At 45.3% G+C, this 72089-nt stretch overlaps 1 protein-coding gene across 1 annotated transcript; it reads left to right on the top strand.

The window, feature by feature from the left end:
* Positions 1–29892: 29892 nt before the first annotated feature.
* Positions 29893–47597, top strand: LOC126188343 (cytochrome P450 307a1; the record flags this gene model as incomplete). The annotated part of the gene is made up of 5 exons (XM_049929941.1): positions 29893–29945; positions 31517–31773; positions 41049–41329; positions 43624–43906; positions 47010–47597. Coding segments are annotated over 5 exons (1458 nt in total), but the record flags the coding sequence as incomplete, so codon positions are not given.
* Positions 47598–72089: the final 24492 nt, after the last annotated feature.

The following is a 72089-nucleotide window of genomic DNA, read 5'->3' as shown; positions in this document are numbered from 1 at the left end:
CCTCCTGTATGTTTCGGATAGCCCAAAGCAATCACACGATCATCGAAATATTCATTCAGGAAATTAAAGACGTCGGCCGTGCGATGTGGCCGGGCACCATCTTGCATAAACCACGAGGTGTTCGCAGTGTCGTCTAATGCAGTTTGTACCGCTACAAATTCACGAAGAATGTCCAGATAGCGTGATGCAGTAATCGTTTCGGATCTGAAAAATGGGCCAATGATTCCTTTGGAAGAAATGGCGGCCCAGACCAGTACTTTTTGAGGATGCAGGGACGATGGGACTGCAACATGGGGCTTTTCGGTTCCCCATATGCGCCAGTTCTGTTTATTGACGAAGCCGTCCAGGTAAAAATAAGCTTCGTCAGTAAACCAAATGCTGCCCACATGCATATCGCAGTCATCAATCCTGTGCACTATATCGTTAGCGAATGTCTCTCGTGCAGCAATGGTAGCGGCGCTGAGGGGTTGCCGCGTTTGAATTTTACATCTACATCTACATCTACATTTATACTCCGCAAGCCACCCAACGGTGTGTGGCGGAGGGCACTTTACGTGCCACTGTCATTACCTCCCTTTCCTGTTCCAGTCGCGTATGGTTCGCGGGAAGAACGACTGTCTGAAAGCCTCTGTGCGCGCTCTAATCTCTCTAATTTTACATTCGTGATCTCCTCGGGAGGTATAAGTAGGGGGAAGCAATATATTCGATACCTCATCCAGAAACGCACCCTCTCGAAACCTGGCGAGCAAGCTACACCGCGAAGCAGAGCGCCTCTCTTGCAGAGTCCGCCACTTGAGTTTGTTAAACATCTGCGTAACGCTATCACGGTTACCAAATAACCCTGTGACGAAACGCGCCGCTCTTCTTTGAATCTTCTCTATCTCCTCCGTCAACCCGATCTGGTACGGATCCCACACTGATGAGCAATACTCAAGTATAGGTCGAACGAGTGTTTTGTAAGCCACCTCCTTTGTTGATGGACTACATTTTCTAAGGACTCTCCCAATGAATCTCAACCTGGTACCCGCCTTACCAACAATTAATTTTATATGATCATTCCACTTCAAATCGTTCCGCACGCATACTCCCAGATATTTTACAGAAGTAACTGCTACCAGTGTTTGTTCCGCTATCATATAATCATACAATAAAGGATCCTTCTTTCTATGTATTCGCAATACATTACATTTGTCTATGTTAAGGGTCAGTTGCCACTCCCTGCACCAAGTGCCTATCCGCTGCAGATCTTCCTGCATTTCGCTACAATTTTCTAATGCTGCAACTTCTCTGTATACTACAGCATCATCCGCGAAAAGCCGCATGGAACTTCCGACACTATCTACTAGGTCATTTATATATATTGTGAAAAGCAATGGTCCCATAACACTCCCCTGTGGCACACCAGAGGTTACTTTAACGTCTGTAGACGTCTATCCGTTGATAACAACATGCTGCGTTCTGTTTGCTAAAAACTCTTCAATCCAGCCACACAGCTGGTCTGATATTCCGTAGGCTCTTACTTTGTTTATCAGGCGACAGTGCGGAACTGTATCGAACGCCTTCCGGAAGTCAAGAAAAATAGCATCTACCTGGGAGCCTGTATCTAATATTTTCTGGGTCTCATGAACAAATAAAGCGAGTTGGGTCTCACACGATCGCTGTTTCCGGAATCCATGTTGATTCCTACATAGTAGATTCTGAGTTTCCAAAAACGACATGATATTCGAGCAAAAAACATGTTCTAAAATTCTACAACAGATCGACGTCAGAGATATAGGTCTATAGTTTTGCGCATCTGCTCGACGACCCTTCTTGAAGACTGGGACTACCTGTGCTCTTTTCCAATCATTTGGAACCTTCCGTTCCTCTAGAGACTTGCGGTACACGGCTGTTAGAAGGGGGGCAAGTTCTTTCGCGTACTCTGTGTAGAATCGAATTGGTATCCCGTCAGGTCCAGTGGACTTTCCTCTGTTGAGTGATTCCAGTTGCTTTTCTATTCCTTGGACATTTATTTCGATGTCAGCCATTTTTTCGATTGTGCGAGGATTTAGAGAAGGAACTGCAGTGCGGTCTTCCTCTGTGAAACAGCTTTGGAAAAAGGTGTTTAGTATTTCAGCTTTACGCTTGTCATCCTCTGTTTCAATGCCATCATCATCCCGGAGTGTCTGGATATGCTGTTTCGAGCCACTTACTGATTTAACGTAAGACCAGAACTTCCTAGGATTTTCTGTCAAGTCGGTACATAGAATTTTACTTTCGAATTCACCGAACGCTTCACGCATAGCCCTCCTTACGCTAACTTTGACATCGTTTAGCTTCTGTTTGTCTGAGAGGTTTTGGCTGCGTTTAAACTTGCAGTGAAGCTCTCTTTGCTTTCGCAGTAGTTTCCTAACTTTGTTGTTGTACCACGGTGGGTTTTTCCCGTCCCTCACAGTTTTACTCGGCACGTACCTGTCTAAAACGCATTTTACGATTGCCTTGAACTTTTTCCATAAACACTCAACATTGTCAGTGTCGGAACAGAAATTTTCGTTTTGATCTGTTAGGTAGTCTGAAATCTGCCTTCTATTACTCTTGCTAAACAGATAAACCTTCCGCCCTTTTTTTATATTCCTATTAACTTCCAAATTCAGGGATGCTGCAACGGCCTTATGATCACTGATTCCCTGTTCTGCACTTACAGAGTCGAAAAGTTCGGGTCTGTTTGTTACCAGTAGGTCCAAGATGTTATCTCCACGAGTCGGTTCTCTGTTTAATTGCTCGAGGTAATTTTCGGATAGTGCACTCAGTATAATGTCACTCGATGCTCTGTCCCTACCACCCGTCCTAAACATCTGAGTGTCCCAGTCTATATCTGGTAAATTGAAATCTCCACCTAAGACTATAACATGCTGAGAAAATTTATGTGAAATGTATTCCAAATTTTCTCTCAGTTGTTCTGCCACTAATGCTGCTGAGTCGGGGGGTCGGTAAAAGGAGCCAATTATTAACCTAGCTCGGTTGTTGAGTGTAACCTCCACCCATAATAATTCACAGGAACTATCCACTTCTACTTCACTACAGGATAAACTACTACTACCAGCGACGAACACTCCACCACCGGTTGCATGCAATCTATCCTTCCTAAACACCGTCTGTGCCTTTGTAAAAATTTCGGCAGAATTTATCTCTGGCTTCAGCCAGCTTTCTGTACCTATAACGATTTCAGCTTCAGTGCTTTCTATCAGCGCTTGAAGTTCCGGTACTTTACCAACGCAGCTTCGACAGTTTACAACTACAATACCGATTGCTGCTTGGTCCCCGCATGTTCTGACTTTGCCCCGCACCCGTTGAGGCTGTTGCCCTTTCTGTACTTGCCCGAGGCCATCTAACCTAAAAAACCGCCCAGCCCACGCCACACAACCCCTGCTACCCGTGTAGCCGCTTGTTGCGTGTAGTGGACTCCTGACCTATCCAGCGGAACCCGAAACCCCACCACCCTATGGCGCAAGTCGAGGAATCTGCAGCCCACAAGGTCGCAGAACCGTCTCAGCCTCTGATTCAGACCCTCCACTCGGCTCTGTACCAAAGGTCCGCAGTCAGTCCTGTCGACGATGCTGCAGATGGTGAGCTCTGCTTTCATCCCGTTAGCGAGACTGGCAGTCTTCACCAAATCAGATAGCCGCCGGAAGCCAGAGAGGATTTCCTCCGATCCATAGCGACACACATCATTGGTGCAGACATGAGCGACCAACTGCAGATGGGTGCACCCTGTACCCTTCATGGCATCCGGAAGGACCCTTTCCACATCTGGAATGACTCCCCCCGGTATGCACACGGAGTGCACTTTGGTCTTCTTCCCCTCCCTTGCTGCCATATCCCTAAGGGGCCCCATTACGCGCCTGACGTTGGAGCTCCCAACTACCAGTAAGCCCACCCTCTGCGACCGCCCGGATCTTGCAGACTGAGGGGCAACCTCTGGAACAGGACAGGCAGCCATGTCAGGCCGAAGATCAGTATCAGCCTGAGTATCAGCCAGAGACAGAGCCTGAAACCGGTTCGTCAGACAAACTGGAGAGGCCTTCCGTTCAGCCCTCCGGAATGTCTTTCGCCCCCTGCCACACCTTGAGACGACCTCCCACTCTACCACAGGTGAGGGATCAGCCTCAATGCGGGCAGTATCCCGGGCAACCACAGTCGTAGCCCGATCGGGGGATGCGTGGGACGAGCTGGCCGTCCCCGACAAACTCCCATCCGGACCCCCACAGTGATGCCCATTGGCAACAGCCTCAAGCTGTGTGACCGAAGCCAACACTGCCTGAAGCTGGGAGCGAAGGGATGCCAACTCAGCCTGCATCCGAACACAGCAGTTGCAGTCCCTATCCATGCTAAAAACTTGTGCAAAGAACGTCTGAACTAATCTACACAGAACGCAAACAAATCGACACAAAATTTAAGCGGTTATTAAAATACGAGATTGCCTAGTAAATGCAGTAACTTGTGCACTGCTGACACACTGCTCGGCGGCGGAAGGAGACTACGCGAATTTACACTATTCAGGTACTAAAACGCGATGCTACAACTCTCAAATACTATAATACGCCCGAAATTTATGAATTTAACAACGCAAGTACCAAAAACACGCAAATAAATTAAGAATTAAACTATGTAACAAATGAGTGAGCTAGGAGTATACGACTTGCTGCTGCAGCTGCTTATCCAACGGCGGCAGGGAGCACACTGACTGTGACCAACCGACACTGGCCGTTCAAAACAAAAACATAAGACAGACGACTACGCGAATTTACACTATTCAGGTACTAAAGCGCGATGCTACAACTCTCAAATACTATAATACGCCCGAAATTTATGAATTTAACAATGCAAGTACCAAAAACACGCAAATAAATTAAGAATTAAACTATGTAACAAATGAGTGAGCTAGGAGTATACGAGTTGCTGCTGCAGCTGCTTATCCAACGGCGGCAGGGAGGGATAGAGGTGTAAACTCTGGCGCATGAGACGATACGTGGACGTTGGCGTCATTTGGACCGCAGCTGCAACACGGCGAACGGAAACCCGAGGCCGCTGTCGGATCACCTGCTGCACTAGCTGCGCGTTGCCCTCTGTGGTTGCCGTACGCGGTCGCCCTACCTTTCCAGCACGTTCATCCGTCACGTTCCCAGTCCGTTGAAATTTTTCAAACAGATCCTTTATTGTATCGCTTTTCGGTCCTTTGGTTACATTAAACCTCCGTTGAAAACTTCGTCTTGTTGCAACAACACTGTGTTCTAGGCGGTGGAATTCCAACACCAGAAAAATCCTCTGTTCTAAGGAATAAACCATGTTGTCGACAGCACACTTGCACGTTGTGAACAGCACACGCTTACAGCAGAAAGACGACGTACAGAATGGCGCACCCACAGACTGCGTTGTCTTCTATATCGTTCACATCACTTGCAGCGCCATCTGTTGTTGAAAATTGTAACTACTGTAATTTCGAAAGTTTGTCCGCCTGAAAATGGACTGTTGTCCCAAGCATATTGCAACAAACGGTGTATTTCTATCGCTGCTCGTTTAGTTTTTATTGCCGTTTCAAATATACCGGTCATTTTTGAAACACCCTGTATGTAAACAGGCAGAATACGGCGGTGCGGTCGGGAAATCATATGTAAGACAATACGTGTGGCCGGCCGATGTGGCCGAGCGGTTCTAGGCGCTTCAGTCTGGAACCGCGCGACCGCTACGGTCGCAGGTTCGAATCCTGCTTCGGGCATGGATGTGTGTGAGGTCCTTAGGTTAGTTAGGTTTAAGTAGTTCTAAGTTCTACAGGACTGATGACCTCAGATGTTGAGACCCATAGTGCTCAGAGCCATTTGAACCATTTGAACAACAAGTGTCTGGCGGAGTTTTTAGACCGGTTACTGCTGCTACAATGACAGATTATCAAGATTTAAGCGAGTTTGGACGTGGTGTTATGGTAGCCGCACGAGCGAAGGGGGACAGCATCTCAGAGGTAGCGCAGAGGTGGGGATTTATATCTGCGGCCGGAATAAGATCTTGCAAGAACGGGACCAAGGACGACTGAAGAAAATCGTTCAACGTGACAGAAGTGCAACACTTCCGCAAATTGTTGCAGATTTCAATGCTGCGCCATCAACAAGTGGCAGCGTGCGAACCATTCAACGAAACATCATCAATATGGGCTTTCGGAGCCTAAGACCAACTCGTGTTGCCTTGATGACTGCAAGACACAAAGCATTACACCTCGCCTGAGCACGTCAACACCGACATTGGGCTGTTGATGACTTGAAACATGTTGCTTGGTCGGACGAGTCTCGTTTCAAATTGTATCGAGCGGATGAACGTGTACCGGTATGGAGACAACCTCATGAATCCATGGGCCCTGCATGTCAGCACAGGACTGTTCCAGTTGGTGGAGGGTCTGTAACGGTGCGGGGCGTGTGCAGTTGGTGTGATACGGGACCCCTGATACTACTCTGACAGGTGACACGAACGTAACCATCCTGTCTCGTAACCTGCATCCGTTCATGTCCATTGTGCATTCCGACGGATTTTCGGAATTCCAGCAGCACACGCCACACGTCCAGAATTGCTACAGAGTGGCTCCAGGAACACTCTTCCGAGTTTAAACACTTCCGCTGGCCACCGAACTTCCCAGACATCAACATTATTGAGCATACCTGGGATGCCTTGCAACGTACTGTTCAGAAGAGATCATTCTGTTACAGATTTATGGACAGCCCTGTAGGATTAATGGTGTCAGTTTTATCCAGCGCTACTTCACACATTAGTGGAGTCGATGACATATCATCTTGCGCCACTACTGCGTGCTCGCGGGACCCTACACGATATTTGGCAGTTGTACTAGTTTCTTTGGCTCTTCAGTTCAGGAGAGCAGTAGACCACTGTAGAACTTTCTTAATACCACAAACAATTTCCTTTGTTCGGTTTTGGACTCGGAAAACTTTAGCTCGGCTTGGTGGGTTACCAGAAAAAGTACCTCGCATGAATGGAATCGAAGTAAGCGAAGTACTCTAGTATTCTAGTTATCACCCGTCAACGGAATGTGAAGAACGCACGTGCGTTACTTTCATTCGCAAAGCACATACGAAGAGGTTATTCGAATGAGAATGATTGTCTTGTCAACCGAGAAATACGCGCATATTCTAAAGGTACTTACGGAGACCGCTTTTGAAGCGCACTTCGGCCACGGAAGAACAGTCTGTCAGGCTAGTACCGAGTGGCCAGCTTCGCCAGCAAAGTGCAGGGTGGCGTTTCCTTGCGGAAGCCTGGCGGAGGCCCGCCGCCATATGCTGTGTCCGGGCCGATTCGTGCTGGAGCTGGAGCTGCGCAGCGAAACCTGAACGGCGCCGGCGAGTGCAGAGTGCGCATTCCGGGAGCGGCCGACTCCGCCTGAGCCCACGTGTGGCCGCCGCGCCGCGCCGCGCTGCAAGGACGCCTCCTCCCTGCCGCAGCCGGCGGCTCAAACCGAACTGCACAAGGAATTCCCTCTGTTGTTGTTGTTGTTGTCGTCGTCGTCGTCGTCGTCTTCAGTCCGAGGACTGGTTTCGTGCAGCTCTTCACGCTAGTGCATCTTGTGCGAGCATCTTCATTTCTGTAACCTACGTCAATTTGAACCTGCTTACTGTTGTCAGGCTTTGGTTTTTCTCTGCAGTTTTTACCGTCAATCCCACCCAGCACAGTCACTTCCATTGACAAACTGAGAATTCCTTCGTGCCTCGGGAAGTATTCGCCCAGCTTATCACTAGTCAGGTTGTGGCATACATTAGCAAAAACAAACTGTCATTTTACAGACAGGAGCGTACAATGTTCGATCCTTTAATCGGGTTGGTAGGTTAGAAGATATGAAAAGGGAAATGGTTGGGGTGAAACATAGTGAATTATGGCGGCAGGAAGACCGGGCCTTCTGGTCGGTTGAGTACAGCGTAATCAATCCAGAATGAAATTGGCGTAATGCAGAAGTAGATTTCATACTGGTTCAAATGGCTCTGAGCACAATGGGACTTAACTGCAGTGGTCATCAGTCCTCTAGAACTTAGAACTACTTAAACCTAACTAACCTAAGGACATCACACACAGCCATGGTCGAGGCAGGATTCGAACCCGCGACCGTAGCGGTCGCGCGGCTCCAGACTGTAGCGCCTAGAACCGCTCGGCCACTCCGGCCGGCAGATTTCATACTGAACAAGATGATAGGAATGTGCGTAAGCTACTATGAACAGCGTATTGAATGCATTATCGTAGCCAAAATAGACACAAAGGCAACACCCACCGAAGTACTTTATATGCCAACTAGACCCGCAGATCATAAAGAGATTGAAAGGACCCATGGTGAAAGACTGGAAATTGGTTCAAATGGCTCTGAGCACTATGGGAATTAACATCTGTGGTCATCAGTCCCCTAAAACTTAGAACTACTTAAACCTAACTAACCTAAGGACATCACACACATCCATGCCCGAGGCAGGATTCGAACCTGCGATCGTAGCGGTCACGCGGTTCCAGATTGAAGCGCCTAGAACAGCACGGCCACACCGGCCGGCGACTGGAAATTATTCAGGTACGTAAGGATGGTGAAAATTTAATTGTGTTAGATGATTGGAATTCGGTAGTTATTAAAGGAAGAGAAGGAAAATGCGGGACAGGAACGGAAGGAGAATCCGCCTGGTAGCAGTTTGCCAGAGTATAATTTACTCATCGCTATTACTTACTTTAACATTAGTCAAAGAAGACTGTATGCATCGAAGAGATCTGGGACCACCGGAAGATTTCAAAAATGGCTCTGAGCACTATGGGACTCAACATCTGTGGTCATAAGTCCCCTAGAACTTAGAACTACTTAAACCTAACTAACCTAAGGACATCACACACATCCATGCCCGAGGCAGGATTCGAACCTGCGACCGTAGCGGTCGCGCGGTTCCGGACTGAGCGCCTAGAACCGCTAGACCACCGCGGCCGGCAGGAAGATTTCAGACTACCTATATAATTCTAAGACAGACATTTAGAAACCATATTTTAAAAGTGTTACACATTCCCACGGCCAAACGTGGGTTCTCGCCACAAGTTATTTATTTATTTTTTTGGGAACAGGAAGGCAGGGTAAACAAACAATCTTTATTCGTACAATTGTGCTATCCTAGGGCTAAGAAAAGGATCGAGACAGCAAAAACAAAGCAAAAACAATTTGGAAACCATAAAATCAACGTAAAGGCCGCCCTTTTTTTCTGTAACAGGAATAAAGTAAATGACAATCCTAGTCACGGGCGGGAGTGAAAATGAAGTTATCATCTGCATCACAATCCCTGCAGCACACGGTGTCGCATCATAAATCTGGCAGAAAGCCATATAATCTTGACCATTTCTGCCTTTGTGGGCGGCATGTATTTCTCCTGCGTCGACCAGGTAGGGGCCAGTTTTCTTCTCAGTGTGCTATATGCCAGTATAACTGAACCTCGCGGTACTGCCTCCAGTCGTTCTGCTGCAGGAGTCTTCTCAGTTCTGGGGCACCCCAACTGTCGGGCGGATTGTGAAAAACACTTCCTAAAAGTCCTGTATTTCGTATGACTCCGTATGAGCTCGTGTTGTTCTTGTAAATACATCCAATAATCCATCACGGACTTAATATCGTACGAATACAAATATTTCGTCGCATGTCCAGAGATCCAATGGACCGCATACGTCTTTTGTTTGGGAAAAAAGGTTTTGTCCGGTAGAAAAAGTACATCCGATGTGATTTCTGTGTAGTTAGTGCGCCGAAGGAAGGCCAGTATTCGACGCGTCAGTATCCAGACGTCCCTCGCTGCGCCACACACTAAACCATGTTCTTCCGTTGCTAACAGTCCACAGTTTGTGTAAAGAGGAGAATCGACCATATGAATTGTGTGTAATCGACTCCTGGTCACAAGTTTACGGTTTATAAGAATATACCACATCGATCTCACTGCTGTTGACAGTAATGGTATATGCACTGCATACCAAATGTGGTTCCACGTTCTCGACGGGTATTTGAATTCCATTATGTCGCGGGCATGGTGATCCATCAAGCACCTATAGATTTCCCGAGTCGTGGGTATCCTCGTCGAAGGTACTTTCAGGTGAACATAACTGTAATCAACAAGAAATGAGGCAATGTGTGCAAGAGAAGGCGAAATATTGCCCACCGCAATAGGGGGTTCGTACGAAGGCGGAACAAGTACTTCTATCAGAGCTGACGTTACGGTGTGCTTTCTTTGTTGCCAATTTCGTATCATCGCTCGCATGTAAACCGCCAGAGCTTTGTTTCGCACGTCTGTGAGGTTGAGGCCACCGTTCCGGAACTGTAGCGTTAACGTGTCATATTTGATCTTAAATAACATCCCAGTACTAACATAGTAACCAAAGGCAGCCATGAGGCGGTCTGCAATACCCTTCGGTATTGGCAGGATCTGCGCTAAATGGGGCAGTCGTGACGCTATGTGAACGTTAGTGTATGCCACACGCTGGATCATGTCAAAGGCTCTCAGTGAGTTGTTGCGTATCGCCAGACGAACATTCTGCAGAAGCCGCCGAGAACTCGCCGCCGCTGACCTCCGTAGTGAACGGGTAAATGTGATCCCCAGATATCTCAGCGATTCCACCGTCTGAAACGGTCCCGGTATGTCTTCCACACCCCGTCCAATGTGCATAATTTTGGATTTCGTCATGTTAACGACACTGCCTGTTGCCGTCCCGTAAGAGTCTAGATGTTCAACAGCCTGACGCACTTCATGACCTGATCTGACAAGAAGGATCAGGTCGTCCGCATATGCGCGACAAACGAAAGAGTTCTCATTAAGCGCTATCCCAGTAAGTGAGCGCCTCATAACACACATCAGCGGCTCAAGCGCTATCGCAAACAGCATCATGGAGAGTGGGCGCCCTTGTCGGACGGAGCTGTTAATAGGAATCGAGCCCGCTTCCCGACCGTTTACAATCACCTTCGATGTAGCCCCTCGTATCAGCCTCATAACGATGGAGATGAAAACAGGTGGAATCTCCATTCAGCTCATGACTGACGCCAAGAAGTCATGGTTTATCCTGTCGAACGCACGATCGAAGTCCACAGATATCATCGACACCAACTGTGGCATCATCAGGTCCACAAATTCTCGATAAAACTCTAGCGTAATCCCATCTGGCCCTGGTGATTTATGGGCCGCTCCTTTTGTGAGGTCCGCCGCTCGTGGTCTCGCGGTAGCGTTCTCGCTTCCCGAGCACGGGGTCCCGGGTTCGATTCCCGGCGGGGTCAGGGATTTTCACCTGCCTCGAGATGACTGGGTGTTTGTGTTGTCCTCATCATTTCATCATCATCCAGGAAAGTGGCGAAATTGGACTGAGCAAAGGTTGGGAAATTGTACGGGCGCTGATAACGACGCAGTTGAGCGCCCCACAAACCAAACATCATCATCATCATCATCTTTTGTGAGTGCCACCTTTATATCGTCTTCTGCCAGTGGCTCCATAAGGGCTGCCTTATCCGAGACGGATCCTGCAACATCTGCAAACGACACTGACAGTCTCTGTCAGTGTTTGCAGATGTTGCAGGATCTCTTCCCCCACCTGACGGTCCGTCGGTGTACCGGCATAGAGATGGCGGAAATGCTCTAAAAATTCATTTGCAATGCCCTGTTGTGTTGTCAGTTGACGGCCATCTAAACCGTGGAGCACTGTTACCAATGCCCGGCGGTAACGTTTATGTTCCCGCGACACATGGTGCATCGAGGTACGTTCCCCAGTGTTGGTGTCAAGACATCTTGCCCGTATTGGGATGCCACCCAGTCGTCGTCGCGTGATCGATAGGATTTGTGCCTTGACACGATGAACTTCCGCATGATGTTCTGCAGACGGCACCTGGAAGGACAGCTCACGAAGCATGGTGTAATAATAATCAAGAGTGTCTCTCTGCCATCTCGTCTTATCCCGACCATACTGTATGAGAGCTCTTCTTATTACCGGCATAGTACACTCGAGCCACCATTGAAGCACGGAGGTATATGTTGGTAGACGGCGTTGACATGTGGCCCATACCTCCTCGACTCTCTGACGACATTCGGGGGCCGCCAAAAGTGACGAATTGAGCTTCCATATCCCGCGGCTTCTCCACACACTTTGCCTAGGGAGTGATATGGTACAAAAGTAAGCCAGATGATCAGTAAATGCCGCAGGCCATCGTTCCGCGTCGACCACCTTATCCTGTAGGCCAACCGAAACATATATTCGATCGAGTGAATGGTAAAAAAAGTATACCCCTCACGGTTCCTACGAATCATGTCCCAGGTGTCGCTTAACTCCAGATCCCGGCATAGCACAAGCAATTCACAACAGGTATTGTATTGTGGAGTCTGGTCTTTTTGGGCTAAAACACAATTGAAGTCACCACCTATAATGAAATGATCGAATCTGCCGGTAAATAAGGGCACAATCTCTTCCGAATAATATCTCGCACGCGCCCGTCTGTTGTCTGTACCGGAAGGGGCATAAACATTGAGAATGCGAATTCCATTAACAGTTATCGCCAGTCCTCGTGCCGAAGGTAGATAAGCCAGGTCGCGGACCGGAATCCCGCCCCGGACCAATATCGCCGTTCCACTGGCGTTGTTCGAGTGCGGCGAGGTGTAGGAGATGTATCCACGGACTTCCTGGAACTCAGGAATGTAAATTTCCTGCACCATCAGTACATCCACATCCGACGCGTATATCATGTCCCTAAACAAGTGCTGTTTCACGGGCGATCTAATGGTATTTACATTCACTGTCCCTATTCTGTATGCCTGGGATCGAGTAGCTGTCATCTCCACATGATGTTAAAATGACAAAGTTTCACCGTATCGATAGTCCCTTTGCACATCCGCAGAGGGTCGCCCGAGGAACGTGTCCCTGCGGCATTAGGTTTCTTGAGATGCGGACGGATGCAAGTCCCCACCAATAGAATGGTCCGCATCGGTGATTTCGTTGTCCTGCTCATACCAGCTGATACTATTGGTGTGCTCCAAATTTTCCTGTGCGGCATTGATGTGTGACATCTGTTGTTCTTTCGCAGCTGTAGACTCCACCGTAGAAGGGGTAGCAAGCCCCTTAGCGGATACGTCGTCTGAACGATATGACATCATTTCACTGTCCGAATTCATATGATCTGCGACATCCGAAGCTTGTGGTTCCATGTCAGACAGGTCCATAGTGTTAGACTCATCTGGGCTCCCAAGAAGAGAAGGGAGCGTCTCCGCAGAGTTTAGTCGGCGCTTCTTGCGGCGCTTTGGCGAGCGTTGTTTGCGGGCCCTAACCTCGGCCTCTGGTGTTGGCGAATCTTGCATCTCCTGCGTTCCCGCCGCCGCCACAATGCCCTGGGGCCGTTCCACTTCACCTTCCATGCCTATTGTGATGCTGTCATCCTCTTTCTGCGCCACCTGTAGTGTCTGAGATTGGAGGTTGGTCGGAGCCATTCCTTCTTCAGTGGGGTCGAAGGCGCCTCAATCAACTGCGGCGTCGGTTCGATAGTGCGCTCCGACCTCGGCGTCACCTCCCCGCGAAGCGCCGCCACGTAAGTCATCGGCAGTGACGTTGGTGTAGTCGGATTCTGGAAGTCTCCGCTGGGGAGTTGCACGAGTCTCCTCTGCATACACGCTGATCGAAGATGTCCTTCACCACCACACCCGGAGCATGTCCGGGGCTGTCCATCATAGATGACAATAGCTCTACAGCCGCCGATGTTTATGTACGATGGCACATGTTTCGTAAGGGCAATTCGCACCTGTCGGACACCATTGAGCACTGGATACGTGCTAAAACTTGCCCAACGTTCGGCCGTATGACTAATAACTCTGCCATATGGCTGGAGTGATTCAGTGACCAATGATTCGGGTACCTCGAAAGGCAGCTCGAAGATTCGAATCGTACGCAAGCCCAGGCCCGAATGAGCGACTAAAACTTCGCCAATATGACCAGCGGAGTGTCGGAACTGGAATCCTCGTTTGGCGGCTTCAGTGATCCTATCACATGCTGCGTCGTCAATCATCTTTACGTAAAGAGTGCTGCTCGCGATTGATAAATGAATTCCAATCATCTCCGTGTAATTAAGATGCATTCGTCGCTCAAGAAACGTTCGATTTCGAAAGCCTTCGGTCTTGCATACTCGTTACAGAACGTGAACTGTATCGTGGTTTTTCGGAAATTGTGTGCCATGGCGTTCGATTCAAACAGTAACACACGCGAGTGACGACGGTGTAAACACCGCTTCTTCCGCGAACGTTCGCAGCCGGGACGTAAACAAGTCCGGGCTGCTCCGCGGCGAAAGGCGGACTGCGTAATTCGTTATGAACTGTAGATTGAAGCTGAAGAAATTGTAAATAAGTAGTAAATTAAGGAGACGGGGCACGGATAAGTTGAAAGGACCAGAGGTTGTTGAGAGTTTTGGCGGGAGCATCAGCCAACAAGTAAAAGGCATACAATAGAAGATGAACAGGTAGCTTTGAGAGATGAAATAGTGAAGGCAGCAGAGGAACAAACAGGTAAAAAGATAAGGCCTGGTAGAAATACCTATAGAACAGGGCAGATACTGAATATAACTAACAAAGGAGAAAGTGTGAATGTATGCTTTCCCGGCGTATACAGCTGGCGAAGAGTTCTCGGGCTTCCAGCAGTTTGAAGACACCGCCACCCGGCTGGAAGCCCGAGAACTCTTCGCCAACAAAGGAGAAAATATAAAAATGTGGCAAATGAAGCACGCGAAAGTGAATACAAACGTCTAAAAAACGAGACTGACGGAAAGTGCAGATCGGCTAAGCAGGAACGGTTATAGGACAAATCCAAGTCCAGAGTAGCGAATGACCTAAGTGGAAATAAGGTCCGTGAAGTAGACGACATTGCGTTAGAATTATTGAGATATTTGGGAAGGATAACCTTGACGAAATTATTCCACCTGATGTGCAAGATATATGAGGCAGGCGAAATACCCTCAGCATTCAGGAAGACCGTAATAATTCCAGTTTCCAAGAAGGCAGGTCTCACAGGTGTGAACACTACCAGACCATCAGTTTAATAAGTCATGGCTGAAAATATTGGCACGAATTATTTACTGGAGAATGAAAAAACTGGTAGAAGCCGACATCGGGGAATATCTGTTTCGGTTCCGTAGAAATATAGGCAATACTGACCCTATGACATATCTTAGAAGATAGGTTGAAGATAGGCAAGTCTACATTAAGAGCATTCGTATATTTAGAGCAATCTTTTGACTGTGCTAACTGGATTACCGTCTTTGAAATTCTGAAGGTAGTAGGGATAAAATAAGGGGAACGAAAGGCTTCTACAACCTGTACAGAAACCAGGCGGCAGTTATAAGCGTCGAAGGACATGGAGCTCGCAGTGAGACAGGGAATCCCGATTTTATTCAATGTGCACATTGAGCAGGCAGTAAAGGGAACCAAGGAGAAACTCGGAAACGAAATTAGATTTCAGGGAGAAGAAACATAAACTTTGAGGATAGCAGAGGACATTGTAATTCTGTCACGGACTGCAAAGGATTTTGGAAGAGCAATTGACTGGAACGTATAGTGTTCTGAAAAGAGATTATAAGACGAATATCACCAAATGCAAAACAAGCGTGATGGAGCGTAACCGAGTTAAATCAGGCGTTACTGGGAGAATTAGATTAGGAAACGTGCAATTAATAAATCAAAATAACTGGTGATGAACGAAATAGAGAGGATATAAAATACAGATTGGCAATAGCAAGAGGAGTATTTCTGAAGAAGAGAGATTTGTTAACTTCTGATACAAATTTAAGTGTTAGGAAGTCTTTCCTGAAAGTACACTAGTGTCCAAAATTAAAGCAACAAACCTCTGTTTCCCCATCCCGTGTCTTCACGATATAATCATACTGTCAACCAGATGTCCGTACGGTCTTGTTCTGCACGGAAGATGACATTCCGGTCAACGGATAACCATGCCAACGTTCACGTCACGGCACCTATGAGACGAGGTAGTGTTTGCTGGGTAGCCCCACTTCCACAATCGCTGTCTGCACAGTCACAGACGGTGCACTATGGCAAAGAGAAGATGCGTACCAGACTCTCTGCAGTAAGGGCCACAGAAAGAACGGAAGCAGGAGAGTCACAAACTAATTTGGCCCGATGGCTTAATGTGAATCGTTCTGTTGTTTTTCGGATGTGGTGACAGTTTATAGAGACCGAAACTCTATCGCGCAGACCAGGGCAGGGCCCACCATGTGTGACTTCAAAGAGAGGACCGCTATTTGGCCGTAAGGGCACGACATACCGCCTTAGTACAGCATGGTATGGCAATTGGCATGCGATCTCGTAGCATCCACGGGTCGTGTTGTATCGAGGCAAGCGGTGTGCAGAAGGCTTCGGCAGAGTGGCCTTTATTGTCGGATGATGATGATGTTCGGTTTGTGGGGCGCTCAACTGCGTGGTTATCAGCGCCCGTACAATTACCCAATCATTGTTCAGTCCAATTTCGCCACTTTCCTGGATGATGATGAAATGATGAGGACAACACAAACACCCAGTCATCTCGAGGCAGGTGAAAATCCCTGACCCCGCCGGGAATCGAACCCGGGACCCCGTGCTCGGGAAGCGAGAACGCTACCGCGAGACCACGAGCGGCGGACAACTTTATTGTCGGAGACCTGCCGTATGTCTACGTTTGACGCGTCTCCACAGGAGGGAGCGTCTAGAGTGGAGTCGTCGACGTGCCATCTGGTCGGTCGAACAGTGCGCCAATGTTGTTTTCACAGATGAGTTCCGATTTAGTCTGGAGAGTGATTCTCGATGGATTCGCATATGGAGGGAACGTGTAACACGATTTCGGGACCAAAAAACCGTGGAAAGAAACCGAGATCGAGGAGGATCGCTAATGGTGTGGACAGGGATTATGTTTACCACACGAACCATTCATCATGAAATTGTACTGGTGATTCGGCAAGGTTTATCTGCTGTCAGGTATCGTGAAGAGATCTTGGGATCTCGTTTGCGGCTATTGCGAGGTGCTGTGGGCCCAGACGTCGTATTGGTGGACGATAATGCTCGGCCTCATACAGCACGGGTGGTTGAAGTTTTCTTGGAAACGGAAGACATCATTCACAGCATGCCCTGTCGTTGTCAAGTGCGTATTGCTGCCAGAGGTGGTCACACCCCATAGTGGGCACATTACCCAGTTGTCGGAATGTGTGTGCAAATCTGTTAAGTGGAAATATCGAAGAACATTTTTGTTATGCGTGTTGCAGTATGTTCTGTATTCTTCACATTGTTTCTACTTTGCTGTCACCTGTTTGTACTATTTTGTGGCGAAATAAATGCAAACTTGCAAAATTTCCTTTTATTGCTTTAATTTTGGAGACCAGTGTATTTGTCGAATATGCAGTTTTCTACGGTGGTGAAACATGGCCGATAAACAGTTTAGACAAAAAGAGAACAGAAGCTTTTGAGGTGCGGTGCTGCAGGAGAAGGCCGAAGATTGGGTGCGCAGATCACGTAACGAAGGAGGAAATACTGAATCTAAATTCAATGAAAAGAAATTTGTGACACAGCTTGACTACAAAAACGGTCGGTTAATTCTGGGGCATCAGGGAATTGTTGTTTAATATTTGAGGGAATTGTCGGGCGGGGGTGGGGAGGGGGGGGGGGGAGGTAAAAATTATAGAGAGAGGTCAAGGCTTGGATACTGTAAACCGGTTCAAACGGATGTCGGCTGCAGTAGTTACGGAGAATGGAGAGGCTTGCACAGGACAGACCAGCACGGGGAGCTGCATCAGACCAGCCTTCAGACTGAAGATCCCAACAACGCCGTGGCACACACTGGTCTGACTCCGCAGCCGAGTCGTCAGCGCGTCTGACCCCGTGCGGAGGACCGGGGTTCATTTCCCGACACTGTCACGGATTTTCTGCCTGGTCGCAGGGCTGGAACAGTGTGCCCTAAGCCACGAAATGACAAATGGAAAGCCACTTGAACGAGTGTGGTTAGGTGACTACACGCCCTCCAAGACGCATCTGCATGGCGGCGGATGACACGGTGGGCGGTCGACATCGGTTGGTCTTCAAGCCTGTTCGTGGAGTTAAAAAGAAAAAAAACATAGGCCTACATAACCCGTTCCAGTACCTCCATCTACCCAGCCAAACTTCAGAATTCTCCTATAGCATCACATTTCTCTTCTTGTTTCATCTGTTTTCGTCCACTTTTCACTTCCGTACAAGGCTACACTCCAGACGAATGCCTTCAGAAAAAACTTGCTAACATTTAAATTTATACTTAATGTCAACAAATTTCTGTTCTTCTAAAACACTTTCTCGCCATTGCCAGTCGGCATATTGTATCCTCTGTATGCCGGTTCTAGTCAGTTACTTTTCTCCCCAAGAAGCAAAATGCATGGATACTATTTATTGTCTCGTTTCATAATCGAGTTCCCCCAACATCACCTCATTTAATTCGACTAAACTCCATTACCCTTGTTTTAGCCCGCCCGGCTAGCCGCGCGGTCTAACGCGCTGGTTCCCGAGCGGGAAGGCGTGCCGGTCCTCCGGCACGCATCCGCCCGGCGGATCAGTGTCGAGGTCCGGTGTGCCGGCCGGCCTGTGGATGGTTTTTAAGGCGGTTTCCCATCTGCCTGGTACCTCTTATTCCACCTCAGCTACACTATGTCGGCGATTGCTGCGCAAACACTGTGTCCACGTGCGCCTACACCATCATTACTCTACCACTCAAACATTTGGGGTTACAATCGTCTGGCATGAGACGTTCCCGGAGGGGGAGGGGTCCACTGGCGGCCGAACAGCACAATAACCCTCGGTTCGGTATGGGGCGTCGGTGGGGTGGGTGGACTGCTGTGGCCTGTTGTCGGGTTGTGAACCACTGACGGCTACGGCGAGACGAAGCCTCTCCGTCGTTTCTACCACAATTTAGTGCAGAATACACACACACTCTTGTTTAACCCTTTTTGATGTTCGTCCTGTAATCTCTTTTCAAGACACTATCCATTCCGTTCAACTGTTCTCCCAAATACTTTGCCGTATCTGATAGAATTAATGTGCCATGAGAACCTAAAACGTTTTATTTATTCGCCCTGACCTCTGATTGCCTTTCCGAAGTTCTATCTGGTTTCCTTTGCTGCGTCCCCAGTTTACATATTAAGTAACATCGTGAACAGACCACAACAGCTCTCAACTACTGCTTCCTTTCCACGTCCTTCGACTCTTATAACTAAAGCTTGGTTCATGTGCAGTTTGTACACGAACTTTCGCTGCCTGTATTTTATCCCTGATACCTTCATAATTTGAAAGAGAGATTTCTTCGTTTTGGTATGGGTTTAGCACTTTCACTCATTCTGATTCGTCATTTGTTCTCAGATACCAGACGGTTTCCTTACTGTACAGCATCATCCACAACACAAGCATGCCTAACGCATAAACAGGTGGAAACACTATGGTATTGATTGATTACGCGATTGCATAACAATGCTTACAAAACACTCGTTCGACCTATACTTGAGTATTGCTCATCAGTGTGGGATCCGTACCAGGTCGTGTTCTCAGAGGTGACAGAGAAGATCCAAAGAAGAGCGGTGCGTTTTCGTCACAGGGTTATTTGGTAAGCGTGATAGCGTTACGGAGATGTTTAGCAACTCAAGTGGCAGACTCTGCAAGAGAGGCGCCCTGCATCGCGGTGTAGCTTGCTGTCCAGGTTTCGAGAGGATACGTTTCTGGATGTGGTATCGAATATATTGCTTCCCCCTACTTATACCTCCCGAGGAGATCACGAATGTAAAATTAGAGAGATTCGAGCGCGCACGGAGGCTTTCCGGCAGTCGTTCTTCCCGCGAACCATACGCGACTGGAACATGAAAGGGTGGTAATGACAGTGGCACGTAAAGTGCCCTCCGCCACATACCGTGGGGTGGCTTACGGAGTATAAATGTAGGTGTAGATGTAGACTGAAACAGCCACATCCATTAAATATCATGGAGTATGCCTAAGGAGGGATTTATCGTTGAATGATCGCAAAGGACAAATCGTAGAAAGACAGGAGCCAAACTGAGATTCATTAGAAGAATCTGTAGGAATCGTAGCGTATCCACGAAATAGTTGGCTTGTAAAATCTTCGTTCCACCGATACTTGAATATTGCGCCTCAGGTACCAGGTACGGTTGATAGGAGAAATAGAGAAGGTGCAAAGAAGAGCGCTGCGTTTCGTCACGGGTTCGCTTAGTAAGCGCGAAAGCCGCAGAGAGGCGTCCATCCGACTTCAGTGGGAGGTACACAAGGGAGGAGGCGCCCTCCACCAGGATGATGCTCCACACTGGTCAAGTTGCGACGTCGTGCGTCTGTAGAAGAGTCAGCAAACGTACTGCCTACTAAAAAATGGTTCAAATGGCTCTGAGCACTATGCGACTTAACTTCTGAGGTCATCAGTCGCCTAGAACTTAGAACTAATTAAACCTAACCAACCTGAGGGCATCACACACATCCATGCCCGAGGCAGGATTCGAACCTGCGACCGTAGCGGTCACGCGGTTCCAGACTGAAGCGCCTTTAACCGCACGGCCACACCGGCCAGCCACTGCCTACTAATAAGTGAATGAATCACGCAAGTGCGCCTGTACACGGTTGCATAACACAGGATGTATCCGAAATGAATGTAGAAAATGAGAGGGTTAGTGGAGTGGGTTATAACAAGCAACCCATGTACGAATGCCGTAGCGTACGGCGCTAGACGTCTTTGAACAGCGCCGCCAAGAGGGTAGGCGCGCAACATGCCGTCCGAGCCGTCACGCTAGCAGGTCTGCAGTGCAACGATTTCAATGTGATTGTGACATCAAGATGGAAGAGACGTGGGGTTGAAGTTTTATGACATTTATTGGCAAACGGTGTAGTTGACGCAGTTGAGAATATTCCAGGCGGGACAACACCACGGGTTTTCCGCCTCTTACTGGGACGTGGACGTGTTGCTTTTGACTCTACAAATGACTGTTTCGTAGGTATTGCCTAGAGGGCAGCACTTGTGCACAGTGCGGAGTCTGCGTCAGCCATCAAACGGGGACACTCTTCTGTTTGTTGCCGTGTCGAGCTATTCTTTGGAGGAGATGGCAGACACGCAGTGTGCTTACGGGGCGGCGGATGGAAACGTTCACGCTGCCCGACGTTTGTACGTTCGGCGGTTTCCGGACCGTCGAGTGACAGATCCCGCACATTTGCTGCTGTCCACAGGTCCTTACGAGAGACAAGTTCATTTGAGGTACATTTTCCACTGGCACGTTCTCGTAATGGCACATGTGCATTTCTGGCCTAGTTGGATACCTAGTGTATTCATTTTGTGTTACAAGTGCGGACGCCTAACGGACGCGATCGTCAACGCACAGTTCGTACACCAGGGCTTGAAGATGAAAAACAAACCCTCAACAATCTCGCGGCATGTTGCACGGGAAATGGGTGTAGGCCATTCCACAATTTGACGTGTGTGGCATGAAGATGATTTGCACCACTACCGCCTTCAGAAGATTCACACTCTTAACCCAGACGATTTTCCACGTCGAATTGAATTCTGCCAGTGGTTTTCTTTTGCAAAGGTGTGCCATTCAACCGACTTTATGGGCTGTGTATTTATTACGGATGAGGCATCCTTTACGAGAGGGTATGTCCAACAGCCACAATCGACACATGTGGGCACGGGAAAATCTGCAGGCCACCTTTGTTCGTGGTCAGCAAGATCGCTTCGCTGTCAACATTTGGGGCAGTTTAGTAAGTGCTGGTCTGGTCGGAACGCAAACAGGTACTTACTCAGTTTGCGAGAAACTCTGCCAGAGGTGCTGGAACACGTTCCGCTCAACATGCGACAGTAAATGTGGCACCAAGACGACAGTGCGTCTGCGCACCTCGCACATGCAGTGCGATTGCATTTGAATGAAACGTTTGGTGAGAACTGGAGGGGGGGGGGGGCGGGGGGCCACTAGCACGGCCTGCACGTTCCCCCGACTTGGCGCCCACTCATTTTTTCTTCCGCGGTCACCTGAAATCTGTTGTCTATGAAACACCCATTGTGACTGATGCAGAGTTGATAGAGCGCATTATGGCAGCCTCTGATGCGATTTACACGTTGCTAGCAGAGTTTGGAAGACTGCGACAGGTGCTCCAGCGTCGTTGCACTGTGTACACTCAAGTAGGAGGGCGTAATTTCGAGAAATTTTAGTAACTGTTTTCAAATAAAGATTATAAAATTTCACCCCGTCTTCTCACTTACTTTGATCCCACATATACAATGAAATCGGCTCGGATGGCATATCGTGTGCCTACCCATTTGGCGGCGCGCGACTCTATTCAACGACGCCTAGCGCCGTACGCCGAGGGATGCCGACATGGGCTCCTACATGACTTATGCCTGTTATGACCCCCTCTATCAGCCCTCTCATTTTCTGCATTCACTTCATTACGCCCTGTATATACTTGTTATTTTTTTTTAAATGAGTAAAAAAAATATTCGTTTCACGACAATGCCGTCTGCTGTGCGTTAGCGCCATCGGCGCCGCTGGTTTTCCTGTCGTTCCACGGCCGCATGCAAGCGACTCTGCACTTATGCTTAGGCAGAGGAAGTTACTCTGTATCAACAGTGTTCTGGTAGGTGCAAATTCTGCTGTCTGAACCATTCTATTCGGTATACGATGTAGATCTGTTTCTCTCTGTATGTTTCTCCTTTTACGTTCAGTTCCTTTGACTATAGCTAGATACCGAAACACGTAAGGGAGAAATAAAATAAATGTTTTCTAATAAATATGAGAATATCATTAGAAATGAGCAGAGTTGAGCAATTGGACTTACGTAGGTGAGGCAAAAAGGAACATCTCTGACTCGCAGTTACCTATTGCACGAAAATCGAAACTGATAACATACAAGAAACATAGAGAGGATCAGTAATACGCCTTCATTGTATGTGTTACTCGTGTCAAGACTTCTTCTAGTAGCACTAGCCGACAACCGACATCGGTTGTCGTATCGGCCAAGCATTGATGAGAACCGTAGAGCTAATATAGCGTAACTAAACTAGAAGTCAAATAGTACATAGGACAGTCTTAAATTACAGCAGATATTTGGCAGCATAGACCCATGATGACTGAAAGTATCACTCGACCGTGGAATCTCACACATGGTCTCTTTCTCATCGTTGATCATGGAAGTGGCACTGGGGATTTTCAGGACCGTAATTTCATAAATTTCCATTTGTTATATTACAACTATTAGAGGACGAAAAACAGCCACACCTTATAAGGAAATTTTAGGTACCAAGGACACTGTACAGTGAAGTAGCAAGGCTGCTGTTTTCCAAAATACAGTAAATACACTGTAACCCCAGCCAGGTACATAAACTTTCGTTTTTGAGACACTTCGATGGCTTGCGTCACAATTTCGTAACTTAACTTTCGAAGCAGCTTCTGTCTTTACTCAGGCAACGGAATGGATCCAGTTTCAAGTCTTCCTATCACTGAAAGATCTGGATTGGCTACCTGGAATACAACTCGTGACTACCAACAGCTTGCAGTATCAACCACTTAATCGAAGTCGTGGTCCTTTTTCGAACTTGACACTGACCAATTCACACTGACGACTGTGTTCAGATGTTGTTTCATTAACATACGGACGAGCTTAGTTATTTCACTTTCTTGCTCAAATCATCGGATTTGAGCATACAGGATGCGGCGCTTAAATCCGGATAAATTTGAATTTGAATTTCCCGCCATATCGTAATTCCGTCGGTGGTCGCGAGTGGGGTCCTTGGAAGCCATGGGCATCTAGTATACAGTCAGAACCTCACAATGGCCGGGATGGTATGAACAAGTGAGTAGAACAACCGAAGAGCCGCGACTGTCGAACGTCTTCACGCTGGGCGTTCGCCCATTCCAATAGTTCCATTCTTCGTGTACCCGAGATCAACTGTTTACGATATTATGGCCAAGTATAATGCTTCGAAGAAGTCTGGGGTTCACGTCTTAGGTCTTATGTCTAGTGAGTGTGATATCGTGCCCGCATATCTGTTTGAAAAGGAACAAATTGTCACAAAAGAAGTTTATCTGCAAGTTTTGACGAATCCTGTGAAACCGTGGATGGTAACTGTGGCTTCGGTGAGACAATATGTCTTTCAACAGGACTCACACGAGCCATTTCGTCCATAAACAGCTCTCGGATAACGTCGACATGTTCTGGTCAAAGGAGTTCTGGGCCCCCAATAGCCCGGATTTGAACCCCTCGACTTCTGTGTTTGGAACGTAGTGGAAAGGGTTACTATTAAGACGAGGCAACCTAATGCCGCATCTCTACGCACTGCTATCGAAGCAGCATTCGCGAATATGGACAGCGCTGTTTTAAAGAGTGCGTGCGATCGCTTTAGGACAAGATTGGAGGCGCTCATTGCGGCTGAAGGCAATTACATCGATTAATGTTACTCTTGAAAGATACCACTATCTATATGTAAAAGGATTTTCATTTTCATTTGTATTTTGTTTTAATAGATTTGCTTTTAAAAATACGTTTCATTTGTCCGGATTTAAGCGACGCACCCTGTATGTGGTTGGTATTACGACGGAGAACGCACTACAGATTTCCTACTTTCATATCGACGACCGATCACAAAATTGCAATGCAAATATGTCATTAGTGGGATGGAACTATTCTGTGACGAGCCACAGTTGTACAGCAGAGAAAATGCGTATTAATTACGTTCTTTTACATACCGCACTTTTATAAATCAGACGCAATATTCAATCTTCTGGAAGGTGGATGGAGCGAAACGGCACTTAAATACTTTGCTCGTCCCGGCACAGGTTCTCGAAACTTGCAGAGCCGCAGAACTGAGCTGTCCGTCGCTGTACACGAGAAGTGGGAACGAGAAACTGCCTACCAACAGATCCTGCATCTGCCCTCTCGTCCTAGAACATCAACATACAGCGTCCGATCCCTCATGATGGATGTTGTTTTCTCTAGTAGATGGTCGATCTAAGCGTTTCGCCACTGCAGTAACATAACTTATATCCTAGTTAAACTTTTCTTTGGTGGATTACCAACAAAAAAACTTGACGCAAAGGTGACTGTGTGTGACGAAATACTAGAGAAGTGAAAGTTTAAAACATGGAACGCTCGGATAGCCGAGAGGGTTAAAGCAGCACTTCCGGGCCTCGGGGAGGTAGCCTACCCGGATCCGACTCCCTCTCGTGGATTAACGTGGTTTTTGTGTGGTTTCCCACATCCAAATGAGTAAATACCTGGCTGATACTCTCGTTCCGTTACAGATAAACGCTACAAAAAATTTAGAAAATGTTCTCATCCTTGAACATGGGATTTACAATAGTCACACACAGATGCGGTACATATATTAAGGCTTCGGCATCGGGAAGGTCAATTGGCCACGAGCTGTCACTAACATTGCCACAACTCATATAACAAAGCGACCCCGCAGAGAATCTGGAAATGGCGAAGGAGAAAACGAAGAAAGGTTTGAAACATAAAAATCAGTTTTAGGGGAAGTAGCGCTTCCGTCCTAAAGCCTGGGCGACCTTGATAACTACGGTAACGCACGAACCAGCTACAGACTTGAATGTCTCGGTGGAAAGTTGAGTTCGTGTGTGAGACTGTATACGAATATACTCTTGTCATACATACTAGCGGAATACACTTTCGTACTCATATCGATAGAAATCAAGCAGCAATTTCTTGTGAACTGTGATACCAGCACTGACGTGAACGAATTTAGACCAGTATGATCTGGCGTAATGGTCGAGTGCACACGGTGGACTTTTTTCATATTTAAACAAAGAAATGGAATCTTTGTACATAAAGCGTAAGATGAGCCACAAAATTAGTACATTTCTCAACGTTTGGACGTATTCTTGTTATGGAAGTCATTTTGAGCCGTGTATCAGTGATGAAAAATCTTCAGTAAAGCCAATTAAAATCTAGCAAGAACATACACGATAGCTAGACTCCCCGCGGACTCACAGAGCGACGCGATCTGGAAGGAAGGTGTAATCATCATCAGTGCATCGTAGGTCACGACGGGCGCTGCTAAGGGAGACACCCAAACACATAAGGGCACGAAATCTTCCGCTGCTTATTTGCCTCTACACATGAAGCTCAATAAAAGCTTACTCAACGCAACTCAAAAACGGCGATGGAGGACCTGCGCTTATGTGATAGATAGGCTAAATGCAACTGCGATAAGTATATTCAGCAAATACATAAACACTCGCTTAACTCTGCTCGCCGCAGGCAAGCGGAAGAAATCGCATCTTTATGTAGCAGAAAAAAAATCCTCTCTCTTTCATGTGATTCGTGGATGGAGATTCTCCTGACTGAATTAATACTCGATAGGGAACACAACCTAGTACACCGCCGTATAAAACGAACTAAAAATACTGCCGTTGTAAATCAAATACGGAGACTGCGCCGTATTCATATTTCAGTAATCTTCTAGCGAACCCGCAGATGTATGAATCCTTTGTAATTGGATTTTCCACGTGACACATTCGGTATGACGTGAGACGGAGGCGACTTTCCTTCAGCTCGGCAGAAACATTTTGCAGTTAGACTGCAACAGATGTTACGAGACTTTGATTAAAGCGAAAAAGCCTTAGAACAAACGATCTGTGTGCCCTTTGTCAGGTACTGGTGCCCTGTAAATACTACTGTGTCGACAAGGTTCATAAAACTTGTTACGTGAACAGTATATTGGTAAGAAACAATCTGACAACCAAGTAAGTTGCAAATTAATGAATTGGGCAACAAGACTATCATTTACACTACTGTATCTGTCTCAGGTTCGCAATCTCGCTTTTTTTATTTTTCGGAATGACGAAATGTTCACCTTGGACTGTAATTTGTTATATTCTCCAAACGTGGAGTTTCAACTTTGAAGTTATTTTCAAGTGGTTAATGTACAGAGAACACATCAGTTATTTTACTAATGGTTGACAACTTATAACTTAACGGCTCGAAAATGACTTAATTGTCGGAACTGCAACTATGGAGATTATTATAATACTGCAGTTATGGTGAAAATATCGGCATTTAAGAAAGACTTGACTGTGTAAATAAAAATTCTGGCTTTACCGATTAAGAGCAACGATCAAATTCAATGGTGAGCTTATGAAATTTTTCCAAAAAAATGTGATATCCCACTGTCATCACATCTGTTTCGCCAGTAGAAAGCGGTAGTCCTCGCAAGGCGTTAGACGCTGTCGCAGACTTTTTAAACCTTAATTAATGAATTAATGTGGCTAACACGAAACCTGCTCAGTGGTCACAAAGCGTACATGTACGTAGAAATTGTTGCTGACAGTTGCTGATAAGATGACATGAAGGAACGGCAGAAATATTTCCAGAGAAATATGCACCATTTATGGCAAACAGTCTTGCAAATTTTCCAGGACCAGAAAGTTCCAAAGGAATTAAAAACTAAGATATAAATGTAAAACTTTGAATGTTAAATTGACAGATGTTAACAGATGCGTTACAGTCACTACTATACAACTGGTGGAATCCACGTGTCGTGTCGAATATCATAAATCTGAAAGAAGTGCAAGTCTGCGGTAGCAAACCGGGAATACTTCGTACCAGCGAAACCACTATTTTGATTCGCCTGTTACATTAACGTGAAACGTAAAGCAGATAAGTATAAGTATTTAGAAGAATACACGCCTCTTAAACTAGCATTTAGGGAAACTGTCAAATAGAAATACGTGCAGGCACATCCTGCGGATTAGAACCTGTAAGCCGAGGAATGATTAGAGGATGTTCGTTTGATGGAAATCGGAAAGTACAGATAGAGTAGTACATAATATGGAACCACACCCGCTTACGTGTCAGTACCGAAATTGCCTTTCAGTCTCGGTAGTGACGAGGAAACTGTACGAACGGTGATAAGGATCAGCGGAAGTGGATCTTACATAGGCAGTCTAAGTGAACGAAAGGCATCGTGACACTATTGTGTGTGTGAAACCTAGCTGCACTGTAGAGGGATGAAACTATTTGGACAGTTTCACGGCGCGTAATCTCAAGTATGGGAAACTGGTGGAGGACCATCGTCAAATAGGCACATATTTCAAAGCAAGAGAATACGAAACCCGTAACTCGACCAGACTAGGAATGAAATTAGAAGGTCCACCGGTGACGTATTAGCGTAATTCTGCAACACCAGTAGCGGCCGATAGTGTCGTATGCGGACTATACAGATCCAGGTGGCAAGTCACCAGTATGCATTTATTGTTGTCCAGGCAGAGTGAGGTAGTCTCGCAGAAAGGTGGAGATAATGCGAAAATACGGGTAAGCTGACGGACGCAATGAAAGATATTATGCAAGAGGCAAACGACGTTGAATACAGAATGAAATTTTCACTCTACAGCGGAGTGTGCGCTGATATGAAACTTCCTGGCAGATTAAAACTGTGGGCCGGACCGAGACTGGAACTCGAGACCTTTGCCTTTCGCGGGCAAGTGCTCTACCGACTGCGTTACCCAAGCACGACTCACGCCCCGTCCTCACAGCTTTACTTCTGCCAGTACCTCGTCTCCTACCTTCCAAACTTTACAGAAGCTCTCCTGCGAACCTTGCAGAACTAGCGCTCCCGAAAGAAAGGCTATTGCGGAGACAAGGCTTAGCCACAGCCTGGGGGATGTTTCTAGAATGAAATTTTCACCCTACAGCGGTGTGTGCGCTGATATGAAGCTTCCTGGCAGATTAAAACTGTGTGCCGGACCGAGACTCGAACTCGGGACCTTTGCCTTTCGCGAGCATATCGACGTTGAATATTATTACGGAAACAAGTATCGGGAAACAAAGTAACAGGGGAAATCACCGTTGGCGTATTGAGAGTACACTTATGAGACGAGCACACGATTGAACATCACTGCTGGTGTGTCTCTAGCGTTGTTTCTATTCTTTAACGTTCGTAGTGAGGAGCAAACCATTACGATTACACATTGGTACATTTCATTTGGACAGTTCAACGCAACACGTGGCACCGAGCCATTGTTGTCAACGTACAACTGAGCTGTCTCCAGGCAAAGTGCCGATGTTCGTGCGAACACATGTTTCGTAATTGGAGACAGTATCCAAACCTGAAGTCTTTCGCGTTACGATCTCGTATCGACAGGCCGGTAAACGAATTGTTTAATATAGTAGCCGGGAAATCGATCACTAAGAGAGAGGGACTGATATTCATTTCGAATCACTGCCGGTGTAGTACTAGAGTTGCCAGATACGTCGAAGACAGGAGATTGCGGTGATGCACGCACAGAAGAAGTCGTCGCACCGCATCCGATCGCAGCTGTCCCGTTAGTGTCGTTCCGTACGGAGGGTAAGCACCACGCGAGTGCGTAAGGGCAACCGAAGGGGAAGCCGGTCGCAAAGTGTGAGGGGGTGGTGCCTGGTGGTGGTGGTGGAAACGGCGGCAGCAGGAGGCGCAGCGCCGGGAGCTGGCGAGGCGGTACTCACCGGAGCGGCAGCGGCGTGGCGGCGACCCGGGCGGCCGGTGGCTAGTAGCGCGCGGAGCGGCCGCCGCCGGCGTCGCAGCGCTGGGGGCGGCGCCGGCCGGGGGTGGGGGGCGAGCGCGGCGCGCCATTGGCCGGCGCCCGCCTCCGACCGCCCATATAGCGCCGGCCGCGCGCCACGCAGCGCCAGAGCCCTCCGACCGGCGACTCGCGAGCTCTCTCCGCTCAGCCCCAGCCCAGCCTCAGCCGCAGCCCCAGCCATGGTCCTCGCCGCGCTGCCCGCCGTCACGCTCGGGGTGGCCACCGCCGCCGCCGCCGCCGCCGCCCTCGCCGTGCTGGCGCTCGTGCTCGCCGTCGTGCAGCGCCGCCGCCCCGCCGCCCCCGCCGCCCCCCGCGACCACGAACGGCCGGCCGCAGCCCCCAGGTGAGACGCGCGCCTGCCCGCTTTCTGCCTCGCGCTCTCTCGTCGCTCGTACCTGCCGCTGTGACCGCAAAAGCGTATACCACTTTTGGTACAGAAGCTTCTCGCTATTCTACCAACAAAAGAGTCAATCTTTACGTGTCAGTCAAGTTGCTCGCATAACAGGAAGCCCTGGTGACGAACATTTGACCTCTAAATGTCCTTTGCCGTAGCAAAATTGTTATAAAAGTAACAGGTGGATTTTATTATTAAGTTTTCGTTACAAAATTTCAAGCTTAGAAGTAAATTTGATTAAGGGTTTTTGTGGGAGAACACGCTTTGTACCTTCAGTTGTCTAGCCTGATCTTTGCATTTCCAATAACGTTTTCAATAGTTTTATACATTAATCTTCACTTCGCAGTTATTGAATGTATGCACAGTTTGTAATACCTGGCTAGACAATTTTAATCTTCCTATAATGAATTTTCACTGTGTTGTGGAGTGTGTGACGATTTGATATTGGGCAGGTAGAGCAGAAATACGACTGATAGAGGGGGGAAGGTGGCGCAGGGGCGACGGCGGTGGCTCGCTCGAGTTGGTACAGCATCTGCCCACGACAGGCGAACTTTGTGGGTTCGATATTCAGTCCAATACATCTTTTTTATCTGCTTGGAAGTTTCGAATTCAGTTAAGCCGTGCCGAATCCTTAAGTGAATAGCAGGGAAAGAAAATTAATATTTAATAAGAAATTAATATTGAAAAAATTAAAATAAATTAATATTTGAACCTAAGGAGTTGTACTAATTTGCAACAGCATGAATCTTGAGTAGTTGTGATACTGTTTGCAATCCATCCAGTTTTCATATCAGATTTTCGGTATTAAATCGGTAGAGTCGCCAGGAAATCGATTTATCAATTTACACACCTCTAAGTTCACGTGAAAAGACGTTCGTCTTTTCATACAACATTTCGCTTCCTATGTTTGTAACGCAACAAATACAGTACATTCGTTTTGGACGGATAAGATTGCAATCTACAAGCGTCTTTCCTGTATTATGCTCAAGGTCTAGGCAGTGCATCGACTGTATTTTCTATATTCCTGGACGTAAATCGGTTTCTCAATCCCGCGAGCGGTTGTAGAAGATGGAACGCTCTCGACGGGTTTAGTATATGCGACTCACCTTACTCATTCCTTGGCGTTATTTGTGGCTCTAAGATTGCTCGGACAAAAAACTCACTATCAGTGTTCTTGTTTTAAAAGTTCAGTGTCAGTTACTAGTATTAAGGCAACCCACTACTTGTCTGTGGCCGTGACAAGAATTGTTTCGGTATATATAACACTTCCAGCGGCTGCGATTCGCGTTTCCAACTTTACATCTGATTCAGTGTTTAAACCAAAAACTCAAATTCCAGACCCTGACAACGGAATTTGGCTCTAAAATTCGACTTGGACAGTAAGAACACTGTGTCGTAGGACTTCTTTTTTTCCTTGAAGTGATGGCGAGAACTTCGCCGCACAGGCTGCTCTAAATAATGCTGTGACCCTGAGGCGGTGTGCGGTACAGATGAACAGAGAGCGACGTGGCTGCCGACAGGCCGGCGGGCCCGCGGCCGCTGCCCGTGCTGGGCTCGCTGCACCTGCTGGGGCAGCACGCGACGCCCTTCGAGGCGTTCACGGCGCTGGCCAGGCAGTACGGCGACATCTACCAGCTGACGCTGGGCGCCACGCCGTGCGTCGTCGTCAACAGCTACCCGCTCATCAAGGAGGTCCTCATCACCAAGGGCGCGCACTTCGGCGGCCGCCCCGACTTCATCCGCTTCCACAAGCTCTTCGGCGGCGACCGCAACAACTGTAAGTATTCCTCGCCGCTCTCCTGTATCTTCTCGTTCGTCGGACATTACTGCGCGCTGCGCTTATTCCCTCGAAACCTTGCTACTCCCTGCTCAATTAATCAGACATTTTGCACTTTGCCTCTTTCCAAACAGGCACTCGCCTTGTCGATTATCTGATGACGTCTTGTAGTGTACACTCTTCAACGGAAAGAAAAATTGCTTTGCGAAGAGGTATTTCGCTTCGTAACAGCGCCCCTTTACCAGTCAGATGCCGCAGCTGCTATGCTTACAAATACTCTTTACTCCACATTTTGCGTGAATGATAATGTAGCTAAATAAACGTTTTAGCTATCGTTATGTATAGACTAAATAAATATTGAAATTTTTCGCATTATGTTTCTTTGCAAGTTGTTAATAATTATTGTCTCCGCAATTCTAGACTTTATGATAACCTTACAGACGACAGTTTTGCAGTTTTTAACTCACTAATTAGACCTGTCTCGTTATACAGGGTGGTCCCGAATTCATGGTACAAACTTTAATGGTAGGTACAGGACATTGTAACAAGGATTTATTGTATAGGAATGTATAGTCGCAGGTGACGCGGTGAGGCGTAAACAGGGGAAAGAGAAATGGAGTGATCGGTTGGTGTCACTGCCGGTAGAGGGCAGTAGATGAACATGATGTATCGCAGTAGGGACAAGCGCCATTCACAATTGTGCTGCCGTAGACGATGGGTGACTTTACGTATGCAGAAAAAGCAGACATGCATTACATGTACGGCCGTGCAAATGGTAACGCCAGAGCTGCGTTACGAATGTATCGCGCGGAGTATCCTAATCGACGAATGCCGGATCATAGAATTTTTCAACGGTTACATCGTCAACTTTGTGAAACAGGTACGTTCGACGTCAACAGACATGACGCTGGTCGATTAAGAGCTGTACGCACTCCAAGACTGGAAGAACGCATCTTGAACATAGTGGCTGATAGACCCGAGTCAAGCACAAGAACTGTTGCGCGTGACGTACATGTGAGTCATCAGACTGTATGCAGAGTGTTAAATGAAAATCGCTTACACCCCTTCCATTTTCAAAAAGTACAAGCATTGAATCCGGCAGATTATCCTCTTCGCGTGAACTTCTGCCAGTGGTTGTTGCAGCAATGTGCGTTGCAGCCGGATTTCGTAGGTCATGTGCTATTTACAGATGAAGCGACATTTTCACGCGAGGGTGTCTTTAATGCGCACAATTCCCATGTGTGGGCAACAGATAATCCACATGCAACGCGTCCACATGCGTATCAACAACGTTTCGGTATTAATGTGTGGGCTGGTATTGTGAACGACTTTTTGATTGGGCCATACTTACTACCCACGCGACTCTGTGGCGAAAGCTATCGTATTTTTCTGCAAGAAGTGTTACCAGAACTGCTGCAAGATGTTCCGCTCGCCATTCGTAACCGCATGTGGTTTCAGCACGATGGAGCGCCAGCACACTTCAGCACTGCTGTACGGAATTACCTGAATGCCACGTTTGGTGCTAGATGGATTGGGCGTGATGGACCAGTCCCTTGGCCACCCCGATCTCCTGATTTCTCTTGCCTCGATTACTTTTTATGGGGACATCTTAAGAGTCTTGTTTATGAGACTCCAGTTGACTCAGATGAGGATCTCGTTGCTCGCATATCTGTAGCTGCTGCAGGTGTGCGTGAAATACCAGGCATCTTTGAACGTGTACGCCAATCGCTGCACCGACGCTGTCAAGCATGTATCGCTCATGGTGGACGCAATTTTGAACACTTACTGTAAACATGACACTTGTCAACAACGATTTCAATAAAATCTTTCGTTTTCCTTTCGGCCGTTATTTCCCCTGTTTACGCCTCACCGCGTCACCTGGGACTATACATTCCTATACAATATATCCTTGTTACAATGTCCTGCACCTACCATTAAAGTTTGTACCATGAATTCGGGACCACCCTGTATTTGTTTATAAGACACTCTTACCGAGAAATTTGCTAGCTATTTCTGACGCAAACGAGTCGTGTGATAACAAAGTGGAGTAAAGAGTGAAATTCATTTTGTGTCCACGAGATCACGAATCTATTAATATGCACGGAAATCAACTCTAGAAATTGTCGCTAGTGAAGAGTCTTTGTGCTGGACCTTGTCCCAGAACACTTGTCTTTGTAACCTCGGAGCTTGTTGGAGCTGTGAATAACAATCTACCTAAAACATCCTTCTCTGGATCAGAACAAAAATTTCTATGGTACGCGCGGTAATTGGTAAAAGTTCGTCACGGGCGAGTCTATTTTTCACCACTGACAGTGTTACGAAGGATTCAGCTCTTTACATCGTGCATGTAAGAAGCGAGAAGGGCAGTACTACGCCCCGACGACGTCGAGTCGATTAGGGACGAAATAGAAGTCCGTCCGGACGAGCGAGCAGAAGGAAGGAAGTAGGTTGCGATTCTGTCACTGGGCGTTGGCTGCAGCGTCGTACGCTGACTCGGCCGAGCTGCGGTCAAGCCAACGGTGCATTGAAAAGGTGGCGTCACAACTTTCTCGGCCGAGGAGTTTGGGCGGGCGCGCTGGTGACGTAACGGCGCCTCATCGCCCTTGACCGTCATCTCCTCGGGCGGGGCGTCGAGCTTCCGGCACGGAGCGCGCCAGCCACACCGGCAGCCGGGTCTCCGCAGCAAGTGGGACCGAGTTGTCACTGCTGTCTCGACCTGCACTCCCACTACTTTCTGTCGCGTCGCACCAGGCTTCTTGCCTCGATATTCTTCTTAGTCAATAGCTCTTTCACAACCTCTACAGTTTTATTCACATTCCTGTCTTCCGCTTAATAGGTCTAGATATTTGCATTATTTTACTATAATTAAGTTCTTCCTTTGTGTTTTGTCAGTAGTTGTAAAAGAAAACAAAGAAGTGGAAGACGGATAGATAACTGGAAACGGTTTTGAATTAAACTTACTGATAAACTCCGAAACATTTTTAACACTCTTTCATTTAATCACTTGTCACTCAGGAAAAATGAATCAATAACATTGGAACATACTTGCTAGAGCAAGGCATGAGATTCAGTCTGATTTCGTTCTTTGTTCGGGAAAACTGTCGCAAAGTTTAATTAATTCTATTGAAATGAAATGTGTGACGAGGGCCTCCCGTCGGGTAGACCGTTCGCCTGGTGCAAGTCTTTCGATTTGACGCCACTTCGGTGACTTGCGTGTCGATGGGGATGAAATGATGATGATTAGGACAACACAACACCCAGTCCCTGAGCGGAGAAAATCTCCGACCAAGCCGGGAATCGACCCCGGGCCCTTTGGATTGACAGTCTGTCGCGCTGACCACTCAGCTACCGGGGGCGGACATTAATGCTATTAAAAATTACGTTTGTTATTTTCTCTTTAAATGAGATAGTTTTGTGTATAATCATTACCACACACGCCAAGCAGTTTCGCTACACCGCGAATTTAATTTCTTTTCATTGTGTGGTTTAGAGTTTTTAACTGGACAAAATAGGAATGTTCTTGTAATTCGAATGACGGACAGCTGGGCAGGGAGTAATGAATAAGTAGAAACGTATATCACCGTAAATGAAGAAAGTTTCACAAGCAAAGATCGCAAAAAAAAGCATTTTATTGGATGACCGATTTAGGCAGAACTAGGCTGTCATCATCGGTTCTTATGCTTTAAAATCTTACAACATATTGTCCAACAGTGTTCCAAGGCGTTTCACATTGCATTCGCACTGCCCACTCTCATGACATGCCGTCTTGTATTCATCTTCACGCGATCTTTGCTTGTGAAATTTTCTTTAGTTACCACGCACTGCTGATCGCCCCCACACTGACAGTGTCACCAATACATAAACATAAAGTAAATGGTTGAGGCTCTGTCCTGACATATAATCAACTTTGCGCATTCTTGCAACGTAAAAGCGTCACCTTACAGGTCTACACATTCAGCACGTTCAGTCGGCAAAGAGCAAATATCCGAATCGTCGAAAATCAAAAGACGAAACCGATATTACCGAAACAGTTTCCCCGCAAACTGAGTTGAGTCAGAACTGAGTGGTAACAATTTTATCACTTGCGACTGCAATAATACATAACACGAAATACTTAAATAGACGAGATTGATGGATGTTAAATACTAGGAAGAGTATCGATAGAAATGACCTGTTTCAGCGCTGGACTAAAAAATATGACGTTAGGAAGTTTTGCTGTGAAAAGTCTTGAACGCTAGATGTAAAAAACCTTTTATTCTGTTTCCTCAGAAAAACGCTCAAAAATGATACGGCGTCCTGAACTCTCAGATTCAGTGTGATACCGATGTATCTCAGGGGTTCCAAATTGGCGTCCTCGACAACTCGCGTCTCTGCTTGCGAAGGCGATCCTTATTCAGCAGTTCTCGATACGCAGAGGAAGTCACTGAAAATCTGTCCAATTTTGAAAGACTGGCGTGCAGCAACCGCCGTTTACAGCTGCCCAATTTCTGGCTTGGAGGAACGTTTATTGAGAGGCGCCGGAAAGTTAGTAATTGCACGACACAGTTCCTCGCAGTTACATTATTGCCTGCTTTTTACCTTTGATGAGAAACAATATTTAGTGAATGTAAACAGAGAAAAACTGAATTCTAAGAGAAAAGTGCTTCTAAGTTCGAGAGGCTAGGAAAGCAAAACTTTTCATTCGATTGACGTAAAATGTGAAAGTAAGCACTGCTGAGCCAATTGGCAATGAGACTTGTATCCTGGTATATAAATACAGGGTGTTATTGGTATCTTTCTGTATTAGAAAAGTAACGCTTACGAATCGGGAAAATAGGTAGCTCGAATTTTGTCCTCGGAGCGTGGGAACAACGCGTGTTGGAGGGGCTGAGGTAGGCCCCAACTGGCGATCGAGTTCCGCCCCGTGGAAGGAGTTGTTCCGTTGCGTCAGTCGAACTGTGCTCCTACGCATTGAAGCTTTTCACGTTTTTAGGGTTCCCTCAGAAGAGGTAACAGCAGGGGGTTGTCAGACGAGAAGGGTGTTTTGGTGAGTGGGCGGACACAATGGGTGCCCGCCGTCCCAGCTGCTCCCGACGTTCCCTTTCAGCCGAAGGCCACTTTCTCCGGCCAGCGCCGGTGGCCGGCGTGCAGCCTCCCTCGGCAGGTCGGCAGACGCGCTCCGAACCAAATCACAGCCGAGGTTCCGCGAGCTGCTCTGATGGCAGCTGCCGGCTTCAAGGTCGCAGCGCGGCTTTGTGGGCGCTGGGCCGCTACCTGCCGGGGGAGGCTGGCGCGACCTTGGGCCGGGGGTCAGCGGGGCAGGCGGGCTCCCCAGCACGAGGTGGCGGAATGTCTGCACGCCTCGGGGCTCATTCTTCCAAGGACCCTCCTTCTGTTGTTACCCAGTTTTTCCACACTCTTTTGCATTGCCACTTCACCTCTTGCTAGTTACTGCATTGTGCATCTCCTCGTAACCCCGATTCACCACTGATACCTAGCTATTTCTGCTAACTGTCCTATACTGACTTTCTGCTTCGACTATTCTGCTCAATACCTCTTCATTTCATGCTTAACCTCGAGCGCACCTAATTTTCAACATAGTTTCGTATTTCTTCATTTCTTCCCTGCACGTTTCCTGGGCGTCTGCATTTCACTTCAACATAGTTTTACAAAGCTGTCTCGTAATATCAACTAGGTTATTTAATTTTAGTACGTTTCCATTTCTACAGAACTTTTTTTTCTGGGCGTCTTACCGTCTAAGTTACCTGTGCAACATTAGAAATTTTGTTTCGATTAGATAGCAATATCTCTGTATTGATTCTGTTGTATCTTCCCAAATTGTGAGATTTAACGTGTTTTTGTTCTCATTCCGTTACTCTTCAGACATTTTAATGTTTTCTTTACCCTGAAAGCGATTTTCGTTATCAGTAACACTCGCAGTAGTGACAATTTAATATTGGTACTTTCACTTACAACTCGAGGCTACATCTGTTTTGCATATTTATCCGCTTCGTTCATCATCTTTTACGTCTTTACAAGTCAAGCAATTCAGACGGTGATTACTATTGTCGTTTTGCCTCTTACTAATGAGCACCTGTCGTCGTTAAAGGGGTGCTGCTATAATTTCCAATCGCTCTGAGCAGATGATATAGTTACGCTCGTCTATTTCGGCCATGTGCCTTCGTGGCTAAGCAGCGAGCATCGGTAACTTCCACGACCACGTCCCGGGTTTCCCTTACACGTGGTACCGAGGGATTCTAGTTAGAGGGAAGAATGAAACAGGGTACAATCACGCTCGTGAGAAGGAGCTCAACTTCCGCGAGACGAAGTGTCTCGGGAGAGTCCCTCCAGACTGACGTTCCCTGCCGTCGGTGGTCACAGAGCGATGTCTCGGAGAGTTTAATGTAGCACGCTCGTGGCTGGCAGTTACGGCCCGGTAATCGGGCCTGGCAGCAGCAGCGCAGGCAGCACTTGGCCGGCAGGACTGACTCGGCGCTTTTTCGGCGGCCAGCCGAGCAGGCATTCCTGTGAAGCGGACTGAGACGGTGCGCGGCAGAGCGGCAGAGCGGCTGGCGGCCGCTTCCGGCCGCGTGGGAACAGCGCGACCCGGCCGGGCAGGCGCAGAGGCGGCGGGGGCGAAACTCGAAACCGGCCGGCAAACAGCGCCCGCCGTGGCAGTCGCAAAAACGCCGCGCATCTGCCGTCTTCTACATCTACATCTACATTTATACCCCGCAAGCCACCCAACGGTGTGTGGCGGAGGGCACTTTACGTGCCACTGTCATTACCTCCCTTTCCTGTTCCAGTCGCGTATGGTTCGCGGGAGGAACGACTGTCTGAAAGCCTCTGTGCGCGCTCTAATCTCTCTAATTTTACATTCGTGATCTCCTCGGGAGGTATAAGTAGGGGGAAGCAATATATTCGATACCTCATCCAGAAACGCACCCTCTCGAAACCTGGCGAGCAAGCTACACCGCGATGCAGAGCGCCTCTCTTGCAGAGTCCGCCACTTGAGTTTGTTAAACATCTCCGTAACGCTATCACGGTTACCAAATAACCCTGTGACGAAACGCGCCGCTCTTCTTTGGATCTTCTCTATCTCCTCCGTCAACCCGATCTGGTGCGGATCCCACACTGATGAGCAATACTCAAGTATAGGTCGAACGAGTGTTTTGTAAGCCACCTCCTTTGTTGATGGACTACATTTTCTAAGGACTCTCCCAATGAATCTCAACCTTCTGCCCGAGCCGAAATCAGCACTTCCTCACTTTGTATTATTATCCGACAGTAGTTCTGACTGCCGTCCAATGCACACAAAGAACAGTCTTCGGGGAAAGTAGTCGACTGGCTTCTAGGGGTTCGACGTCCCGTCGACGTAGAGCCTATTAAAAACAGAGCAGAAGGTGGAGCGCGTTGGGGCATATGTCTGAAACCCACAACGTCTGAACACTTGCCGAGACCAATGCTCCACCTCACTCGATTACTGATTTTTAATGGTAGCAGGGACAACGTACTCAATTCATCGATGTTAGATGAAAGCCGGAAGGTAATACGAACAGAGAAAGAAGTTGTCACAAAAGGGCGAAAGACCGTTGGGAAGGAACTACGTCTTCCAGCAACACGTATAATTCGAGACGCGTCATTAGCTGGCAGTCTGACGCTAGCAAAGACCTTAGACGTTTGCCAGAATGCATTAAGTTGTTCGACAGAGTGCTGGGAAAGAAGCTGCCAGTAGCGGTGACGGGAGGCCGCGACGCAGCGCGGGCTACGTTTGTTTCGCGGGTTGCCTGCTCGGCGACGGGCAGGCGCTCCGTTCGACAGCGCCGGCTGCGCTACCGAAGCAATCCAGCACAGTAATCGGCAGAATGTTGTGACTTGCTACTTAATCCATCAACAGTAAGCAGACAGCCAACTAATAGCCCGACCTTTCGTTTAAATCAGCAACGTAGGAGTGGAAGACAAAATGGTTTTTGTAATTATTAGGTATTAGTGCGTCAGGACGGTTGGCAGTGACTGAAAACGGTTCTCCAAACAAGTACTCCAGAACGTTGAAACCGAAAGATATACATGCCGTTTTGCATTGAAGTAAGAATTCTGAAGCGGAATACGGCACTAAGTACATAACGGAAGTGCGGTCAGTGAAAGCAGCGAGAATATCGAGAGCAGACCACATGGCTGGGAGAAGCGCACTGTGCGGCAAACTCGGTAGGCAGAAAAGTAATTGGGGTCCGATCAGACCGTCGATCACGTATACTGGCGAACGAGAGCGCCTTTTAGCTTTTTCCCGTCAGCATAAATGCACCTATACTAAGATCGTATCTGTTCTTTTGGACATGTCCGAAAGAACAGATACCATCGGTGACGATGCAGCTCGTTAGAATGAAATTACAATGAAATGAACACCCTTAGCTGCTTGCAGGCGTTGATATACGTCAACGGGGACAGATGTGAATGTGTGCCCCGACCGGGACTCGAAGCCGGGATCTCCTGCTTACATGGCAGACGCTCTATCCATCTGAGCCACCGAGGACACAGAGGATAGCGCGACTGCAGGGATTTATCTCTGGCACGCCTCCCGCGAAAGACACATTCTCAACGTATTGTCCCGCACTACATTCGTAGTGCCCCCGCCCATTATACTCATTACTCGCGGCGCGTTGCCGATTCCCGTAAGAGTTCGGGCACTGTTTGTGCATTCGCACAAAAGAAGAAGATGGTCAAGTGGCCAGTGAGCCTTAACTATGTATATACTAAGATGGTATCTGTTCTTTCGGACAATACGTTGAGAATGTGTTTTTCGCGGGAGATTTGCCAGAGATAAATCCCTGCAGTCGCGCTATCCTCTGTGTTCTCAGTGGCTCAGATGGATAGAGCGTCTGCCATGTGAGGAGGAGAGCCCGGGTTCGAGTCCCGGTCAGCGCATACATTTTCATCTGTCCCCGTTGACGTAAGCAGCTAATTCATTGTAATTTCATAAATGCACCTGTCAACTTCAGAATAATAACACACCCACAGCCTAGGGGTACCAAATTCTCTTTATTGCTAGACAACCGTGGTCTAAAAGTAACTGACGATACGAGAAAAGGAATGTTACTCGACAATAAAAAATATAGAAGGTGCTAGACGCAGATGTTATTGGAAGAGTCCGTCATACCCAGATTCTGAGAATGAGAATCATATCAGGATTAGGGGACACTTAACGTGATGGAACTCGACTCCGGTGGAGGATGTGAGGTGAGCGGGCAGACAGCGTCGGCAGCTGGTGCTGAGAGCGCGGTGTGCGCGTCGTGTTGCAGCGCTGGCGCTGTGCGACTGGTCGGAGCTGCAGAAGACGCGGCGCAGCATCGCCCGCATCTACTGCTCGCCGCGCGCCGCCTCGGCCCACTACGACCGGCTGGAGCAGGCGTGCGCGCGCGAGGCGGCGGCGCTGCTGGCGCGCCTGGGGGCGGCGCTGCGGCCGCAGCCGCCCGCCCGGCCCGTGCACGTGAAGCCGCTGCTGCAGGCCGCCTGCGCCAACATCTTCACCAGCTACATGTGCTCCGCCTCCTTCGACTACGACGACCCCGGCTTCAAGAAGGTGAGCCGCACACCTCTGCGACGTCACCCAGTCCTTCCACCGAAACGCCAACTCGTTACCGCCTCCGACTCGAGGAAACTGCACTAGTAATTCAACTGCCCGGTTCTGTACGATGCATAATGACCCTCGAAAATCCTTTTCAAATTCCCGTCTGTACAACCTCTCTCGCACATAAACTGCGTGTATCTGAATTCCCTTTACAGACTTTGGGGACACGTTCCTTACACACACAAAAAATTATAGTAAAAATGGGCTTTAAAATGTATACCTTAAGAGGTAAGGGCACTGGTTCATCTTCGATACCGTGAGACACATCACTTCTACTGCAGGCTCTTTCCTTTCCATATATCGGGAGGCGTTATCAATGACCAAAACAAGAAAAAAAAGTTTGGTAAATACTGGTTCTAAATTGCATGCTTCAAGAACTGCGAGCACTTGCTCATATTAACTATTATGAAACACATCTCTTCTACTGAACAACAACACGTAACTCTTAAGGTATGCGATTAAGAGCTCATGTTTACTGGACAGTTTTTTCTTGTTTTGGTCCATACTATATCCTCCACGAATACGGAAAGCAAAGAACTTGCAGTAGACGAGAGCCATGTCTCCGCAATATCCTTTCTTTCAGGAGTGTTAGTCTTGCATGGTTCGCAGGAGAACTTCTGCGAAGTTTGGAAGGTAGGAGACGAGGTACTGGCGGAAGTAAAGTTGTGAGGACGCGGCGTGAGTCGTGCTTGGGTAGCTCAGTTGGTAGAGCACTTGCCCGCGAAAGGCAAAGGTCTCGAGTTCGAGTCTCGGTCCGGCACACAGTTTTAATCTGCCAGGAAGTTTCATATCAGCGCACACTCCGCTGCAGAGTGAAAATCTCATTCTGGAGACGAGAGCTCTTTCACGCACTTATAGCCATTAAGGTGCGCATTTTAGAGCCTACCTTCACCAGACATTTTTTGTTTTGTTGTGGACGACTCGTCCTAAAATTCTGCAAAGGGAGTTTATTTAGACCGTGCCCACCTCTTCACAGACACGCAACAACAAGCGGCCATAGGTTTCGAGCTCCAGTAGTCCGCAGCTCGTGGTCGCGCGGTAGCGTTCTCGCTTCCCGCGCCCGGGTTCCCGGGTTCGACTCCCGTCGGGGTCAGGGATTTTCTCTGCCTCGTGATGACTGGGTGTTGTGTGATGTCCTTAGGTTAGTTAGGTTTAAGTAGTTCTAAGTTCTAGGGGAGTGCTGACCATAGATATTAAGTCCCATAGTGCTCAGAGCCATTTGAACCTTTTTTGAGGTCCTGTATTTTACTCTGCGGCTTGCGTAAAGTATAAGTCGTACATGAGGACGTCCGAAAAATAATTCAGTACGACGTCTCATAACAGCAGCTGCGGTGCAGTTCTGGGCCTCATCAACTGTTTTTGCAAATAGTGCACCGAACAGCAGCGAGAAAAATACACATTCTGTAACCCGAGCAATACCAACGCATTTTACATAATGCGAATTACCAAGGGGAGAGGGAAAGGGTGGGGTATCTTGAGGCCACGCTAAAAAAAAAGTTAAGAGAAAAAAATGTCAATAATTGTTGTTAACTTTTATTAACACCATGCTTTTTAAAGAAGTACTGGTGCGTAATTAGGGTCCAGAAGCTAAAAATGTCTTTTACGACAGTATCGTGTATCACCAAGCTGGTGGTGTTACATGACCACCACAAAAAATGAAGGCAATTTCGTTGACTTTTACTATCAATATACTTTTTAAAGAGGTTTTGATGGGTAAATGTATGTCATTGATTGTGGAAAGAGACATCTACTATTTAGACTTACATTTTTGGGTAAAGTGAAGCTGACAATTTTAAAATGCTTACAAAATCTTGTGGAAGAATACATTAAAATTTTTTCAGAATTTTAAAATATAAAGTAGCCGACTATATTACAATTTTTTCAAAAGGCTTGTGTAAATTATCACCCCTCTCCTCTCCCCCGTTGGCCTTGTGGGGGTAAAGTTTGGGGAGGTACGATGTCATCTAAGTAGCATCACACCATTCCCTCTGCTGCAAACATGTCAGTTTACGATCTTTCCTGTAGCTTATCTTGTCGTGTCGCGGGAAGATTACAAGCCGAGTATTAAATAAAAGCAGCGATACTTTCTTCATCATTGGAGACAATGTACGAAACACATAATTTTCAATTTTTAATGTACTTCATTCAGTGGACCATTTGTGGTGAGGGCGTACAAATTTCTTGTAGCAGACTCCGCGTGTTATTGTCGGTGTCCCGTGTTGACTAACGCTGTGAAACCCCGGCAGATGGTGCGCACCTTCGACGAGATCTTCTGGGAGATCAACCAGGGCTACGCGGTGGACTTCATGCCGTGGCTGGAGCCCGCCTACCGCGGCCACATGCGCCGCATCTCCGACTGGGCGGCCGAGATCCGCCAGTTCATCCTGTCGCGCATCATCGAGTCGCACCGGCGCTCCCTGGACCGCGCGCAGGGGCCGCGCGACTTCACCGACGCGCTGCTGCTCTACCTGGAGGAGGACCCGCTCCTCAACTGGGAGCACATCATCTTCGAGCTCGAGGACTTTCTCGGTGAGTCTCATCGGAGCACGCTTGCGAACAGGGCAAAAGTCAGGCTCCGGCATCGGCCTCGTCACGCTCACGTATTTCCTCTGATGATCTCGAAATTGATACCCGTCTTACTATCGGGACCTCGCTGGCCGACGCCGATACCACACAAATGCGGCGAGTCGAGTTTTCATCGGGAGGAGCGGCTCGTAAGTTTTTTCCGTCGGTGCGAGTATTAGCCGCGAAAGCCGTCTAGGATTCGACTCACAGCGCAACAGATTGTTGCTGCCGAGTGAATAATTCTCAGAGTTTAATACTCGACAATGGGTTCTGTCGTAGATAACTCTGCAAGCGACAGAAAGACAGTGCGCCAATGTCGTCGATCGCATCTGAATCACACGATGCTACACATCACAACAGAACACTGACATTTTCTGAAGCCCTACATTTAGGCAACTGAACGTACGCTCGCGTTATTCCAGCCAACAGTGCCACAGAGCTTTTCAATTCACTTGGGGGTGCACCCGAAATGTTACACTCACAGCCCTGATGGCGCGCCGAATCAGAAACTGAAATATTTTGTTTCAGAAGTAGCTGGCTCGGTTAATTATTATAACGCGAATTTTAAATATTGAAGTGGGTCAATGTTGCTCCAACTGTTGATTCGAACACCGTGGTTTTAAAAAATAAAACATTAAGCAGGTTTTATATAATTACCGCAATTATTATCTCAATGAGATAGCGGAAATGGCGGCTAAAAGATTACGTCCAGGCCGGCTAATTATAGTCGTGAAGCAAACTCATCGATATCTGCGGAGTATGAGATGTCAGAATAGAAATATATTACTGGTGACAGGGAAGTAAATAAGGACTATACAATGTGTCAATTTAGTGGTCTTATTATTATTCTCCGAAACGGTAACTTCCCAACCACACACATGCGTATAGCCAGAGGCTAGCAAGAAAAGAAATAACGCTCGAAGTGGCAAGATAACGATACAAAAAGGAAGATATTTCCAGAGTTATCGACACACAGAACTTACTTATTACGCGAGTCTCTTTTTTATCATACAGAAAACATCGAGTGTCCTCCTGAAATTAAATCACAAAAGAAAATTTGTGTCTACAGCGTCATTCACTGTTCTTCACGCTGCTCACATTCATGAAAACGGGGTGACTAACTTTCTATACTCAGCGGATTCGCTACAGGTCTCCGATCCGTTTCTGATTTCGTATTAGACGGCCGCGGTGGCCGTGCGGTTCTGGCGCTGCAGTCCGGAACCGCGGGACTGCTACGGTCGCAGGTTCGAATCCTGCCACGGGCATTGGTGTGTGTGATGTCTTTAGGTTGGTTAGGTTTAAGTAGTTGTAAGTTCTAGGGGACTTATGACCTAAGATGTTGAGTCCCATAGTGCTCAGAGCCATTTGAACCATTTTTTTGATTTCGTATTACACTCCTGGAAATGGAAAAAAGAACACATTGACACCGGTGTGTCAGACCCACCATACTTGCTCCGGACACTGCGAGAGGGCTGTACAAGCAATGATCACACGCACGGCACAGCGGACACACCAGGAACCGCGGTGTTGGCCGTCGAATGGCGCTAGCTGCGCAGCATTTGTGCACCGCCGCCGTCAGTGTCAGCCAGTTTGCCGTGGCATACGGAGCTCCATCGCAGTCTTTAACACTGGTAGCATGCCGCGACAGCGTGGACGTGAACCGTATGTGCAGTTGACGGACTTTGAGCGAGGGCGTATAGTGGGCATGCGGGAGGCCGAATTGCTCAACACGTGGGGCGTGAGGTCTCCACAGTACATCGATGTTGTCGCCAGTGGTCGGCGGAAGGTGCACGTGCCCGTCGACCTGGGACCGGACCGCAGCGACGCACAGATGCACGCCAAGACCGTAGGATCCTACGCAGTGCCGTAGGGGACCGCACCGCCACTTCCCAGCAAATTAGGGACACTGTTGCTCCTGGGGTATCGGCGAGGACCATTCGCAACCGTCTCCATGAAGCTGGGCTACGGTCCCGCACACCGTTAGGCCGTCTTCCGCTCACGCCCCAACATCGTGCAGCCCGCCTCCAGTGGTGTCGCGACAGGCGTGAATGGAGGGACGAATGGAGACGTGTCGTCTTCAGCGAAGAGAGTCGCTTCTGCCTCGGTGCCAATGATGGTCGTATGCGTGTTTGGCGCCACAATCAGGACTGCATACGACCGAGGCACACAGGGCCAACACCCGGCATCATGGTGTGGGGAGCGATCTCCTACACTGGCCGTACACCACTGGTGATCGTCGAGGGGACACTGAATAGTGCACGGTACATCCAAACCGTCATCGAACCCATCGTTCTACCATTCCTAGACCGCATGTATCCCGTGCCACCCAACGTGCTCTAGAAGGTGTAAGTCAACTACCCTGGCCAGCAAGATCTCCGGATCTGTCCCCCATTGAGCACGTTTGGGACTGGATGAAGCGACGTCTCACGCGGTCTGCACGTCCAGCACGAACGCTGGTCCAACTGAGGCGCCAGGTGGAAATGGCATGGCAAGCCGTTCCACAGGACTACATCCAGCATCTCTACGATCGTCTCCATGGGAGAATAGCAGCCTGCATTGCTGCGAAAGGTGGATATACACTGTACTAGTGCCGACATTGTGCATGCTCTGTTGCCTGTGTCTATGTGCCTGTGGTTCTGTCAGTGTGATCATGTGATGTATCTGACCCCAGGAATGTGTCAATAAAGTTTCCCCTTCCTGGGACAATGAATTCACGGTGTTCTTATTTCAATTTCCAGGAGGCTTTTTTATCGATGTAAAGCAGTGTCCCGTCTTTTTTATCATACATAGATGATCGAGTGTCCTCCTGAAATTAAATCACAAAAGAAAATTTGTGTCTACAGCGTCATTCACTGTTCTTCACGCTACTCACATTCATGAAAACGGGGTGACTGCTTTTATATACTCAGCGGATTCGCTACAGGTCTCCGCTCAGTTTCTGAATTCGTATTAGAATCGTACGAGGCATTTTTATCGATCTAAAGCAGTGTCCCGTACTGTGTTAGAAACTTGCCACTGACTTTTGTCCTACGACTGACCTGACACTGTGGCTGTCCCCGGTGCGCAGGTGGTCACTCGGCCATCGGCAACCTGCTGATGCTGGCGCTGCGGGCCGTCGCGCAGCACCCCGAGGTGGGCGAGCGCATCCGGCGCGAGGCGGACGCGGCCACGGGCGGCGCGCGGCTCGTGTCGCTCTTCGACAAGCCGGCCATGCCCTTCACCGAGGCCACCATCCTGGAGACGCTGCGCACCGCCTCGTCCCCCATCGTGCCGCACGTCGCCACGCAGGACACGTCGGTGGCCGGCTACGCCGTCGACAAGGGCACCGTCGTCTTCCTCAACAACTACGAGCTGAACAGCGGCGAGACGTACTGGGCGCAGCCGGCCGCCTTCCGGCCCGAGCGCTTCCTGTCGGCCGACGGCGGCGCCGTCGTCAAGCCGGAGCACTTCATCCCGTTCAGCACGGGCAAGCGCACGTGCATCGGCCAGCGGCTCGTGCAGGGCTGCGCCTTCGTGCTGCTCGCCGCGCTCCTGCAGACGCACGACGTCGCGGCGCCGCCCTCCGGCGAGATGCAGACGTTCCCGGCGTGCGTCGCCGTGCCGCCCGACACCTTCCCGCTCGTCTTCACGCCCCGCCAGCCCGCCGACTAGGCGCTGCCGCAGAGGCCAGCACCGCCACCGCCACCGCCACCGTCGCCGCCGCCGCCGCAGCCGGCGGCTCGCACGCCCCCTCCTCCCCCGCAGCGAGAGGCAGCCGCGACATGGCGCCCCGCTCCGGAGCTCGCCGTCAACCCGGACTCCGGCGGCTCTCACTGAACTGAGGCTTTCCCTTACATCGATTGTAGCCATCTACAACTGCCGACACTAACGTAGACACGGATAGCAATTCTGTTTCTCTAGACGAGGGAATTAGGTAATTTGTAGTGCATCAAATGCTCGCTCGTAACAGATATTGGGCAAATTATTTTTCTCCTCGACCATCCTACTACGTGTACGGTAAGCGTCATTAGAGAGTGCTAGCGTCCAGAACGGGGGTCGACTGACCGTGCAGCCCTCGTCACCTTACTACACGAGCGTCTTATACAGCGTCGCAAAAATCATCTGCGACAATTCTCTAACGTGTATAAAATTAATATCGAGGGCTGTCCTTCTGCTAACATAGTGTCCATTTGTTCTTTTACGCCTGTAGACTGACACGGAGCTTTCTAATCATCTTTCAATTGCAGAAACATAAACCATCTGGTAATACTCCAACGCGCAGGAGGCCGTATCGGCTATTAAATGCCTACGCTTATTTGCATCTTCCGCGCATTCCACATCTCTAAACTCCACTAGCGTTGTACTAGACATCGACGTGTCTCCTAAGTAACAATAATAAAAGGCGCTTAAAAATACGGAGTTCGAGTAGTATGCTGTCAGAAGTTGCGTCGAAACTTACGTGCTTGTCATTTCATATACTCATCGTTTCTAAGGTTAAGGTGTTTAAGGAAACTTCCGAGAGATTTCGCATTTCGCAACGATTTGCTACGATACCAAAGTATTTTATAGAGTAGATTTTACTGACTAAACGACTATACGTAACACCAGAGACTTTCACGTTTATTTCTGTGGGAAGGGATTCTGTCCTCTTTTCATACGTATTGTTTGTTACATTCGCCACCGATTGTAGTCTCGCTGGTTTTGAATGCAAGTCGGCATGAATGTGTATACGCGCGTGATCGTTATATGCTTGCGTTATATGTTGTACGTTCCCAGTGTTCTTTTTTTCTGGTCCTAGAGTTAGGAACAATCTAATCACTCAAGTACCTTCTTAAAAGATGTCTGAAAAGAACAGCACATATCAGTATGCGTCAGAAGGCGCTTGTTTTTTATGTTTAAGTGTACTTTTTTATACAGCGCAACAGAAATACTTATACTGTGTCCAATGTAATTGGACGCTCATACTAAACAATGTATAGATCTGCAAATAATAAAAATAGTCATTTCTGTATACAAACAAGTTTCTCTTTTATTTACAAATCAGCTGTTTCCCGGACACCCTGTTCCCCTTTCATGTGTATCCTGTATTTCCATCACTGCTGCTAACATCACGTTACCTAAACACATAAATAAAAAGTTTGATACAATCAGTCATGTATTTTCCTCAGTACTTATTTTACTGCCACAATATCAATTTAAAAAAAACGCAATGTGACAAACAATATAGTGTTCTGTACTTTCCTTATAATAAAGATTGGGCTGTCGAAAACGTTATGCAGCAATGTCACTGAGCAATAGCATAAATGAATCATATCCAATAGGAGCATAAATGTAGTCTGTCACCACTACTCTTCTCTATTATGAAAATTGTTTTATCAGAATTATGTGTCACAGTGGGGCCAACTATCGCAGCATAGTACAAAGCAATTCCAAAAGCAATTGCATAAATGAATAAAAATACAAGCTGTCTGTAATATTACCCTTTTGATTATTACGAAAATGGTTTTAATACAAAATTTTATTGTACAATGGCAGCTACTACAGTATTTTGCGGATGAAATTGGTTTTAATATCAGAATTACTTAGCACAGTGGGACCAACAATCTCACCATTTTGTAGATCAATTTAAAAAGCAAATTTCCAAAAGGAGCATAAATATGGAAACTGTCATCAATATTATACTTTTGATTATTACCAAGATATTTTTAGTATGAGAATTATTTTGCACAATGACAGCTATCACAGCTTTTTACAGATCATTTTCAACAGCAACGTATCATTTCTAACATGCCCTACGTTTAGGCTTAGCGCATCTCATAATGTACGCTGGTTGCAGATTCATCACATATGACATTATAAACAGCTCTGAGTACGTAAGACTCGGCAGTATAAGTGTCATGCATTATGTCGCTTAATTTTATCTACCGGAATAAGAATTGTTCGACACTTCACAAGACAAGACTGATGAACAGAAAGATCGAATTCTAAACGAAAATGATAAGAAAGGGAAATAAAATTCAAAATGGTGCATTATGTAGTTCTGCTGATTCGCAATGAACAAGGAGGCAATGTTGTTACTTTCATTGTATCTATTCTACCTTCGATCGATTTCTTGAGCTTCCATCCCATTGACATTGTTTTCGTATCAAGTTCGAGTGCCATTTGCTTACAAATTCAGGGGTTTTGGGGCCACACGCGACCTGTGGGGAAACTCAGGTGTTACTTCAGAAAGTAGGCTAGATTAACATACTGCAAGAGCGCTGTCAGAAACATTTGAGCTGCTAATATAAGCGATACTTTTTCTTGCGAAGTACAACCCACAGCCAACCAGTGTGTAGATATCTGCCGAGATGCATTAAAGAAATGTCGTAGACTACTCTAGCGTAATGCAGTCGTTGTTGTCGTTCATATGGACAACTGGATTCAGCAAAAGAAACCTCGTAATTTCCAATATATTTGACGCCAGAGTGAGAAAATTGCCTACCGCTGTCATCTGCGTTTGCGCTCTAGTCCTGAACTTTTTCCGTCTTATAAGTAAGAATGAATCTCGGATAATGTAACGAGTGAAGAGAATCCACTATTGGTATACCTCAAGCTTCACCCTTGCGCTTGCTATTAATATTAGGTGGTTCTCAAGTACTATATTGATCCCATATAACACGCTGACCAAACTGAAATAGGTCCAGTATTGGTGCACATGCACTCTAAGCTCGATCTCTTACGGGAATCGGTGAGAGTAATGAGCAGGGCCATTACATCGGTAGAGTGTGACGTAAGTTGAGAATCTGGGTCTGACGGGAGGCGTGCTGAGGTTGTCCGTGCGGTTTTGCAGACAACTGTGTCCGGATGGCATCTACGTAGTTAGTAGGAGACCCGAGTTCGAATGCTGGTCCGGCACAAATTTTCAACTTGCCGCTGGCAGCTAATGTCTTTAATTCCTTTCTGTCTTGAAACGGGTCTTTGTGCCTGCTGTACAAATATTATCACTAAGAATTTTAGAATATTGTTGTTTTGACGATAGTGCAAAAATAAATTAGAAGAATTCTGTAAACTGGAGGGAAAGTGGTATGATCTTGACAAGGATGAACATGGAGGTGAGACAAGTGTCTGGTGGCTGCTACAGACTTCTCGACGGCACTCAACGCATGAGGTGTGTCTTAACGGCTATCCCCAGGTGTCGTACTCACGTCTCCTCGTTGCGCCATTGCGAGGATATTGTCCTGGTTAATACATAGTTCACACGTTGTTGTTGCACAGCTTCAGATCAACCTGCTTTCCAGTGTCGCACCCAGTCACGTTACAGTAGGAAGACAGTCGGCGGTTTTGTTTGAAGCCGTTAGTTGGTGACGACAGTTTTCGAGGTTCTTGACACAATGGACATTTAAGACTTAGTGCAAGACTTGAGAAAAGGTTTACATCACGAACTGGCCTTGAACCAATGTTGACTACAAATTTTATTATAAAGCGAAGCCTTTTGAAACTGATGTTAGCATGCTTAGTTACTTGAAGATTAATGCACCTGAATTTCGAATATAAACTCCACTGTCACGCATTATGCTTCCAGAATAAATCTTTCACCCTCCAGCGCTGTTTTGAAAGACCCTGGCAGATTAGAACTCTGTGACGGCCTGGGACTCGAACGCGGAACGTTGCCATACCTGCTGAGCCACTCAGGGATGACTTTCACAGTCTGACTCCTGCCAGCACTTGTCTTCTGCTTGTCACACTTCACAGAAGCTGTGAGAGCAGATCTCGAGCCGTGTCTGAACATCTCAGTTGGCAAGAGCTCTGCCCACAGCACGTAAGGGTCCGGGTTCGAGTCGCGGTCTTATTCCGACAGGAAATTAAAAAGCGCATACTAGTGACATAGTGTACGAGATGCATTCAAGTTCTAAGGCCTCCGATTTTTTTTCTAATTAACTACTCACCCGAAATCGATGAAACTGGCGTTACTTCTCGACGTAATCGCCCTGCAGACGTACACATTTTTCACAACGCTGACGCCATGATTCCATGGCAGCGGCGAAGGCTTCTTTAGGAGTCTGTTTTGACCACTGGAAAATCGCTGAGGCAATAGCAGCACGGCTGGTGAATGTGCGGCCACGGAGAGTGTCTTTCATTGTTGGAAAAAGCCAAAAGTCACTAGGAGCCAGGTCCGGTGAGTAGGGAGAATGAGGAATCACTTCAAAGTTGTTATCACGAAGAAACTGTTGCGTAACGTTAGCTCATGTGCGGGTGCGTTGCCTTGGTGAAACAGCACACGCGCAGCCCTTCCCGGACGTTTTTGTTGCAGTGCAGGAAGGAATTTGTTCTTCAAAACATTTTCGTAGGATGCACCTGTTACCGTAGTGCCCTTTGGAACGCAATGGGTGAGGATTACGCCCTCGCTGTCCCAGAACATGGACACCATCATTTTTTCAGCACTGGCAGTTACCCGAAATTTTTTTGGTGTCGGTGAATCTGTGTGCTTCCATTGAGCTGACTGGCGCTTTGTTTCTGGATTGAAAAATGGCATCCACGTCTCATCCATTGTCACAACCGACGAAAAGAAAGTCCCATTCATGCTGTCGTTGCGCGTCAACATCGCTCGGCAACATGCCACACGGGCAGCCGTGTGGTCGTCCGTCAGCATTCGTGGCACCCACCTGGATGACACTTTTCGCATTTTCAGGTCGTCATGCAGGATTGTGTGCACAGAACCCACAGAAATACCAGCTCTGGAGGCGATATGTTCAACAGTCATTCGGCGATCCCCCAACACAATTCTCTCCACTTTCTCGATCATGTCGTCAGACCGACTTGTGCGAGCCCGAGGTTGTTTCGGTTTGTTGTCACACGATGTTCTGCCTTCATTAAACTGTCGCACCCACGAACGCACTTTCGACACATCCATAACTCCATCACCACATGTCTCCTTCAACTGTCGATGAATTTCAATTGGTTTCACACCATGTAAATTCAGAAAACGAATGATTGCACGCTGTTCAAGTAAGGAAAGTGTCGCCATTTTAAGTATTTAAAACAGTTCTCATTCTCGCCGCTGGCGGTAAAATTCCATCTGCCGTACGGTGCTACCAACTCTGGGACATATTGACAATGAACGCGGCCTCATTTTAAAACAATGCGCATGTTTCTACCTCTTTCCAGTCCCAAGAAAAAAAATCGGAGGCCTTAGAACTTGAATGCACCTCGTAGTATAACGCTCTAGTAATGTGCGGATATCCTGTTTTTGTTGTGGGCACTACTGATAAAGATACGAGTAATTACCGAAGGATACTAGCCAACTCATTATTCTGTCATGAAATATGCAGAAAAACTGTTACTGAAAAGTAAAACATAAATATAATTTACGTTTAATTTACAATGCTACAGGAGACTAAAATTTGTGTGTGGTCTACAATATGCTAAATAGGTCGCTGAGAAAAAAGTCATTGACTGGATGTAAGCAGACTTTATTATTCCCTTATTACGCGTTTGTGAGATTACCATCATCAGCTATCTGCAGAAAACGAGATAAGAATACAAAGCTGTATATAAAATAAAAATAAGTTACGAAATTCAAATCATGAGACACAAAAAACGTTACAAGTCATTGGAAGACACATACTCACATACCCTGGAACATCATGTTGCACATAGGTAAAAAAGTTACTGTAGTAGTAACGACCCTAAGCAGACTGGTAAAAAATTGATGGTTGCCATCAATACAAATTTTCAAAACCAGATGACGCTGATATAGTGAGACTAACGCTATATAATGTCAAAGTATAAACTACAAATCATTCACAAATAAAATAGAATATAATAACAAATTATAACTAGTAAAAGTAAATATTACTTTTTTACTTATTTATTTGCTGCTGCCATTTACAGATGACCTGCCATCTAGTTTCTAAGACAGTCTTATTTTCACAATATGAAATTGTGCATGTGCAGAATGCGAAACTTATTTAGTTCTTCTTGTAAGTAATAATGATTAATAGCATAGCAGCTTTAAATATATATAGAGCTGAAAGTAATTAAGAAATCAAAATCTTAAAATAATTTGTTTATGAATAATCTATGGACATATTATAAGTTCGAAAAAATTTTCTAACATAATAAGAATCTTGCAAAAATAGACATACAGACAAAAAGCGTAATACAGAGTAACTCGAAAAGTTCATTGCTTAAAATATTCTGAATACAACGAAGTATCAAAAAGTGCCAATTTGGCTACAAGCAGAAGATAACGACAATATCTAACGCAATAATTGCGTAAGTATTACACACGAACATTACGGGCGCCGCTGTGCTATCTGACAGTGCAATTCTGTGATGAAACGCATATATGCAAAAGATACAAGAAAGAATGGAAAATTGGAGCTCCGTAATAATAAAAATAAATTGTATGGAAGTAATATACACGTAACGCCGGCATACTGGGATGATATAATAAAATAAATATTTTTATGAAAACATTATACAAAGTAAAGAGTAGTGCTGGGTAACGCAGCCTACGTAATATTGTTGTCCCAGGGAGGGGCGCATCTCCTGGAAAGCGCCAGCCGGCAGTCGCTCAGGTCAATGCCATCTGGCCATTGTGGAGATGCTGCTGGGCCTAGACACTAAAGTCACAGGTACGACATCCTGCAGTGTAGGGCCACGAGCCGAGTCTGTTTCACGACTTGTCGGTGGAAAGAGGGAAAATGCCGTTTTTGGCGAGGTCCAGCTCTCCCCAATCAATTTAGTTTAGTGTACTTTTTTGTCCGTGGATCATATTTTACACTGTATTAGACATGTCATATTTACAGTTTTATGTAGAATAAAACAAAATTCTTAGAAGTTTGTCATTGACACATAAAAACGATTTCATTGTAATAATGTTTTAGAGATAATCAGTATTGACACACAATGATGAAATAGACTAACAGCCTACATTAACTTATGCAACAGTCTTGCATAATAAAGAAAGGTCTACAAACTCGTGTATTTTTGCCACTCTGCTGAAAACACTAACAGATTTAGACAAAATCAAAACAAATTTTTTAGATCACATATGTTGACCATACTGCAGAAAATCTTTAAACACCCAGTGAAAATTATTTAAATCGTATTCGCATCAGCACACTCAATACACTTAATCTATGTTCTCTTCTGTATTTTAGGCACTACACTTCGTTTTCCGTTTTCCTTCTTTAAGAAAATTCGTTTAAACATGAAAAAGAAAATGTTTTCCTCCATTTCCAACTTTACATTTGTCGTATGGATTTGGCTGAAAGTACTTCCTCGCCTTATACCAATATCTAGAGATGGGACGTTCCTTCAGTTTTCTTTTGAAGGCCTTCTCTTCCTTCACGCCAAGTGGCAGTGTTACATGATAAGCTTCCTGCGTTTGCAGGGTTCCTATCCGTCATTTTCAATATTTTGCTGCAAATATGGTAGTTATCCCTAATTCGTGTGTTGTGGTTACATAAATCTCTTTTTAGCGGTGCTGTGCAATTTACCATTAAAAGAAGTATTATCTCGTATTTGTGCAATCTTGGCACTGCCAATATTTTAAATTCTTTGAATTTGTTAGTTTAGTTATGCATCTGATGGCTTTCTTTAGAAGTTTTAAGATTCCGTGAATGTGAACATCTGCTGCTCCTCCCCATACTGGTATACAGTACAGTATGTGCAGGAAGATAAGTCCATGGTACATTTTAGCAAAGTTTCTGTGTCCATAGTTTATATTATTCTTTTCATTAAGAATAGATTTGCACTTATTTTTGAGCCGATCTTACCAACATGCTTTTCCCGTGCCAGAAATATTACAGTCCACTTCTGCTAAGTCTGCATCCGCAATACTCAGAATAAATTCCTCTGAGCTTTTAGTTGTGCTTGTTTCAAATTTTGTACACATAATTTTCTTCCTGTTGATCAATAAATTATTTCGATCCGCATTTTCCAGATTCTTACCAAATCCTCCACTGAGTCACTACATAGGGGTAAAGCTGTGTCATCGGAGTACTCGTACACATTTACTGCAATGGGCATCTCAGTTATATACAAGACAAAGAGCAAAAGTCCTACTACTGAACCCTGAGCTACTCCATATTTTACCTCCATAAAATCACAGTAGACATTTTTCTGTGCATTTCCGGATTTATGTTTTATTTCGACGCGCTGTTGTCGGTTTTCAACAAAAGTTTTTGTAATGTCAGCAACTTTTCCTCTTATGCCGCAGCAGTCCAGTTTTTCTATAAGAACTTTATGACATACAATCAAAAACTTTGAAAGACCTAAGTACGCGCTAGACACTTTCCGTTGATCTTTGATGATCCAGTGCCTCAATGATATGTGTTCCAAATTTTGCCACTGCAGTCTTAGTGGATCTCTTCTTTCTAAATCTATGTTGTGCTTCACTTAAGATATTTTGTTTCTCTATGAAGTTTATAATTCCGTCTTTAATCACTGTTTCTACTATTTCAGACAGAACAGTTGTGACCGTTAAGGGCCTATAGTTGCCTGGATCTCCTTTCTCTCCTCCATTAAACAGTGGCACTGCCTTGCTCCTGTTGAAACGTTTTGGGTATTCTCTTTCCTTCATCAATAAATTTATTAAGAATATCAGAGACTTTGCAAGAGGTCTAGGACAGTGTTGAACCATTTTTGTTGATATGTCATCCAAACCCTCTGTATTTTTGTTTTTTAGTGCTACGATTTTTTAAACTTCCGTTTCATCCTTAGGGAGTAGGTATAAACTGTCAGCCAGTCTTCTGCGAATTTCTATGCTCTTTGGTACTTATACGTTTTGTTTTAGACGCTTCTCCACTACAGCTATGTAGTAGTAATTGAAGATATTAGAAAATGTTGTATTTCGAACTTCTGTGGCTAGTCTTTGCTTCTCTTACAATCCTAGCGTATCTGTTTTTCTTGCACCTGTAAGCCTCAGGACGATCATGTTCTTTGTCTTTCTGATAACTTTAACAGAGCTCAATCAATTCATCACTTTCTTTTAAATTTCTATGGTGTACAATTTTTTGTTTGGTGCAGCCCTTATAGTTCTGCATACTTCAGGTCAAGCTATGTCATTGTGGTGTCTTAACACATCACAGAAACATTCCCAGCTTTTATCTGCAATGGCTTCTATGTACACATCATCCTACTTTTCTACTTTTAGAAAAACGTCTACTCAAATTTCCAAGTTTAGTTTGTCGAAATTCGGCCATTGCGTTCTCCTCATTTTTTTATACTATCTCGCAGTTCGATTGTTTATCCAAAGTGGTCTGCAATAACAGTATTTACAACCTGAACTTTTTGTCTTTCTGTAGATATATTTGAGAGAACATCGTCTGTTAATGTGCTTGATGTTTCTTACTATCTTCTTGGTTTTTTTAGATGAAACTGGAGATTGTTTAGAAAACATCGTTCTTGTGAAACACAACTAGCTCTTTATTCGCATAAGGTGTTGAGTGCTATTGACAAGGGATTTCAGTTCGATTCCGTATTTCTTGATTTCCAGAAGGCTTTTGACACTGTACCACATAAACGGCTTGTGGTGAAATTGCGTGCTCAGTTATGTGACTGGATTTGTGACTTCCTGTTAGAGAGGTCACAGTTCGTAATAACCGACGGAAAGTCATCGAGTAAAACAGAAGTGATTTCTGACGTTCCCCAAGGTAGTATTAGAGGCCCTTTGGTCTTCCTTATCTACATAAACGATTTGGGAGACAATCTAAGCAGCCGTCTTAGGTTGTTTGCAGATCACGCTGTCGTTTAGCGACTAATAAAGTCATCAGAAGATCAAAACAAACTACAAAACGATTTAGAAAAGATATCTGAATGGTGCGAAAATTGGCAATTGACCCTAAATAACTAAAAGTGTGAGGTCATCCGCATGGGTGCTAAAAGGAATCCGTTAAACTTCGGCTACACGATAAATCAGTCTAATATAAAGGCCGTAAATTCAACTAAATACCTAGGAATTACAATTACGAACAACTTAAATTGGAACACACAGAAAATGTTGTGGGGAGGGCTAACCAAAGACTGCGTTTTACTGGCAGGACACTTAGAAAATGTGACAGGTCTACTAAGGAACAGCCTACACCACGCTTATTCATCCTCTTTTAGAATACTGCAGGGCGGTGTGGGATCCTTACCAGGTAGGACTGACGGAGTACATCGAAAAAGTTCAAAGAAAGGCAGCACGTTTTGTACTATGTCGAAATATGGGAGAGAGTGTCACATGATACAGGATTTGGGCTGGACATCATTAAAAGAAAGGCGATTTTCGTTGCGACGGAATCTTCTCACGAAATTCCAATCACCAACTTTCTCCTCCGAATGCGAAAATATTTTGTTGACACCAACCTACATAGGGAGAAACGATCACCACGATAAAATAAGGGAAATGAGAGCTCGTACGAAAAGATATAGGTGTTCGTTTCTTAGAGAAATGTTAAAGACACTTAAATATGATTTGCAGAGTATCCATGTAGATGTCTGTCTTCATAATGTCATGAACACTTCCTGTGTAACTACTGTCTGTCAGCATATATATTTTTAACTCACCTGCTAGTATTACAAAAGTGTATTTCTTCATGACTCTCTCCAATAGTACATCAACTTCCTGTAAAAAGTTTTCAGTGCTTGAGTTAGGTAAGCGATATAGTCCTATTGAAAGCATTTTTCTCTGATGAGCTTTATTTGCACTGCTACTGCTTCGAAGCAAAAACCTGCGCAGTTTGTGATCTTTCGTGTAGTGCAGTCCTCTGCTTTGCCATCTACTCATATTGCTACTCCCCCAAGTTTATGTTCAGTTCTGCTATAATATGCTACATTTTTGTACTCCCTTAGATTGAGACCTTTAATTCATTCTCCTTTAAATATTGCTCTATCACTATTAAAGTAATCGAGTACTTCAGCTGCTAATAAGCCTTCTATTTCTTCTGTTAGATGCATATTTGGCATTCTGATGCAGAATTTTTAAGGTGTAATTTTTTCATGTTTTGCCTTTTTGTTATACGGTTTTGTTTTCCTACCTCTGGCTACAAGAATTTTGGTCCTTTTATGTGGGCTTCCTGTTTATTGTGCTTCTTTCTATGGTTCCAGGTGGTGCCCCAGCAAGTTTCTGAAGACCAACTGCTGATGTTTGCACTACCCTTGCTGTTGATGCTGGAAATATTACTAATTCTGTGGTTGGTAGCTTCTCTGTTGTCGATGATGCTTTCTTTGATGGTAAGTTTACAATTTCTGCAGATGAGGTAATTCTAGATGAATCTTGTTTCCACTTGTTCGTGAGTTGGCGAAGCATTTTTCTCTTTCACAGTATGTGTAAGAAGGTGTTTTAGTAAAACGTAAATGTCGTGTGACTGGGGCCTCCCGTCGGGCAGCCCGTTCGTCGGGTGCAAGTCTTTGACGCCATTTCGGTGTCTTGCGCGTCGATGGAGATGAAATGATGATGATTAGGGCAACACAACAGCCAGTTCCTGAGCGGAGAAAGTCTCCGACCCAGCCGGGAATCGAACCCGTGCCCTTAGGATTGACATTCTGTCGCGCTGACCACTTTTTTTGTTTTTATTTATTCATTTTGTTCGGTATTGTTCGTTACTTTTGGTCTGGGCGGACGTCACATGATACCCGTTCAAGTTGACCGTTGATTCCCTTACTCAGTTTTTTTATTACAGAGGCGCAGCGCCCCTCTGACCGATCACGCTGAACTACCGTGCCGGCTACGACTCAGCTACCGACTGTTTTAGTCTGTCCTTGCAATTTCAGGAAGAATCACCCCGATTATGTTTGCTGGATCATTAAGTACAATTTTCTTTTTTCTTTGGTTAGATATGACACTATCCATTACTTGGCTACGCCATCAATCCCACAAAACTTCAGTTATCTAAGAAACTACTGTGATTTACACAGTCAGATGTCTTAGATAGGTTGCAGGAAATAACAACCAATGTTATTTTGCAATTTAATGCTTGTAAAATTTAGCGAATCAACACATGTATGACCTTCTCAGTAGAACAACTCTTCTGAAATCCAAACTGTGATTTACTGAGGATATTATTGGTTTTCGTGTCGGATACTGTTCTAGACTATATCTGTCAAAAATTATGGGAAATGATGTCAGCTGTGAAATAAGTCGGTAATTGCTGCTATCTCTCCTGCCATTTTTCTTAGGTTTAAGAACGGCATACTTCAAACTCTCTGGAAAAATGCCTTAAGTTAGTGATACTTTACATATTTCAGATAAAAAAGGACTTATTATACTGGAACAAATGTCAGAACTGGAACAATTCTGTCTGAAACTCTATCAAATCCAAATGAGCTTTTATTTTTGAGAGAATATATAATTTCCTGAATTTCAGTCTCGACACAGTTTTAATCTGCCAGGAAGTTTCATATAAGCGCACACTCCTCTGCAGAGTGAAAATCTCATTCTGGTAACATCCCCCAGGCTGTGGCAAAGCCATGTCTCTGCAATATCCTTTCTTCCAGGAGTGCTAGTTCTGCAAGCTCCGCAGAAGAGCTTTTGTGGAGTTTGGAAGATAGGAGACGGGTACTGGCGGAAGTAAAACAGTGAGTCGTGCTTGGGTAGCTCAGATGGTAGAGCACTTGCCCGCGAAAGACAAAGGTCCCTAGTTCAGTCTCGGTCCGACACATAGTTCTACTCTGCAGGATGTTTCAGAAGAAGAAATTGGTGATAATGCATACGATTCAATTGTATGAGAGTTGTGTTTTCAACGTACTACTGTGATTCTTCTCCTGCACTGTTTGTCTCTTTATTTTCTACTATATTTAAAAAATGATTATGAAAAGGATTTTCTATCTGTTACTCTTCATTTACAACCCATCAATTTAATTCAACAGTATTTCTATCCTGTTATGTGGTTGATTCTCCTGTCTCTCATTTCGGGGTGCATCCGGTATAGCTTTAAGTCTGTTGTCAGAATTACTGATTTCTGATATAATGTAAATGTCTCTTGATTTTTAATAACTTTTCTTGGTAATCTCTGAGTACGTTTTTGTAGAATGCAACTACTGCAGGCTCATTACTTGTTTTGCCAACAGATTCATTTCCATTTTCCTGTCACAAGTAGGGTTAACACAATCCAACAGCCAAAATCAAGGACTTAATCCAGGCATTAACACCATCAGCAAAAGAGTTGTCATTAACGAAGGAAAATAACTTTGATTTGCATTAACATAGTTTTTAATTAAAACATTAAATAAAAATTACTAGAATATACATAACCGTGTTGCTACAGCTGAGATCTATTTTACATTAAGTTTTGTACCAGTCGTACTTCTCTGAACGTTGAAAAGAAGAAAAGAGTTTGCTCTGATTCTGAATGAGTGTGCGAAAACCAATGTAGGTTTTATTTTTCAGGTGATACTGAATTTGGAGCCTTACATTGACTGAATTTAATGCCAGCTTGTCTCTTTCTTCTGTTCATTGTGCGTTCATTACAGAAAATACGTCTGGTGACCGTGTCGAGAAGAAAGCGCGCCAACATCCAGCTTCTGCAACAGCGACGGCCGACAATGAGTGACTGTCGCCACCTCCTCGATCGACGGCTTCAAACCTTCAATCAACCAACAAGGAAGACTGGAAGCACGTAAAGTTTTAGAACTGTATGGCAGACCTCAGCTTTTCAAACTTTTAAAATTGTTGCATCACAAAATTACAGCAACTTAGCATGAACCTTTGTTGCTCTTTCTCCCAATTGCATTACCAAGCAGGGTCCCGTCCTTTTCCGGAATGAACCCGAGTGTCGAAATTCAAACGCCAGCATCATTCGATTTCACTGCTTTAATTTCAAAGTTCAGTTAAGGTATTCATAGCTGGCTATAATATTTAGATTACACAAGCACAAATTAAGAGTGCGAGTTTTGTTACCGTATTTTAGCTTACCTGTGACTGCCGCTTAGCTTGGTACGTACTAAATTTTACTATTGTTAATTGTTCAGAATCATTTAATTCAAGTTCAAAGATAAATCTCTTATTTCTAAATTGCGTAGATTCAAGTAGCTTTTGAAATGATTGTTGAGGTAGTCCAAGACTAACCGTATTTTACTGAATTTCGATGTGCTTCAGAAAGAAAGCTCACTATTAACTTCAGTCACTAAATTAAATTTCGATTTTCCGGTTTTATTAATTCTTTGCTAAATTAAGTCAGAGTGTAGCGAAATTTATTACTTCCGACAAACTTTCAGTTTTCACACTACACGTGTCAACCTTCAGTTGCCACGCTTCTAGTCCTAATTATATGTGTAATAACCTTTTTTTTCAGTTACTATAGTAATTGTCCTTAAGACTGGCGACCGTAATTTCCCCCAAATCTCAAATATCTAATTACCGCTAGTTAATTGTTAACGTAATGGCCGCACATTTACTTTCTTTATTAACTTTACCCCTTTTCAAAATTAATTTCCACCAGTTTCATTAGCATTTTTCCTTTCATTTAGATGTAACCCTTTCCTCCCTCGTTACCGACAAATTAACTTCGGTGACGATTGCTTTTCCCAAATTTCCATTAGGTACACGCGGTTTTATTTTTCACTGTCATTAAGGTCGATAAGTGAGGGGGAGGTTACATCTGTATCTAGTCCAGGATACGCCTTGAAGTTCATTATCTGATTCCGGAATTTCTTTTTGACCAACATCAAACCCAGATGTAATCTTCCATGTCTCCATGGCTTCTCCAAGCATTTCTCCTCTCCTTATGACCTTTGAACCATGCCTTCTCTATTACTAACCGAAATTTATTTTTACAATACAATTAGTCTATTTCCTCTCATTCCTGTTCTTGCTGTCCTTAGCGCGGTGGGTGGATTGATGTAGCTCCCCACGCTAGTTATCCTGTGCAAGACTCTTCATCTCTTTACAACTACCGCAGCCTGCATCTCTTTGAACTTGATTACTGTTTTCATCCCTGCTGTACCTCTACAATTTTAACCTCCCGCACTTTCCTCCATTCCGGCCGGAGTGGCCGAGCGGTTAAAGGCGCTACAGTCTGGAACCGCACGACCGCTACGGTCGCAGGTTAGAATCCTGCCTCGGGCATGGATGTGTGTGATGTCCTTAGGTTAGTTAGGTTTAAGTAGTTCTAAGTTCTAGGGGACTTATGACCACAGCAGTTGAGTCCCATAGTGCTCAGAGCCATTTGAACCATTTTTGAACTTTCCTCCATTACTAAATTGACAATCATTCGATGCCTCTGGACATGTTCTACCAACAAATCACTTTTTTAGGCAAACTGTGCCATAAATTTCTTTTACCGACGATTCGAATCAGTACCTCCTCGTTAGTTATTCGATTTACTCATCTTAAAAGCTTATAATCTCTTCTTGTCTGTAGTGGTTGTTGTTGTTGTATCCGGATCCCTCTCCGGCTGCTGCCGGGTCTGGGTGCTGACGAGTCCTCTGCATTTGGCTCGGTCCTCCCACCCGTGTTCCACCGTGTTGGCTTGGGCGCCCTCTAGGTCTGTTTCCATCCATCTTTAGTTCTTCCATAATTTTGGAAAGTCTCTGCCCACGCATTCTCTTAACATCCCTGTACTATCTTTATCTATGTTTTCGATTTCTTCTCTCATACTTCCTTATTTAAGGTCTTTTCTGATATCTACATTTCTTACTCTTTCCATTCTTGTTTTTCCCTTAACTGCTCTGAGAAATTTCATTTCCCCTGCTTGCAGTCTGCTCCAGTCCCTTTCTGTCCTTGTCCATGTTTCTCCTCCATAGGTGACAACAGGGAAGTAATAACTCTTATACATAAGGAGTCTTGCTTTTTCTGAAACTTCCTTATTCCAAATCAAGTGTTTTACTGTATGGTAGAAATTGCTTCCTTTCTGTAACCTCCTATTAATTTCGTTGGTCCGCCGCTTGTTGTCTCGCGGTAGCGTTCTCGCTTCCCGAGCACAGGCAGGGTCCCGGGTTTGATTCCCGGAGGGGTCAAGGATTTTCACCTGCCTCGAGATGACTGGGTGTTGTGTCGTCTTCATCGTCATCACTCATCCCCATTACGGTCGGAGGAAGGCAATGCCACACCGCCTCCACCAGGACCTTGCCTAGTACGGCGGTGCGGGTCTCCCGCATCGTTTCCCTACGCTCTGTGAAGGCGTATGGGACTTCATCATCATTAATTTCGTTGGTTATTCTTCCATCACTAGATATTTCACTCCCTAAATAAATGAAACTGTCTACCACTTTGAGGGGTTCTCCATTCAAAGTAATATTCCCGTTGATCCTTCTCTCTCTTCCAAATACCATTACTTCACTCTTATCTTTATTTATTTTCAATCCATATCTTTTCTTATTTCCTTCCATGCATCAAGTTGTAATTGTACATCTACCTCTTTAACGCCCCCACGCCCGGGTTCCCGGGTTCGATTCCCGGCGGGGTCAGGGATTTTCTCTGCCTCGTGTTGGCTGGGTGTTGTGTGATGTCGTTAGGTTAGTTAGATTTAAGTAGTTCTAAGTTCTAGGGAACTGATGACCACGGATGTTACGTCCCATAGTGCTCAGAGCCATTTGAAGCATTTGAACCATCTTTAACGCCCCATATTACCGTATCATCTGCAAAAATCATCTTTTTGTCTTTTTCTTTTACTATATCTTTAACTGGCCTATGCATTCCCACCATCACAACATTAAAAAGTCCAGGAGATAGAATACTTCCTTGTTTAAGTCCTTGTCTTATTTCGAGGCATTCAGAGTTCCCCAATGGTGTTCTAATTCTACAATTGTGTCCTACATACGTTGTCTTTATTACATTAATGTATCCATCTTCTATACCTATCTTCTTCATGTCTTCGCAGAGTATTTCCCTGTTAACTGAGTCATATGCCTTTTCTTTGTCTATAAAAACCATTATCACCCTTTTGTTATACTCCCAACTTTTATTCATGAGTTGACGGATAGAAAATATCAGATCGATTTTGCTTCTTCCTTTCCTAAACCCATGCTGTTCTTCACACAGCTCCTTTTCTACTTTTTCACTTATTCCATTTAGTAAAATTCTTTCAAAAATCTTGCCTATATGACTCATAAGCGTTATTCCTCTGTAGTTTTTACAAAGTCTTTTATTGCCTTTTTTGAAGATGGGAACAATGTCTCCTCTTTTCCAGTCGTCAGGTATTGTACTATTTCTCCACACACTTGATAGTACTTCTATACAGCCACTGCATTATCACTGGACCTGTTGCTCTTATCATGTCCAATGATCCTTCGTCAGGTACTGGGGATTTCCCCCATTCATCTTCTTCACGGCTATTTCCATTTCTGCCGGTGTAATTTGTCCTAATTCTGCTTTCCAACTTCTCTCAATTTCTCCATTATTTGTTGTTTCCTCGTGTACCTGCTCCTCAGCTTTTAACAGTTTTTTATATGTTGTTTCCAGGGGTCTTCTATATTCCCTGGACCTTCAATCACAGTACCATCCTCTTTTTTCATCTTTACTGGTACTTAAGAAGTCTTCCTTTTATTTTTCATCATTTATAGAACATTTTCTTATTGCCCTTCACATCTTCTTCAAGTTCTTTTTGTAAACTCTTCCCATGCCTTTTTCTTTGCTGTTTCCACTATTTCTTGGCACTTCTTCTTTTCCTCGTCATTTTTAGTTTTCCACCACTTTCTCCAAGCTCCTTGGTTATTGTACAGATTTCTCTTCTGTGCAAGGTTACACTCCAGACAGATATCGTCAAAAAATAGTTAAATTTATATTAGATGTTAACAAATTTCGATTTTTCAGAAATGCTTTTCGTGTTTCGGCCATCATCTGTTATTTTACTGTCCAGGTAACAAAGCTCATCTACTAGTATTTCAGTTCAACTCTTATTGGTTGAGCATCACCTGATTTAATTCAATTACATTTCATTACCTTTGTATGATTTTTGTGGATGTTCATTTTATAAACCCTTTTCAGGACACTATCCATTGAATCCAAGTGTCTACCCTTCTTGCTGTCTCTGACAGAACTACAATGTCACTGGCAAGCCTGAAAGATATTATTTCTTCTCCCTAAGCCACAATTTCCTTTCAAAATTTCTCTTTAATTTCGTTCATGTTTGCTCACTGTACTGGTCGAACAACTTCGGGGCCAAGCTTCAACCCTGTCTCACTCACTTCTCAACCAGTGCTTCCATTTCGTGTTCTTCGACTCCTATAACTGCAGTGTAATTTCGGTAAAAGTTGTAAAAAAATTTTCATCCTCTGTATTTTATCCCTTCTATTTCCAGAAATTCAAAGAGTATATTCTACTCAACATTTTCAAAACTTTATCTAAATCTACAAATGCTATAAAAGTAGATTTGCCTATCTTCAACCCATCTTCTGAAGAAGTTGTAGGGTCAGTATTGCCTTCCGAGTTCCTACATTACTCCACAATGCAAACTGATTTTGCACGAGTACAGCTTCTATAAGTTTTTCTGTTCTTCCATAAAGAATCTGTGTTCGTGTTTTGCGACAATGTTTCAAATGTTTCATTTAACTGCATGTTCAGTAACATTCATACCTGTTAGCACCTGCTTTCTTAGGAACTGGAATTATTATATTCTTCTTGAAGTCTGAGGGTACTTCGCTTGTCTCACATACCTCACGCATCGGGTGTAATACTTTCGTCACGGCTGGTTCTCCCAAGGATGTCAGAAATTCTGAGGAAATGTCATGTACTTCAGGAACCTTGTTCTAACTTATATCTTTCAGTGGTCTGTCAAATTTTTCCCGCAGTATCATATCTCCCATCTCATTTTCATCTACTTCCTTTTCCTTTTCTGTATTATTGCTTTCAAGTTCATTTCCCTTGGGGGTCTCTCCGCCATTTATGCTTGCTTACACAATCTTACATTTCTTCTCCAGCTACTCCTATTTAGTCACTTTGTTCTTTGTGTCTGTATCAGTTTTAGACGTCTGTGTTCCTTTTGCTTTCTTCATTTACTGTATACAGGAAGATCAGAAACGGCCTGGAAAATGTTCTGCGGCTGTTGCAGGGGACGTTACGCTGGAAAATTATTGTTAAGAAAAAAATTCTACATGTTACGCCGTTTTCGAGTTGATTAGCGGTTAAGGTAGCCAGTCAGGCTGTTGCGGGCGCAGACTCAAGCGGCCTGCCAGAGACGGTGTCTCTTCGTTTCCGTTCCTAAAAGCGAAAAAGAGAGCGATACAAAAATTGAACCCGAGCCAAAGGCTGAGCACTCTCGCGCGTTATCATCTACACTATGAGAACAACTGACAATCATTGTGTCTGGCGGTCTGCTTGTGGGCGCAGCGGCCTGCTCGGCTAACTTTAATGCTTAGTGAAATGGCGCAACACATCGAATTTTTTCTTAATAATTATTTCTCAGCAGAACCTACTCTGCAGTACCTTCACAAGCTCTTCGGACTGTTTGTGACCGCCATACATTTATATTTTCCTCTTTCGCCGAATAAATTCAATATTTCGTGTTTTAGTATTTTATATGTCTTTAGCAACTGTATTTTTCTATACATAAATAATCAGCAACCAATTTTATTCCTTTACCTTCTGAAGTAGGACATTAGAAGCCTGAAGCCGGTAAAAGAATAAAATGTCTTTCGTGCAACTTGTTGCTCATAATTTCAACGAATTTCGTGTTTTATTTCTTCTGTGCCCTGTCTTTATATCCATTTTATCCTCTGGTGCATTCACTATTTCATCTCTCAAAGCTACTCAACAGCTTCCTGTTTTGTTTCTTTCCCTTGTTCCAATCAATCGTTGCTTAATGCTTCCTCTGAATCTCTCAACAACCTCTGGTTCTTTCAACTTATCCAGGTCCCATACCCTCAATTTACTTTCTTTTCACAATTTTCTCGATTTAATCTGCAATTCATAAGCAATAAAATATAAGCAGAGTCCACGTCTGTCTATGGAAATATCTTACAATTTATAATCTGGTTTCGAAATCTTTGTCTTGGCATTACATAACCTGTCCGAAACGTTCCAGTTGTACAACCTTTGTGTCCTGAATTTTAAACCAAGTACTGGCCATTATGAAATTATGCTCTTTGCAAAATTCTACCAGGCGGCTTCCTCTCTCATTCCTTTGCTGAAGTCCATGTTCTCCTACTACTTTCCCTTCTCTTCCTTTACCTATCGAATTCCAGTCATCTTTCAAAATTAAAGTTTCGTGTACCTTAAGCGTCTGAATAATTTCTTTTATTTCGTTATATATTCTTTGAATCTCTTAACCACCTGAGGAGCGAGCTGACATATAACCTTTTACTACGGTGGTGTATGTTGGCCTTGTGTCTTTCTTTACATATAATATGTTCACTATGATGTTCGCAGCAGCTTACCCGCATCCCTGTTTACTTATTCAGTGTTAAACCTACTTCGTCATTACCCCTATTTGATTCTGTATTTATAGCCTTGCACTCAGGTGATCAGATGACCTGTCCTTCCTGCCACCGTGCTTCACTAATTCCCACTACTTCTAACTTCAGTCTATCAACGTTCTCTTTAAATTCTGTTACTTACATACCAAATTAAGGGTAGACCCGTAGAACGCTAGTTTTGCTTTCCTTGCTGTTTTTGTGGTCATCAGTCCTGAGACTGGTTTGATGCAGCTCTACATGCTACTCTCTCCTATGCAAGCTTCTTCATCTCCCAGTACCTACTGTAATCTACATCCTTCTGAATCTGCTTGGTGTATTCATCTCTTGGCCTCCCTTTACGATTTTTACCCTCCACGCTGCCCTCCAATACTAAATTGGTGATCCCTTGATGCCTCAGAACGTGTCCTACCAACTGATCCCTTCTTCTAGTCAAGTTGTGCCACAAACTCCTCCTCTCCCCAATTCTATTCAAAACCTCCTCATTACTTATGTGATCTACCCATCTAATCTTCAGCATTCTTCTGTAGCAACACATTTCGAAAGCTTCTATTCTCTTCTTGTAAAAACTAGTTATCGTCCATATTTCACTTCCATACATGGCTACACTCCATACAAATACTTTCAGACACGACTTCCTGACACTTAAATCTATACTTGATGTTAACAAATTTCTCTTCCTTAGAAACGCTTACCTTCCCATTGTCATTCTATATTTTATATCCTCTCTACTTCGACCATCATCAGTTATTTTGCTCCCCAAATCGCAAAACTCCTTTACTACTTTAAGTGTCTCATTTCCTAATCTAATACCCTCAACATCACCCGACTTAATTCGACTACATTCCATTATCATCGTTTTGCTTTTGTTGATGTTCATCTTTTATTCTCCCTTCAAGACACTATTCATTCCGTTCAACTGCTCTTCCAACTCCTTTGCTGTCTCTGACAGAATTACAATGTCATCGGCGAACCTCAAAGTTTTTATTACTTCTTCATGGATTTTAATACCTACTCCGAATTTTTCTTTTGTTTCCTTCACTGCTTGCTCAATATACAGATTTAATAACATCGGGGAGAGGCTACAACCCTGTCTCACTGCCTTCCCAAACACTGCTTCCATTTGATGCCTCTCAACTCTTATAACTGCCATTTGGTTTCTATAAAAATTGTAAATAGCCTTTCGCTCCCTATATTTTACCCCTGCCACCTTCAGAATATGAAAGACAGTATTCCAGTCAACACTGTCAAAAGCTTTCTCTAAGTCTACAAATGCTAGAAACGTAGGTTTGCCTTTACTTAATCTAGCTTCTAAGATAAGCCGTAGGGTCATTATTGCCTCACGTGTTCCAATATTTCTAAAGAATCCAAACTGATCTTCCCCAAGGTCGGCTTCTACCAGTTTTTCCATTCGTCTGTAAAGAATTCGCGTTAGTATTTTGCAGTCGTGACTTATTAAACTGATAGCTCGGTAATTTTCACATCTGTCCACACCTGCTTTCTTTGGGATAGGAATTATTATATTCTTCTTGAAGTCTGAGGGTATTTCGCCTGTTTCATACATCTTTCTCACCAGATGGTAGAGTTTTGTCAGGACTGGCTCTCCCAAGGCCGTCAGTAGTTCTAATGGAATGTTGTCTACTCCCGGGGCCTTGTTTCGACTCCGGTCTTTCAGTGCTCTGTCAACCTCTTCACGCAGTATCATATCTCCCATTTCATCTTCATCTACATCCTCTTCCAATTCCATAATATTGTCCTCAAGTACATCGCCCTTGTATAGACCCTCTATATACTCCTTCCACCTTTCTGCTTTCCCTTCTTTGCTTAGAACTGGGTTTCCATCTGAGCTCTTGATATTCATACAAGTGGTTCTCTTTTCTCCAAAGGTCTCTTTAATTTTCCTGTGGGCAGTATCTACCTTACCCCTCGTGAGTTAAGCCTCTACATCCTTACATTTGTCCTCTAGCCATCCCTGCTTAGCCATTTTGCACTTCCTGTCGACCTCATTTTTGAGACGTTTGTATTCCTTTTTGCCTGCTTCATTTACTGCATTTTTATATCTTCTCCTTTCATCGATTAAATTCAATATTTCTTCTGTTACCCAAGGATTTCTACTAGCCCTCGTCTTTTTACCTACTTGATCCTCTGCTGCCTTCACTACTTCATCACTCAAAGCTACCCATTCTTCTTCTACTGTATTTCTTTCCCCCATTCCTGCCATTTGTTCCCTTACGCTCTTCCTGAAACTCTCTACAACCTCTGGTTCTTTTAGTTTATCCAGGTCCCATCTCCTTAAATTCCCACCTTTTCGCAGTTTCTTCAGTTTTAATCTACTGAGTTGTGCTCTGTGCAAAATTCTACCAGGCGGCTTCCTCTTTCATTTCTTAGCCCCAATCCATATTCACCTACTACGTTTCCTTCTCTCCCTGTTCCTACTACCGAATTCCAGTCACCCATGACTATTAAATTTTCGTCTCCATTCACTATCTGAATAATTTCTTTTATTTCATCATACATTTCTTCAATTTCTTCGTCATCTGCAGACCTAGTTGGCATATAAACTTGTACTACTGTAGTAGGCGTGGGCTTCGTGTCTATCTTGGCCACAATAATGCGTTTCCTATGCTGTTTGTAGTAGCTTACCCGCATTCCTATTTTTTTATTCATTATTAAACCTACTCCTGCATTACCTCTATTTGACTTTGTATTTATAACCCTGTATTCGCCTGACCAAAAGTCTTGTTCCTCCTGCCACCGAACTTCACTAATTCCCACTATATCTAACTTTAACCTATCCACTTCCCTTTTTAAATTTTCTAACCTACTTGCCCGATTAAGGGATCTAACATTCCACGCTCCGATCCGTAGAACGCCAGTTTTCTTTCTCCGACGTCCTCTTGAGTAGTCCCCGCCCGGAGATCCGAATGGGGGGCTATTTTACCTGCGGAATATTTTACCCAAGAGGACGGCATCATCATTTAACCATACAGTAAAGCTGCATGCCCTCGGAAAAACCAAAGGCTGTATCTTCTCATTGCTTGTAGCCGTTCGCAGAACCAGGACAGGAAGTCCCTCTTGACTAACATTACAAGGCCAGATCAATCGATTATTCAGAATGTTGTACCAACCCGAGTGTTATTTTCCGAAGCAGAATATAATAATAAACTGATTACATTCTACATGCAATCACGGACAGTTACCTGATTTGGAAATTATTTCAATACGAAATGAAAGAGTATGAAATATTGATTCTTATCAAATAATATGCCATTCTAGAGATACTGAAACGAGGGATAAATCATTCACTACGGCAGTGAATCCACAGAATCTTAATAAAGGTAACGGCAAAGAAATTTAAGCAAATAATCGCTGGCGTGGCAGTAGAAGGTTGTCACAACAGTTCGCGAGGAAATAAATGAATCAGAAAGCACTGAGTTTGCAGTTAGTTATTCTGAAATACTTAATTTTGGAAGTAAAGTTAAATGAAGTTACTGGTTAAGTACACGAAGGACGCTAACTAAAACTTCGTTAGGTAAAAAATGACTTTCAATAACCTCAGTGCAGTGTAATGCAAAATTTAGAAAAAGGCAAGCAATTTACTTTTGATTATTGAAAGAGTGAACTGAATTTACTTTGAGCAAGTGGACAATTGATTTTACTTTTAATAAAACAACAATAAATTTGTACCAAGCCAGCAGACGTCACTCGCTAAGCTAAATACAGAATAAATGAAATTGCGCACTCTTAATTCGCGCTGTATCTTTAGTTGTTAGTTTTGCCAGTGAACTTTCACGTTGATTTAAGTGAACGACGTTAACATACAAAATAGCAAATTCCTTAAGCTTCTGTT

Source organism: Schistocerca cancellata, chromosome 5, assembly GCF_023864275.1.
Source record: "Schistocerca cancellata isolate TAMUIC-IGC-003103 chromosome 5, iqSchCanc2.1, whole genome shotgun sequence".
Classification (NCBI taxonomy): domain Eukaryota; kingdom Metazoa; phylum Arthropoda; class Insecta; order Orthoptera; family Acrididae; genus Schistocerca; species Schistocerca cancellata.
The sequence above is the reverse complement of the archived record's forward strand: the minus strand, read 5'-3'. Positions and strand labels throughout refer to the sequence as shown.